We start from the raw sequence: 50,693 nt of genomic DNA on the forward strand, positions 1-50,693 counted from the left end.
AGGCTAAATGTTATTTAGAAAAATTTCAGCAAGCTTTTTGATTATTTTATATTTCTTATTTGTATTATATCATTAATTATATTAATATATTATAAATAAACATTTTTATTCTATAAGTAGATCCTAAGTCACTGAAATCTTTTGAAAATGTAAACGTTGTTGTGCTTTCCATTCAAACAAACTGCAGTTTATTGTGCAGTCTCGCCCTCCACAGTACTGTGGCGCTGTTGGCCCAATGTCTCAGAGTCAAGGCATGTGCCATGTGCGCTTTCATTAGTATGTGTGTTGAACTTTTTCCAGCTCTGCGCAGACCGATCACCTTATGACAAAAAGCATGCGGACTTAGAATAACATCTCTAAAGCATACAGAGCAGTCAGTTCACAAATAGCTCTCACTGTGCTTTGATGTCGCCGATCCGTCTGCGATCAAACATCAGTGGCACGAGTGTTCACCGGTGTTGTTCCGCTCGCGCGACAGGCGGGAATTCAAAATAACGGATCGCAACAACCTCTCGACTGTCCCATTGGATGTAAGTAAAGTCAAAATATATAAATAACTTAAATATATAACTATATACATTTATATAAATTTCTAATCATGTGCATGATTTTAAATTGTGTTCACTAAGCAGGGGCCAAAAACCAAACTTTGGACTATTCTTATTCTCACAAAACATCAACATGATCAGACACTAAAATCCCTATTTCATGCAGAATTTTGTGGGGTTCCTCTAGATACTGTCTTGTACGAGAGAGATTCTCCAGGAACCACTTACAAGTTTACAGATCTTACAAGAACCATTTTTTTAGAATTTGAGTTCCTTCAATAGGTCCCAGTGTAGTGAAAAGGTGACTCTAGAACTTCACAACTGAATATGGGGTTATTCAAGAATCTTCTAGGTTCCTGGAAGAACCACAAAGACTATAGGTGGTTCCACCATAACCCTTTTATTGAGAAAAAGAGCTTTGGAGCACTTAAAATACAGTTTAAGGTTCTTTGAGTACACAACTGGATATTTGAGGCACTTTTTCTTTTTACTGTGTAGGAGAGCGGCTCATATGTGTTTAAATCAGCCCCGCGTACTTCATTCATTATGATTATGAGCCAATCGTTATACGAAGCGCTGCACTATGTTATTAATGCATGTTATAAATGATGCGCCTGTTTAAATTCCTCCTTGAAGTTCAGCTGTCAAAAAACATAATACGCACAACACTATTAAGTGCAGGCCTGTGTCACGGCGCCGTGGGAGAAAAAAATCATTCGAATGACCTAATAGTGCTGCTGTGCGTATTAGATGTTTTTTGCTATGACAGCTGAACTTCAAGGAGGAATTTAAACAGGCGCATCATTTATAACATGCATTCATAACATAGTGCAGGCTTCCTATAACGATTGGCTCATAATCATAATGAATGAAGTACGCGGGGCTGATTTAAACACATATGAGCCGCTCTCATGATGATACCCTAAGTGAATTGGTCTGCGCACCGCGCAAACTTTACATTTTAATTTGAATTGTGTCAGTATAACTGCGTGAACATTAATAAAAACCTTTGTAAAAAATGTTTTTGCAATTTCTTTTTCACATTTGCCTTTTCATTTTTATATTGGCAGTCTTGCCTCGAGATTTTAGTGAAAATTAAATGTCAAGTCACAAATTGCATTTTCTTTCTCAATTTGACAGGGACAACGCATTGTCAGTGTAAAAATGAAAATGAAATAATTTCATTTTATTTTTCATTTTGGCACATATTGTGCGCGCAGTTGTTTATAATGAAATTGCTAAACTGGTTTTCATTTTCATTTCATCGTTTAATTTATTTATTTAAATTTGGCAGGATTTGCCTTCCATACAAAAGCAGTAGAAGTGTGACAACAAAAATGTATAGAAATAAAAGTATATATATATAACCAGGAAAATTATAAAAATACATGATTACTATTTAAATTTAACTGATCAGCAAGATTATACAGCAAGCAGTGCAGCCAAGAAGTCATTTTATATTGTTTGCAGATAACTACATCCATTATTTTTATGTGCGCTAATGATTTTGAGTTTCTGGCAAATCAAAAGTAGCATCTGGCATGAGGCTCAAATTGCAGGCCATGATCATCGCAGATTCCCACCACTTTCCATCTATGGCTGTGGTCATCAACCTTGAGCATCAGGCCGAACCAGAGCTGTGTCTGTCAGTATCAGGTGTTTTCAGGAGCCTGAAGATGAGACATGGAGACAATACAAGCTGATGTTAATGTAGAGGTCACTCTCACATGTCAAAATTATGTCATGGCAGAAGTTTGGTTGAGCTGACTCCTGCAGTATAAACATGTTTTTGGTAATAAAGATAATGTTTGGCTAAAGATTCATTCGTAAATTTTTATTACTTACCTTTGAATGTGTCACTGAATTTGCCTCAACCGTCAAAATCAGACCTGCAGTGGTTTAGAGCTTGGCTTATGATTCACCTGAAACAGAGACATGTACATATAAGTACAATAAGAATACACAAAACTTAATTTCCAAAATTATTTTAACTGTAAATTGCTGTCGTTTTAATGTGGAAAGGATATCAACTTTAAAAGTAACATGAATATATCACCTTTAAAACATCAAGTATGACACAGTTGTCAGACTTCTGAGCTGAACTGATACTTGGTTTGCACTGCGAGAAATACCCATCTCTTCCAAGTTCACTCCCAGGACAAGGTCACATACGAAACTCTGAAATATCAATAAATAAACCTAAATACATGTTGTACAACATACTGTTGAAGAAACATCAAGATAATTCTCAACTCAACTTTATTTATACAGCGCTTTTACAATTTTCATTGTTACAAAGCAGCTGCACATGAGACACATTGACTACAAGCAAAACAATCAAAGTTGTACCTGCAAAAACAAGAAAAGGTTGAAAACACAGAAGACAGACACACCCACACACAAAACACTCCACACACACAACACGCACACGCACCAACACACACAGACACAGAGACACACACACACACGGATGCGCACGCACACACACAACACACACACACGTACGTACACAGACAAGTACGCACACACACACACGCTCAGTGAGAGCACACATTTAGGATAAAGGAGAGAGAAGCACAGGTCAAATATAACAGATAATAAATTCCTATATGCAATATTAATTAAGTAAAACTTTAAAATTCTAAAGCAGCCCCCCCGGTCAGGCAGATAGTGCAAAAACAGTATGCAAACGGTGGCGAGGAACCCAAAACTCTAATCGAGAAAAAAAACCTCAGGAGAACCCAGGCCCAACCAGGGGATTCCAGTTCCCCTCTGGCAAAAGCTGCTGCCTCTGCACAAGCTCCAGAGAACTTGCACAACAAGGCTAAATAAAATAAATAAACTTAATAATAAAATAAATTATAGTTTAAGATTATCATTAATAATCTAATAGCATTTGAAATTTTGTGGTGAAGACGTGTCAAGGACCGCGTCCTTCTTTATCCAGCTCTATCATCTCAGCTCTTGTCAGGTCCCCACTTCCCATTCTCCGCTCTACCATCAGGTCAGGCCATGAACTGCATCCTGCTCGCTGTGGTAACCTTGGAACAATGAGACAAGACTGGCTGAGAGTAGAGTACTGTTCTGTACTCTTTGATGCAACAAGTACATCAGTTGTGTTTTTGGTTCCGGTTGATCTAACTAATGCAGCCTAAACCCTCTGAAGATTTATATTATGGAAGAGTAGTGTATGCAAGATTAAAAAGATGCGTCTTTAGTCTAGATTTAAACTGACAGAGTGTGTCTGCCTCCCGGACAGTGCAGGGAAGACTATTCCAAAGTTTAGGCGCTAGATAGGAAAAGGATCTACCACCTGCACTTGATTTTGAAATTCTAGGTATTACCAACTGACAGGACGCCTGAGAGCGTAATGCACGTGAAGGACTGTAATACAAAAGGAGTTCATTCAAGTACTGAGGAGCTAAACCATGTAAGGCTTTATAGGTAATAAGCAAGATTTTAAAGTTAACGCGATGCTTTATAGGTAACCAGTGCAAGGTTGACAGAACCGGGCTAATATGTTCATACTTTTTTGTACGTGTAAGAACTCGAGCTGCCGCGTTTTGGACCAATTGGAGTTTTTGTAATAAGCCTGCAGGGCAACCACCTAACAGTGCATTACAGTAATCTAGTCTTGATGTCATGAATGCATGAATTAACTTCTCTGCATCTGAGATTGACAGCATATGACGTAGTTTAGATATATTCTTAAAATGGAAAAACGCAATTTTACAGGTGTTGGCGACGTGGCTCTCAAATGACAGATTACTATCGAATAGAACGCCAAGATTCTTTGCTGACGACGAGGGTTTTATGGAACATCCGTCAATAGTTAAACAGTATTCTTGGTTGTTACTTATAGCAGTTTTCGGTCCAATAAGTAACACTTCCGTTTTGTCCGAGTTCAGTAATAAAAAGTTGTTACTCATCCAGTTTTTTATATCGACTATGCATTCCATTATTCGATGGAACTGCTGTGTTTCATGAGGCTTCGAGGAAATATAAAGTTGAGTATCATCAGCATAACAGTGAAAGCTAACTCCGTGTCGCTTTATTATATCTCCTAGAGGTAGCATGTATAATGCGAAGAGCAGAGGCCCTAAGACTGAGCCCTGTGGTACACCGTACTGGACTTGCGATTTGCGTGACACCTCATTGTTTATTGCTACAAATTGAAAACGGTCGGATAAATAAGATTTAAACCATTTCAAAGCTATTCCCTTAATGCCGACATAATTTTCGAGTCTATGTAGGAGTGTGCTGTGGTCAATGGTATCGAATGCAGCACTAAGGTCTAGCAGCACCAATAACGAGATACAACCTCGGTCAGACGCCAATAGCAGATCATTTGTAACTCTGATCAAAGCAGTCTCTGTACTGTGACATGCTCTAAATCCAGACTGGAATTCTTCATTGATGTCATTCCTTTGAGGAAGGAGCATAATTGAGTTGAAACTACTTTTCATAACTAGTAAAATGTAGTTCAACAGTTCCACAACAAGTGCAATCCACTTATTCCGACGATGTCTGCAACAATTGTCATGAGGCACAAATGTTCAGGAGATCAGATTATACACGCAAATTCTTGGGAGCAGCCGTTCTGCGGATCTACAAGCCAATAATACAATAATACCAAACTACTTGTCACTCTTAACACTGTTAAAGAACCATCCCTGAACCATTTCACAAATTACTTCGCAGGTTCTATACAGTATTTACCCAAGAACCTTTTAAGAACCAATATTTGATTAGAACAAAGTGTGACTCTAATAAAAATTAAATGACTGAATCAATATCTGTGTAAATCACTTGAGATGGCATAGAAAATCTGAAAAAACGACTTTGTTAACCTAACCAACACTGGCCTGTGGTAAATCACAACAATCAAGCATGATTGTTCATAGTTCTATATAGAAAGGGTTTAAATAATTAAAATAGAGATTTTCCCAGTTCACAGGTATTACAGTGAAATCTTGATCGACATGGTGACGAGCTACTGCATTGATAGATGTAGGCTACTGGTGGTTCTAAACTCTGTGGCTGCGACGTCAACTTCCTGCAGCCTTAACCCTGATCAAACTCACCTGTTTGTAACTCTTTAGTAATGACTTAAACGTCATGCAGCGCTGCGCAAATCCGATCACCGAAATTACATCAAAATACCGTGACAGGGGAATCTGAGTGCAGCTTGTTCCGTAACTATTACAATCGCTCTCGCGGTACTTTGATGTCACCAGTGTTGCCAACTTTTGCAAGACAAATAAGCAACCGCAGCTCCAAAAACAAGCCCAAAACAAGCCCAACATTATTCATGATCATCAATGTAATTTATTATCAATTATTTATTATTAATGAACGAGCCTGGGTCATTTTAAATTGACACTACCCTGTTTGAAAAAAACAAACATAAATTATTTTACAAAAATTAATTGCAAATCTCTGATGTGAGCAGTATAGGCCTGGAGAGATGGAAAGGAGAAGATATAATGACCACTTAATATAGCTGTTAAGTAACATAACACAGCCACACATTTATAATAAAGTAAAACTGAACTATATGCATTTGATGTATACTTTTTTAAATTATATTCTGCAATGATCAATACATTTATTTAATACAATAAAAATGTTTGATGTTTACCTTATAGCCTAATAAATAGGGTCATCCCTCCCTACCCCTTTGCTGCACCGTAATCAGATCTGAACGTTTCGTTCATTTTCACATTTCATTCTAATCGTGACAGATGTAATACATTTAGTTTAGTTGGTACAGGAAAGGAGGCGGTGTGTTTGAGGACAAATTAAGCTATTCACACGTGCTTAGGCTTGAATAACGCTGTGTAGCCAAACGCGCAGATCTACACTTTTAACATTTTTAATGATGTAGCCCGGTTATAAAATGCTTTTTATCTTTAAGTGAATATTTCATCTGTTTAGTATATTTACCTCTGATTACCCAAAGCGCGCCGATGATTACGTGAAGAAACCACTGTAACATTCTTGGCTTCTGTACGTTGTGTTACGTGCTTAGACATGTTGTGTGACCTCCTGCGGCGCCGCGCAGACCAATCGGCGCGTGACATCATAGTACCGCGAGAGTGATTCGACAGTAGACGTCTCTGTATGCTTTCAAATAGCTCTCGCGGTGCTGTGATGTTAGGCTCTGCCGCATGTAGTACAAAAAGCCTACCTTCGAGCAGACAGTGTTAATGGATTGAACAAAACAGCGACCATAGATGTAAAGAAACAAAGTTGCTTGTCAGGTTCAGAACAAGCAACCATATTTTTTAAAATAAGCCCAAAAACCCGCAACAAGTGATTTTTTAACGCGACTTGACAGAAAAAGAAGCCCAAGGTCCCGTATTATAAGCGGACTTGGCAACTATGGATGTCACACGCCATCCGGGAGCAGCTCAGAGCCGCCAAAGACTATAGATACCAAGAGCCGAAACTCAATAGAACGTTCCATTGCAACATCAGCGCACTGCGATTTCCGCCATTTTGGGGTGACAGCAACTCGTCTTTTTTTCTGTCGCGATGCCACTATGAGCTGCTTTGTTAAAAAAACATTGAAGCTGAAATACAATCTGAATGATGCTAATACATGATGACAAAAACCTTAGCTCGATAGAAGCCATGTCAGTTAAAAAGCCTTTTCACCCCAAAATGGCGGCCACGCTGTTTCCCAAAAAGCACCAGAGTTTCGCCTCTTGGTGTCTATACTCTTTGGCGCCGCACCACCTTTTGGCGCGACCACTATTCCGACCTGCAGCAGCCTGCATTGTGATGGGAGTGTAGCTGCAATGATTGCGTAGTAGCGTTACGTTTCTTAAGTTTTCTTTGGACTAAACTTTGTCACTTTATTAACAGTAGCACACTGAAAAAAATGATTTTTTGGGGGTAGTAAATTTTCTTAAAAAAACTAAAGACTTTCTACATAAAAAAGTTAGTTGATGTGTGAACTTGAAAATGTTGGGTAAAAACTACAGTAGTATTTAAGTTGCGCATGTATTGATTAAGATAAGTAAATACTAAAATGTAATGTTTGTTACATTTACACTGATTACTCGAGTATTTATAACACGTAAAAAAACGTTGTAGAATTTATTTAAGTTTCTAAATAATCTTTATTAGAAGCGCAACTGAACAATACAAGTTGGTGTCATTTCGCAAGTACTTTAAAAAGTGAATGGCAACTTATTTTAGTTATATTTAGTTTGATATTTTCTAGACAGAGAATTACTCTTCTGTTATATATCTAAGTATTCGTCAATGCGCATGCACGAGAAGCCCGCCATTTGAGGGATGGTTTCTGAGGGAGCGGTATCATCCACACAAGCAGGTATGTTTTAAAGTTAATGTTAATTGTCTTCTAAATGTTTTATATTATCGCTATTTTTAATTATTTCTCGTTCATATATGTTTAGCTAATGTTAGGGCCCATGTTACTGTAATTTAGAACTGTTTTTCAGCGACAATGTTTTCAGGTCATCGTATTTTCAGACAGGTTGTTCTTTGCAACATTTAAGTAAGTTATTCGACAATGTTTTTCACAAGCATTTGTTTATTTTCACTCGGACAAGTGAATGAACAACAGCGGTGATTCGCAACAGTAACGTTATATTTGGCGTCACATTTGTATTTTTTAATATGACAATTGACAATAGGCTAACTTTTATGTGTGAACTTTTATCTTCCGCATCCTCTCTCCTTATTACTTTGGTGTGTTAGGCTAGGTGATACTGTTTTATCCAATTAGCATAAATTCGGTGATGGTGTGCGCAGTAACCTAACGTTAGGCATATTCTGCCGTGTTTCTGAACTTGACTGAGCTGTCTACCGCTCACATTTAAAACGAGGAAGCTCCCGCCACAGGAGCGTCATTGACGCGCTGATTGATCATCCAGTAATACATTTGATTAGGTAAGGAGCATTAAAGTGTGCCTAAGTAAACAAACAAGGTAATTTAGGGGAGGCTGTGTTGTCTCGTGAATAAATCATGTCTGAAGGGCTTTTCCCGCTTCGCGTCGTGCCTGTGTAACCGGTTCCACTCGCACCGCGATGCGCGGGCCTCGAACCGCCGTCGGTCCGGATGGGAGACGGGCGCTCTAACGAGGAGGCTAAAGACCGCAGTCTCTAGCGTCTGTCGCTAGAGCGTCTCTGTTGGTCGGGGAGTGAGGTTTACACACTGCACAGCTCTTCACTAGCTGGCCTCCGTTACACTCACCCCCCTAAACCTCACTCCCATCCGGGTCACGGCACCAATTTAACCGGTCCTACTCGCCCCGCTCTGCGCGGGCCTCAAACCGACGTCGGTCCGAATGGGAGACGGGTGCTCTAACGAGGAGGCTAAAGACCGCAGTCTCTAGCGTCTGTCGCTAGAGCGTCTCTGTTGGTCGGGGAGTGAGGTTTACACACTGCACAGCTCTTCACTAGCTGGCCTCCGTTACACCTGCAACCCCTTCTTTGCTTCTCATGAAGTAAAATCACTAATGGCCATCCTTCCGCTGGAATAAATAGTCCCTGGCCGACTGCAGGAACAAAATGTTTCAGTACATACGTTTACGTTGCTGTGCATTGTGTTGCAGAGGTTTAGCTGTCCTTTATCGTGAATAAAACTGAGCTATTTACCACGCCAGTTAAAACGTGTGGAAATATTATTCAGTTAGAAGTATGATTTAATTACCAATATAATCAATAAGTGTTTTCTTTCATTAAATCATTAAGCTGTGTGTTTTTATCTAATGTGCTTGCTGTTTTGCTCAGTGGAAAGTGCTGTGATAAAAACAGAACAGTGACAAGCAGAGTGAAACCACAAAAGAGGAACAAGCTTTGTGTGTACGTGCAGAAATAGAACAGCTCGTTTTGACAAGTCTAACTAACTAACAACACACACACTCAAAGAGTCACATAGGGAAGGAATGTTATGAATTAATCCACTGTATATGTTTTAAGTATAATCATGAGTTTTGATGTGTTTTATTGAATCATAGGATTAAGAAACAATGCTGCATAATTAAAGCATTAGATGATTGAGTTTTTTATTGAAAGTATTTTTACATGTTGTTTTGCGATATGAAACTGTCTCTAGGGAACACTTCCTCAAATTAGCAACTGACCGCAGGTTGCAAAACATGTGTTGTGCAAAGATGTTGTTTTGCAGATATACGTGGTGCACGGTGATGGTGGAAAGGGAGCAGCACTCCTTAAAAGGCAGAGGAGGAGTCAGAAGATGCGAGCGACGTCACATACTGAATAAATATGTGTGTTTTTGAATAATTTGGGTTGTTGGCTTGTGGTGGAGTGAGGAGATCGTCTGACAACCCAAAGCTTTGTTACTCCTTTTTACATCTGATAATAAACTTCTAATCGATTTTGGAGAACGTCTCTGTGCAAATTTTTGAACATGCAGGACTGCCTCAAAAGTCCAACAAACGCTGGAAAGAAATGTTTTAAAATAGAAAGTGTAGAGAGACATAGGCCTAACCTTACTTTGAAACGTATAGCACCTGTCACATTTACAGTCTGATCTGAAGTTCCACCAGAAAGACTTGGGAGGCAAGACAACTGATCAGCGACAAGGTGCGAATATGGTAAAATATATAGTTCTTTGGCGTAGGCCCCGTCCATAGCTCACATCCAGAGGGTCAAGAATTCATGCACTTCTTGCCTGATGATGAAGGCAGGGGCGCAGCCAACCCCCCTGGGGTTAATGGACAGGGACCATCCTGGTGGTGGTGGGGAGGATGGGGGTGAATATCGGCTGCTTCAACTGCGAATGCAAACAAAGGGTAAGTGGCGATCTTTAATACTCCAAGTGTTAGGTGATGATTGGTTAGGTCTATACGTAGTAAGTGACGTAAGACTGAGTCTTCCCGGCAGAACTAGCGCTGAAACTTCATTTCTGTAATCTGTACACAGTAAAATCGCCAGTGTTAAAAAATGTGTGGAACTCTCAAAGTGTGGATAATATAAACTCTGTAAGAGTTAATTTGACCCTTTTTAACACTGGCGATTTTGCTGTGTATAGATCTGCTGTGTATGTAATTTCTACATGTTTATGTATGTAATTCATGTATTCATTCTTGCACGGATTATCTATCATTAATATACTTTAGATATTCGATATTAAATACAGCTTTTTACATACTGCAAAAATGAGCTGCTATGATATTAAGTATAGTTTTCTTACCTAAAGGGAAAATATTTGATTGGGGTAAAAAAGTATATAATAAAGAGGTAAATATTTCACATTTATTCTTTTTATTTTTTAGCTATTGTTTAATTGTGAGTGTATATGCAAGCACAATATGGTTTACTAATTATTTTTTCTCTAATGGCAGGAAATTGAGGGGGAAGTCTGACCGAGAGCTGTCAGTTGAGCACATCAGAGTGGCAGACTTTATTAGGTAGAATTCAGGAATAGACTTGTGCCCTTCCATTTCTTTCTGCATGATGTGGCCTTGCAAAACATGTACTTTGATGTAGCTCATCAACAGTTGAAAAATAATACTATGGTAAGCTAATGTTGATGTAGTATAATACTATGAAGCAGAAATACTGTGTTGGGATTGATTTCATTGGTGGTTATTACTGCAAAACCATGTCAAGTCAGTCAAGTCATATTTATTTATATGGCGATTTTTACAATTTTCATTGTTACAATGCAGCTGGACATGAAACATATTGACTATAAGCAAAACATTAAAGTTACAGAAATTTAAACAAGAAAAAGTGAACACACAGAGAAAACAAAACACGCTCACTGGCTCATACTCTACCACATGCATAAAACACATCTTCACATGCACAATATACACATGCAAGCATGCACACACAGACGCACACATACACGTGCACGCACATGCATAAAACACAACTCCACACGGACAGAGCACAAACACACACACTGTTGGGATTGCTTTCAATGGTTACATGATTTTGCTATAATAGCCACGATTCTTGATGTTGTTTGTTTGTAATTGTCTTTATATGGTTTTGCATTTTATTGTTAAATTTAAAACTAACTTAATGCTGCAATAATGTTTTATGAAGCATTTAATAAATACTTTTTGATACAGTTGAGTCCAATTATTGTTTTTGTTATCCGCAACAATGGTAGTATATTTATATGATTTTAATTTAATGTAATAAAATGAGGAAATTGTTTTACTTTAATATAAATACAATACATGTGAGCAAAAATTGCACTTTTACTAAAAAAGTTGAGTTAGATTTACTAAAAAAAATTATAATCAGACCTACACAAAAATAACACATTCTATTTACTTATTATGCTTAAGTAATTTTTATGTAGAATAATCTAATTAGATTTACATCACTTTCTTATTACATACAGGTAAAAAAATTCAGCAAGATTTATTCATGATTTCAAATTAAATTTACAAAAAACTGAGTAGATTTTACTTAGTTTCAGGAGTAAAATTTACTTTACAAAAGTGAAATCAAAAACTTGCGATAAAAAAATTAAGTAAATCCTACAAGTTGTTTTTTTCAGTGCATAAAAGTAGTTGGTCGTTGACAGTGCAGGTGGACGTTTTAACATTAGGGTGTCATCATGCTTTAATTATACGTGTAACGTTTGTAAGTTCAATGCAGCTTCAATTTCTGCATTCATCTGGCATATTAAAATTCACAGAAATCTTGCAAACATCAGATTTCAGTGTGGGCATGCAGAATGTCCTGCTACATGACAGTGTGTGCACTTCAGAGGCATATGTATCGATTTCATTTGCACAAAGTTAAACCGGTGCCTCAAACCCGCTGCCACAGACAAGATGCTTTATCATGCAGAATGATGGCAGTAAAGTTGAATGTTTATTTAAGCTAAATGTTTTTTTAAATGTATATAGTATCATTTACTGTTTATTATTTGTTTTTCAGAAATCTTCTGTAACATTTCATGTGGAACAATCCATTCAGTTCAGCTGTGAAGTGTGCACTATACACCCATCTTTATTGTACATTTTGTTTGCATTATTTGAGACACAGTTGGAGTTAGTCTACCTAGTCCTAGAGTATTTCATTAGAGTACATAGCAGCACTCTATTAGCAGTGTTCCCCAGTGTTTATAAGTGGACTTGTTTGGATTTTGTTGTTTGTTTAGGAAATGTTTTCAAATTGTACTTAAAATAGAGACAGTGTATTTGTCAAACAGTGTGATCAACTTGTATCAGTCCAAGCATAAAATGCTGGAACTCTATTGAATTTGTACCGAGATAGATAGATTTTCTTAATAGTATCATTCTTACAGTCAGAAACTGTAAATCGTAAAGATACCAAACGTCTTGGTTACGGATGTAACCTCAGTTCCCTGATGGAAGGAACGAGACGTTGTGTCCTTTATGCCACAACACTGGCCGCCCACCCCAGCGGATTGGGGTTCCTATGGAAAACGCCACAGCGCTGAGCCGTGTCACAATCTCTAGCGGAGCGACGCTGACTGGCCTGGGCGAGTCAAACGTGAGCGCTAGCCGAAATTGTAGCCATCCAGTGGAGAGGTAGGGGGTCCCAGAGCTTTTTCAAAAAGTTGGGAAGCCCCTGCTACCGGCCGTCACGGGCGGGGGCCTAATTCTCTAACAGCGAGAAGCCGCCCGGCACCGTAAGGGCCACTGGGTAAGCATTATTCCCCCCTGGGGGAAAAACGCTGCAGAGACCACTACCTAAGGAGTAGTGGAGACACCACATGTTCTCGCCAACAGGGGAGAACTCATGGAAATTGTGTGGACTAAGGAGTTAACCGCAAGGTGGGAGTCCACCTAGGGAGGTCGTGGGTTGCCGAGGTGGGAACCATTCTTGAGGATACATCAGACGGAACAGCCCACGGAGGGGGGGTTACCACGTCTGGAGCACTAGGTCCGGTTAGAGCTATGTGGAAGATAACTCAACTGTTCCCCGGCCTAAGGGGCAGGGCTGCTCTGCCCAGCCTGCCCCGAGGAAGGTGCTTAGTGATGGATGGAATGCCTGTTCTTTACCCAGTGGGGAAAGAAGGGAGGCGTAATAGCCGCTGATCCCCCTAGAGGAAGGGGGAAGGGCTTTCGCAGGCGTACGCCCTTACTGGCTGCCGGTCCTACACGTTGCCCTGCAGAACGCGGGCTGACACCGGTTCCGCACGTAGGTATTAGAACCTCGCAGAGTTGTTGGACATAGCCCAACCCGCAGCTCTCCAGATGTCTGCCAGAGAGGCGCCCTGAGCCAGTGCCCATGAGGAGTGTGCCTCACTCCCAATGGGCAGGGGCGATTTTGAGATCGGTATGCCATAACGACGGCATCCACGATCCAGTGCGCCAGCCTCTGTTTGGAGACAGCCCTCCCTTCTGCTGACCTCCAAAACAGACAAAGAGCTGCTCAGAGCTTCTGAAGCTCTGTGTGCGGTCCAAGTAGAGGCGCAGTGCGTGTACTGGACACAACACGGAAGGGGTTGGGTCTTCCTCCCAGCGCCTGCAGGTTCACCACCTGGTCTCTCGGGAGAGTGGTGGGAACTTTGGGCACGTAGCCTGGATGGGGTCTCAGGATAACGTGAGAATCCCCGGGCCCAAGTTCTAGGCAATCTGTGGACACGGATGGTGCTTGCAGGTCCCCTACCCTCTTGGAGGTGAGCGCCATCAGGAGAGCCGTCTTTATCGAGAGGTGAGAAAGAGCGGCAGCGCCGAGAGGCTCGAAGGGGGCGGGGCCTCTTGAGGCCCGCCACCTAGGTCGCAAGAGGGTACGGAGCGCGGATGAGGCGGTCGCCTTCTCACGCCCCTTAGGAACCTAATGACCTGTTGTGCTGTCCCAGAGGCTTCCCAGCAACTGGGTCGTGATGAGCGGCCGTAGCGGCTACATACACTCCCAGTGTGGAGGGGGGAGAGGTTACTCCCCAGTCTCTTTTGAGGAAGGGACAGCCCGTTCCCGATCGAGCAACTCCGCGGGTCTTCTCGCCGAGAAGAGCATCAGGACGAGAAGAGGCACCACTTATATGCGTATAGCCACCTAGTGGCCGAGGCCCTAGCCTGAGGGATGTCCCAACCAGACAGGGGGTGGGCCACTCAGGATCTCCTCGTCCCGTCCAGACATGGAGGAGCCAGGGTTCTGCCTGGGATGCCGTAACGTGCCCCTTCCCCTGGGAAAGCAGGTCCTTCGCCAGGGGTAGCCGCCAGGGGGGAGTTGTTGTCAAGAGCCTTAGCTCCGAGAACCAAGTCCTGGTTAGGCCAATGGGGCGTAACTAGTACCACTTGATGCTCCTCTTCCCTGGCCTTGCACATGACCTGTGCAATGAGGCTCACTGGGGGGAAGGCGTAGTTCTGCTTGTCCCACGGCCAGCTGTGCGCAAGGGCATCCGTGCCGAGGGGAGCCTCAGTCAGGGAGTACCAAAGCGGACAATGGGTGGAGTCCGGGGAGGCAAACAGGTCCACCTGTGCCTGGCCGAACTGCTCCCAAATGAGCCGGACTGCGCGGGGATGAAGTCGCTACTCTCTGCGAGGCGTTGACTGATGAGAGAGCGCATCGGCTGTCTGGTTCAGGACGCCTGGGATGTGTGTGGCTCGCAGGGAACCGATCACCTGCTGACTCCAGAGGAGGAGGCGCCGGGCGAGTCGTGTTAGCTGCCGTGAGCGAATGCCACCCTGACGATTGATATACGCCACGGCAGCTGTGCTGTCCGGACCAGCACGTGCTTGTCCTGAACAAGAGGTAGTAGCCTCCTCAGTGCAAGTAGCACAGCCAACAACTCTAGGCAGTTGATATGCCAACGCAGGCGGGGGCCCGTCCACAGCCCAGACACTGCGTGCCCGTTGCACACGGCACCCCAACCCTGCAGGGAGGCATCCCTAAGGCGACCCTTGTCCGCAGAAGGTCATGAGAGACCAGGGGGTTAGGGTGCGTCGGCAGAAAAGCGTGATGACCATACGCCTGCTACCTGTGTGCCACGCTCTCCAAGGAACCTGACTCTGTAGCCAGTGTTGGAGCGGTCGCATGTGCATTGACCCGAGGGGGGGCGCCCCCGCCGAGGATGCCATGTATCCCAGGAGCCTCTGAAATATCAGGGGGACCGCTGACTGCCCGAAAGCTTCAGGCAGTTCAACACTGACTGGGTGCGCTCTGTAGTCAGTCGAGTTCCAGTCGAGTTCCATCTACAGTAGGTGCCGGAGCACCAGGTCCCCGTGTGTACACAACAGATCTCGAGAGTGAGCCAGGATGAACCAGTCGTCGAGATAGTTTAGTACCCGCACACCTCCTTCCCTGAGGGGAAGGAGGGCCGCTTCCACGACCTTAGTAAAGACCCGTGGAGACAGGGACAGACCGAAGGGGAGGACCCTGTACTGATATGCCCATCCCTCAAACGCGAACCGTAGGAACGGCCGAAGTCGAGGGAGGATTGAGACATGAAAGTATGAGTCCTTCAGGTCAATTGCCATGAACCAGTCCTGACACCTGGCGGAGGTCAGGATGCTATAGGTGCCTGTTCAGAACCCAAGATAGGGCGCAACCCCCCACCTTTCTTGGGGACAATGGAGTACAGGCTGTAAAACCCGTTGAACAACTCGGCTGGTGGGACGGGCTCGATCGCTCCCTTCGCCAGAAGGGTGGCGACCTCGGCCCAAAGTATGGGAGCATCCTTGCCTCTGACTGAGGTATATAGGATGCCCTGAAACTTGGGCGGGCGTGTGGCGAACTGGATCGTGTAGCCGAGACGGATTGTCTTCCCTAGCCAGCCTGACAGTCTGGGAAGCCGGAGCCAGGCTACCAGAACTGTGACAGGGGGACTAAAAGTTCGATCTTCTTCATATCCCCCCCGGGGGTGGTTCGATGGCTAGCAGTACGGATTCCTTGCCGGGGAGGACCCCCGGGGAGGAGATCGGCTCTGCTCTTTTTCCTGCCTGGCGACTGCACGTGCTGAGGGCTGGTGTTTATACTCGACATTGCGCTTCTCCGTGACACAATGTCGAGTTGCCTTCCACCATCGTGCCAAGGGTGGGAGCGGCTGTGATACCCCAGAGAGAGAGGAAACTCTCTTTTTGAGAGTAATTGGGCACTAGCCCCCCGGAGGGGGCCAGTAGATGGTGAGACGGGGCAGGATCCATCCCTATACGATTTCCCAGTGATGTGGCTGGGATCGGGCCCAATGGTAGCCTCGATCCCCCTGAGGTCTTCCCATGAGGGCCGCTTCTGCTTTCGCCATGGCTGCTGATGGGGCGATGGTCTCCTCTTCGCTGTCTCTTCCAGGGGGGCCGCCTGAGTGGGGGGCGCCAGCGCTGGAGGTCGTCGAAGATGACCAGGTCTGCTGGGAAGCAGACGGTGCACGGGACTCGACAGCCGAGGCGGCCGAGTCGCAGCACGGGAGGACTGCTTCTTTACTGTCGAGAACTGTGACTCGACAGTATTACCAACCAGCCCCCTCCTTGCGAGATGGGTGCGTCGAGAAAGCGGACCTTCTCGGCGTTACTCATCTGCACAAGGTTCGGCCAGAGGAGTTTCTCATGGACCATAAGTGTAGACATCGCCCGACCCAGGGCCCGCGTGGTCACCTTGGTCACCCGTAGAGCGAGGTCGGTGGCCGTGCGGAGTTCCTGCATAAGCGCTGGGTCGGTCTTACCCTAGTGGAGCTCTCTCAACGCCCTGGCCTGGCAGGAGCCATAGCGTGGAGAAAGGAGGCAGCTTGGTCTGCCGCAATGTAAGCTCTCGACACCAGAGATGTCGAGACCCCACATGCTTTGGACGGGAGTCTAGGTCGAGCCCCCCCCCCAGGTGGCCGCCGCCTACGGGCATGAGTGCACCGCGGCGGCACCACCTGGGGGACATCGACGTATACTCTAGCTGTCTCAACCTCGAGGGAAGAGAGGGTGACAGAACTTTGTTTGACGTGAAACGTGCCAGAAAGGGGGCGTTCCAGGTCTTACTAAGTTCCTCATGCACTTCTGGTAAACACGGCACTGGGGGCACTCAAACCTGAGGCGCCATGTAGCCAGCCACGAGCGCTGGGAGAGGCAGTGCGGACACTGCAACCCAACACTCACGGCGGCCCGGGAAAGCATGGCTGACATTTCGACGTCCGCTTCTTCCTGGGCTGGGGAAGGGTCAGACGAGCGAAACGAGGTGCGAACGGTCCGTGAGCCAGTGGCTGGCGGATTATCGCTCACAGTAATCCTCATATCACCCTCTCTGCTTGCCGTAGCGGACGGCACGGCCGTAGTCCTGCCGCCACGGAACGGGGAGCAAATGAGGTGGTGGCTGAATCCCGTGGGAACACAGCCACCCGTGACGCAACGTCTGAATCGTCACCGCCCGCAGTGCAGGCAGGATGTATCCACAATGTCTGCCCCAGCGTACTGGAAGCAAGCATCGTGTCCGTCCCCCTCCTCGATGAGTGTGTTGCACCCATGAGAACAGCGGGACAAGCCACACTGGAGAAATTTAGTTCTTTTAGAAAGGAAATTAGCTGAAACACCTCCGGAACTGCCGAGACGCCCAGGGGAGAGTCACTGCAGGAAGGGACCGTCCGCTGCACCACGTCGTAGATTCCAGCAGAAAAATGATCACCAAAGATCATAGAGAAGCTCATCAGATGCATAGGCTCTGAAGAACAAAAGGTGAATGAATGAGCACGCCGGCTTCCCTCTTACACCCGGACATCCGGGGAGGAGTCCGGCATGCAAATTTCATTCGCCAATTTTCATTGTGTAACGGTTTCAGCACCAACGGCCACGCCCCCCATGTCGTCACCGCCAGCTCGCTTCACCCGTTCCCTCTCCCCGGAGTTCTGAACTCAGTTTCCCAGCATGCACCGCACATCCACCATTTTTGATTAGTCCACACCTGCATCACATCAACAGGATTCTATTTAAGTTTGCACCTTTTTGTTCTTCCCTGTTCAGTCTTGTTGTCTTCACGGCAATTCTTTACCCCGATAAGTATACTTACCTGTTTTTGGATTTACCTGTTTTTGAATACTTACCTGTTGTTGGATATTCCTGTTTTTGGATATACCTGTTTTTGAATACTTACCTGTTTTTGGATATTCCTGTTTTTGAATACTTACCTGTTTTTGGATATTCCTGTTTTTTGAATACTTACCTGTTTTTGGATATTCCTGTTTTTGAAATAAACTCCTTTTTCTTATCTACCTCCGTGGTGTGCTCTCCGTCTACCAGAACCCTGACACATTGGCCTTTTCTAAATACTCAGAAGATGATAGGTTCTCAAGACAAACCCCAATCATTTTGTGTATAATAATTCACTATGTAGATTTTTGGCTTGGTCATGAAATGTAGGGAAAAAAAAACAAGCAGATTTCATTTATTTCAATTTATCATTTAATTAAATATTTCTCATGTTGCGTTTATGTGATCTTGTAAGCCCCTGTATGTATAACAACAAAGCAAGGGTGTAAAGTAATATAAAAAACAAATCAGGAACAGGTAACATGCAAACATTTCATGCATGTTATAACACACTATTTAAAGTACAACTAAAAAACTGAACAAAACACATTTGACAAAACACCTGTGTAACAAAATCGCAACAAAGCCTGTGGGTGAAACGTTATATCCTTTCCAGTCACCACCATCTAGCTAAAAAGAAAAAATATATACAGTTACTTTTGTTATTATCTGCTCAAAGGTACGGGGGTACAGTACATGAAGAGATTAGTCTGATGTAGCAAGACATTCATTTTTTTCCACATTCTTTTCTGGTAAAGAATTACACACACACACGCACACACACCATTCAAAAGCATTGTGTGACAGTACTGTTTAGCGTGTTGACAAAATGTTATATGCTCTCCTACTTGTAAGTCGCTTTGGATAAAAGCGTCCGCCAAATGAATAAATGTAATGTAATGACTGATGTGCTAGCTAATTTTATGGGATTTTTTTGTGGCATGTAAGTTTAAAATGTAAATTAAATGGTTTTATGCAAGTTAAAATCACACCTAAATCAACAATTGTAAGGCCGGTGCCAAGGTGTACACACCAAAAAGGCTCCACATCCTGAGAATCACAGAGCTTCACCAAATACAATGAACTCCCTACAGAGTTTGCATCTCCATCTCAGACAGCATACAACAATGAACGATGATTGCAAACTCAGAACTTCACATCTGTTCTCTTCTCCCCCTCCCCTTTTTCTCTCCCACTATGCTCAGAGCACCTCAAAACTGAACTGGATTCGACAAATACCATATTTTATAAGAACAAAGAATCTTCATATGCATGTTTGGTAACATTTGAAATGTCTCAGTGCGATTGGTACAATGGTCTAATTTCCACAGCAGTAGAGAAGAGTGAATATAGTTTAGAGTAAAGCAGGAAAATCAAACATGTATCCAAATGTCACTATTATTATCAAACTTTATAATCAAAATACAAATAATATAATTCAACAAGGTTTTCCTTTTTATCTTTTGGAGTCAGATAATATTGCACAATGTTAAAATAATGTTAACAATAACAACCCAGAGTGGCGGAAAGACAGAACGTGCGCATGCCTTAGCCACACCCTTGTACTCCGTCATTGGGCCAGTGGGTGGTTGGTGGTTCTTCTTCTATCTCATTGTTCACCACCTTACACAATCAACAATAAAACAACAAATATAAAAAAATGCATTGCATTGTCAATTTAATAATGAAAATTGCATTTGTCAGCTTTTAGCCTATGGATGTCATTTGGTCTGGATAGATATCAAACATACAGTAAAATAGCAACACTTTTTGGCTAGAACACACACAGAATAGCGAGATCAAGATGTTTGTATTAAATCTCAATGTGGGGGAAAAGTAAGCATGTGAGAGAATGCCTTAAAAATGTATAACAGTCTTGAATGGTTTATGTACAGTACATTGGCCATGGAAGACAATTTGTGTGTGAATAAAATCAACACCATCTGCCCTAGAGCAATAGGTCTTTCAACATTTTATTATCTCTTTCTATCTCCACTAACTTGATATGACAAAGTTGTAGTGCAATAATTAAATATTATGACAGAGGCTAGCGTGTTATGCTCTGCTGACGCAGGTTTTCTGTCACAAGGGGGTGAGAGCTATTGAGGTCTCTGGGATGAATTCCAGATAAAATCTTTCCCTAAAGTGACAGAGAGTAACTGTAGACAGCCAGAAGGTCAGGGATCAATGGTTCATCCCAGGTCCATTTAATTGGGGTCAAGATCAAACTCCTTCCTTAAGCCGGCAATCACAGACCTCCAGCAGAGGTCAGGGAACACTCTACCAGAGTAGCCCTGACTGCATGAAGGTCATGGCCAAAACACACATGCAACGCCTGGCTCAGGCGCTCGGCCGCAAAGACCAGGGGAGATGGAAGTGACTGGTTGGCCAGAGGGGGGAAGGAGGAGACTGGAGCTCAGAGAGGGGACAGAGGCAAATGCTGCTGCGCCGTCCACACACCACCATGAACCCAGAGGCAAGGCAACGAAAGATCGTGATAAAACTCCGCCAGGCATAGTACTCGAAATAAATCCACAAGGTAAGTCCACGAAATCATTTCACAAGAAAGTCCACGAAATAAATCCAGAAAGGACGTCCACAAAATAAATCCAAAAGGAATTAGACTCATGACTCATTACACTTACATGGTAAGGTTCGAGAGTCACATCCACTTGGAAGGTTCGAGAGGTAAATCCACGCGGTGAAGTCCAGTTAGAAAACCCACAAGGTAGAGTCCATGAAATAAATACACAGGGCAAGATCCAAGAAATATTTCCACAAGACCGACTGAAGAGAATCCACGAGATGAATACACAACTCAACTCAACTTTATCTATAGAACGCTTTTTACAATTTTCATTGTTACAAAGCAGCTGTACATAAGACATATTGACTATAAGCAAAACAATTACACTGGGTTCCAAATTATTATGCAAATGATATCTTTCTCTGGTTTTCCTAATTTGTCGATGCAAATGACAGTCAGTATAATTTTCAAGTAATCAACAGTTAGGGTACATTTGGAATTTTATTGAACAAACCTCCCACTGACAACAGTATTTATTTAAAAAATGAAAAACTCAAAATGCACTGTTCCAAATTATTATGCACAACAGAGTTTGAAAACATTTCATAGGTTGTAAAAAACTGAAAATGGTCATTTGTTGAATTTGCAGCATTAGGAGGTCATATTTACTGAAATCAAAAGCTATTTCAATCAAAAACATCCTAACAGGGCAAGTTACATGTTAACATAGGACCCCTTCTTTGATATCACCTTCACAATTCTTGCATCCATTGAACTTGTGAGTTTTTGGATAGTTTCTGATTGAATTTCTTTGCAGGATGTCAGAATAGCCTCCCAGAGCTGCTGTTTTGATGCTAACTGCCTCCCACCATCATAGATCTTTCGCTTGAGGATGCTCCAAAGGTTCTCAATAGGGTTGAGGTCAGGGGAGGATGGTGGCCACACCATGAGTTTCTCTCCTTTTATGCCCATAGCAGCCAATGACACAGAGGTATTCTTTGCAGCATGAGATGGTGCATTGTCATGCATGAAGATGATTTTGCTACGGAAGGCATGGTTCTTCTTTTTGTACCATGGAAGAAAGTGCTCAGTCAGAAACTCTACATACCTTGCAGAGTTCATTTTCACACCTTCAGGGACCCTAAAGGGGCCCACCAGCTGTCTCCCCATGATTCCAGCCCAAAACATGACTCCGCCACCTCCTTGCTGACGTCGCAGCGTTGTTGGGACATGGTGGCCATCCACCAACCATCCACTACTCCATCCATCTGGACCATCCAGGGTTGCACGGCACTCATCAGTAAACAAGACTGTTTGAAAATTAGTCTTCATGTATGTGTGGGCCCACTGCAACCGTTTCTGCTTGTGAGCATTGGTTAGGGGTGGCCGAATAGTAGGTTTATGCACAACTGCAAGCATCTGGAGGATCCTACACCTTGATGTTTTCGGGACTCCCGAGGCACCAGCAGCAAAGCTTTGCAAACCTGTTTGCTGCTTTGCAATGGCATTTTTGAAGCTGCTCTCTTAATCCGATGAATTTGTCTGGAAGAAACCTTCCTCATTCTGCCTTTATCTGCACGAACCCTTCTGTGCTCTGAATCAGCCACAAATGTCTTCACAGTACGATGATCTCGCTTAAGTTTTCGTGAAATATCTAATGTTTTCATACCTTGTCCAAGACATTGCACTATTTGACGCTTTTCGGCAGCAGACAGATCCTTTTTCTTTCCCATATTGCTTGAAACCTGTGGCCTGCTTAATAATGTGGAACGTCCTTCTTAAGTAGTTTTCCTTTAATTGGGCTCACCTGGCAAACTACTTATCACAGGTGTCTGAGATTGATTTCAGTGATCCAAAGAGCACTGAGACACAATACCATCCATAAGTTTAATTGAACAATATAAAGTTAAATGTTTACGACACTTAAATCCAATTTGCATAATAATTTGGAACGCAGTGTAAAGTTGTTTGTGGACTGCCCTTAATTCCGGTACACATTCATGAACAATATAGTGCCTGTAGATTATTTCTGATAACAAGCAAAAGAAACCGAGAAGAACCGCTACTTGGCTAAACTTGCCTCTCCAATATTGCGAATTTAGACTGCGATACCAACCACAAGATATCAATGTAGCATATGTTTTTTAAATGCAACCTAACTACAGGACCCATTCAACAAATTGTTTATTTAATAAGATGAACATACAAAAAATTCAACAAATCATTTATTTAATACAATTATTATATAATAAAATAATAATACAAATTAATATTAACATAAATTAAATAAAACATAAATTATTATATTATAAGACACTAGCCAAACACAAACCGGAAGTTAACTGCAGTCCAGGGCACGCGTGTCCAATGAAACGGTCTATTAGTCTGCATTTCTGTTCTGTCACATAATTTTTTTGGAGTGTAGACTTTTCATGCAAATGTTTTTAAAAGTTTGTAAAAAGACAGACAGAGAAAAATTTTATTATTATTATTTTATTATATTTTGTTATTTATTATTTATTACAGAAATGCAATTTTATTGGCAAGTAGTGCCACCTATACCATTAGTGCTTTGTTACTGGGAAATGTGAAGAGAAAAGGACTCAACTTCTTAATAGATAATCCCCTTCAGTGTCTTACAAAGAATTTATTTATTCAGCTCCATGCTCATCTCAAACACAAGCAAGAAAGAAAGGGGCGAGAGAAAGAGCGAGGAAGAGAGAGAATGTCGAAAGAAAGCTTTCCCAGGACAGCATGTTCTTAGAATCTGTCAGACATATACTGCAGAGTAAATAATGGACATCTGCCAAACACAGCACAGCCAGTACAATCTGCAGAACCCCTTCCCACGCACACACACGCGCACACACATGCACACATGTTGGGTTTCCATGTTTTATGGGGACATTCCATAGACGCAATGGTTTTTATACTGTACAAACGGTATATCATATTCCCTACCCCTAAACCAACCCCTAAACTTAACAATCACACACAACTTTCTGCTCTTTTAGATTTTCACAAAAGTTAATTCTGTATGATTTATAAGCTTGTTTCCTCATGGGGACCAAAAAATGTCCCCACAAGGACAAGGACTTTGGATATTGCCATCTTTGTGCACACTCTCAGACACACACACACACACGCACACACGCACACACACACACACACACACACACACACACACACACACACACGCACACACACACACACACACACACGCACACACGCACGCACGCACACACACACACACACACGCACGCACACGCACACACACACGTACGCGCACGCACGCACGCGCACACACACACACACACACACACCAAAATGAGCTTACACAAAGGAACAAAAAAGTCAGGCTACTGCCACAAATGACATCATTCATCTGCCATAGAACACATTCTGTCCTGAATGCTCTATAGTGACTTATCCCGCATGCGCCTACAGCTGTGGAATCTCTGTCTATACAAATTCTCTACCCATTCCCTGATTTATCCTGCTGTTACTCTAATTTCTGCGGCTTCTCACATTTTTAAGCCCAGCTCAAAATCCTCTCTGTGTGCGCTTTCTCTATTTTTCCTCTTTCCCTCACTCCATCATTTTCGACAACAGATAAGACAAAAGCTGCATACAGTATGTACATACATGTTGCATTTGGAAAGAGAATATTTTAATATTCCAAAATATGACCTGACATTGCTGCAAGAGTTGAGTTGTGTTGTTTTATTTTGATACATACTGTAAAATGCAAGAATTAAACTTTGCCTCGTCTCTAGAGTAAAGGAGTGTGTGTTTGAAGATATGCTAGTCTACGTGTCCCCCATGACATTAAAGCACCCCAATATTTAACATTGTAATTCTTTTAATAAATATAACAAACTTTACAACATTATTGGTATCACACATTATTACATTGCAGAATGTTTTTAAACACTCACTTGACCAAAGTAACTTGTGTTGGTCATTAAGAATCCTGTATTGGGTGGTGAATTGTAATCCGCTCTATGGAAACAAAAACAATGTGGCCAAATTAAATCCACCAAACATAGAACTGCTTACAATTTTCTGGAAATCAGTCTAACTCTCGTTTGTTCTGGTGCATGCCCACAGACATCTATAATGCTTAAGAAATGTTCGTTCTCTGACCTTTTGTTCTCATAATTTTCGCTGAAACAGATTTGAGATAATCTTTTGTTTTTTACCTAAGTGAAACTAAAAGTAACAAATATTTTAATCCTTACACAGTACATGAAAACTAGCACAAATGTGTCATGTGGAAATAAAAAAATAAGTAATAAGTAAACTGCAAAATTGTACACCTTAGACCTCATGTTAACATGTTTTTTCATTACTTTATCTCATCAAAATATTAATTTATGAAGTTGATACAACAAGGGGCCCCTGCAGGATTTTATCTCAGGGTACGCACAGAATCCCCCACCCAATATAAAGCTCTCAAGCACGCAAATACCAAATACTCAAAAAATGCCACAAAATTAATTACAGTTTTTCTCGATTGATTACACACTAAAATTAAAACTTTCCCACAATTAGCGAAACCATTGTCAGCTTCACACTTTTTGCAGAACATTACACACAGTGATTTGCAAAACGTCTTGGTTACGGATGTAACCTCGGTTCCCTGATGGAGGGAACGAGACGTTGTGTTGAACCGACAGAATGGGGTTTGTCTTGAGAACCTATCATCTTCTGAGTATTTAGAAAAGGCCAATGAAAATTGGCGAATGAAATTTGCATGCCGGGCTCCTCCCCGGATGTCCGGGTATGAGAGGGAAGCCGGCGTGCTCATTCATTCACCTTTGGTCTGAGGAGCCTAAAGCATCCTCCCCCGACCGCTGGGGTGGGCGGCCAGTGTTGTGGCATGAGGGACACAACGTCTCGTTCCCTCCATCAGGGAACCGAGGTTACATCCGTAACCAAGACGTTCCCTTTCTGTCGGTCTCTCGACGTTGTGTCGAACCGACAGAATGGGGTTCCTATGGAAAACGCCACAGCACTGAGCCGCGTCACAATCTCTGCGGAGCGACGTTGACTGGCCTGGGCGAGTCAGACGAACACGCTAACGCGAAATTATGACCTTCCAGTGGAGAGGAAGGGGGACCCAGAGCTTTCCACAAAAAGTTGGGAAGCCCCCTAACGCCGGCCGTCACGGGCGGAGGCCTGATTCTCTAAATGGCGAGAAGCCGCCCGGCACCGTACGGGCCACTGGGTAAGCATTATTCCCCCCTGGGGGGAAAAACGCTGCAGAGGCCACTACCTACCGTAGGGAGGAATTAGTGGAGACACCACATGGTCTCACCATCAGGGGAGAACTCATGGGAAGAATGTGCGGACTGCAGGAGTTAACCGCAAGGTGGGAGTCCACCTGGGGAGGTCATGGGTTGCCAAGGTGGGAACCATTCATGAGGATACATCAGACGGAACAGCCCACGGAGGGGGGGTTACCACGTCTGGAGCACTAGGTCCGGTTAGAGCTATGTGGGAGATAACTCAACTGTTCCCCGGCCTAAGGGGGCAGGGCTGCTCTGCCCAGCCTGTCCCCTGGAAGGGTGCTTAGTGATGGATGGAATGCCTGTTCTTTACCCGAGGGGAAAGAAGTGAGGCGGGATCGCCACTGCTCCCCCCGGAGGGGGAAGGGCTTCCGCAGGCGTACGCCCTACCGGCTGCCGGTCCCACACCTTGCCAGGATGCGGGCTGACACCGGTTCCGCGCGTAGGTATTAGAACCTCACGGAGTTGTTGGGCATAGCCCAACCCGCAGCTCTGCAGATGTCTGCCAGAGAGGCGCCCTGAGCCAGTGCCCATGAGGGGTGTGCCTCACTCCCAACGGGCAGGGGCGAATTGAGATCGGTATGCCCTAACGAGGGCATCCACGATCCAGTGCGCCAGCCTCTGTTTGGAGACAGCCCTCCCTTCTGCTGACCTCCGAAACAGACAAAGAGCTGCTCAGAGCTTCTGGGCTCTGCGTGCGGTCCAAGTAGAGGCGCCGTGCGCGTACTGGACACAACACGGATAGGTTGGGTCTTCCTCCCCGGTGGGGAGCGCCTGCAGGTTCACCACCTGGTCTCTCGGGAGAGTGGTGGGAACCTTGGGCACGTAGCCGGGGCGGGGTCTCAAGATAACGTGAGAATCCCGGCCCCGAGTTCTAGGCAATCTGTGGACACGGAGGGTGCTTGTAGATCCCCTACCCTCTTGGAGGTGAGCGCCATGCGGAAAGCCGTCTTTATCAAGACTGAGAAAGAGCGGCAACCCCGAGAGGCTCGAAGGGGGCGGGGCCTCTTGAGGCCCGCCACCTAGGTCGCAAGAGGGTACGGAGCGCGGGTAAGGTGGTCACCCTCTCGCGCCCCTTAGGAACCTAATGACCAGGTCGTGCTGTCCCAGAGGCTACCCAGCACTTGGGTCATGATGAGCGGCCGTAGCGGCTACATACATTCCCAGTGTGGAGGGGGAGAGGTTACTCCCCCGTCTCTCTTGAGGACGGGACAGCTCGTACCCGACCGAGCAACTCCGCGGGTCTTCTCGCCGAGAAGAGCACCAGGACGAGAAGAGGCGCCACCTATGGGCGTATAGCCGCCCAGTGGCCGAAGCCCTAGCCTGAGTGACGTCCCAACCGGACCGGGGGTGGGTCACTCAGGATCTCCTCGTCCCGTCCAGACATGGAGACCAGGTTTTGCCTGGGATGCCGTAACGTGCCCCTTCCCCTGGGGAAGCTGTCCGCCAGGGGGAGCGGCCAGGGGGGAGTTGTTGTCAGAGCCTCAGCTCCGAGAACCAAGTCCTGGTTAGGCCGAAGGGGCGTAACTAGTACCACTTGATGCTCCTCTTCCCTGGCCTTGCACAGGACCTGTGCAATGAGGCTCACTGGGGGGAAGCGTACTTCCGCTTGTCCCGCGGCCAGCTGTGCGCAAGGGCATCCGTGCCGAGGGTACCTCGGACAGGGAGTACCAAAGCGGACAATGGGAGGAGTCCGGGGAGGCAACAGGACCACCTGTGCCTGGCCGAACTGCCCCAAATGAGCCGGCTGCGCGGGGAGGGAGTCGCCACTCTCCGCGAGGCGTCGACTGACGAGAGAGCGCATCGACTGTCTGGTTCAGGACGCCTGGGATGTGTGTGGCTCGCAGGGAGCTGATCACCTGCTGACTCCAGAGGAGGAGGCGTCGGGCGAGTCATGTTAGCTGCTGTGAGTAAAAGAATACGCCACAGCAACTGTGCTGTCCGACTGGACCAGCACGTGCTTCCCTGTACGAGAGGTAGTCCTCAATGCAAGTAGCACAACCAACAACTTTAGGCAGTTGAATGCCAACGCATGCGGGGGCCCGTCCACCGCCCCGACACTGCTTGCCCGTTGCACACGGCACCCCAACCTTGCAGGGAGGCATCCCAAAGGGGACCCCTGTCCGCAAGAAGGTCATGGAGACCAGGGGGTTAGGGTGTGTCGGCAGAAAAGCGTGTGACCAACGCCTGCTGCCGGTGTGCCACGCTCTCCAAGGAACTGACTCTGCAGCCAGTGTTGGAGCGGTCGTATGTGCATCGACCCGAGGGGGACCACCCCCGCCGAGGATGCCATGTATCCCAGGAGCCTCTTGTTACAGGGGGACCGCTGACTGTCTGATCTTCAGGCAGTTCAACACTGACCGGGCGCGATCTGCCTCTGGGAGGCCGAGAGGGTGTGGGCTTCCTCGTCGTGGGACTCGCGCCCCCCCGGGGGGTGAGTGGGGCCGCTCGTGAGGACAGAGTCGAGTTCCCTACCGAGAAAGAGGATGCTCTGCGCCGGGGAGAGCTTGCTCTTTTCTCAGTTGACCTGTAGCCCCACTGATCTCGGTGCCGGAGCACCAGGTCCCTGTGTGTACACAACAGATCTCGAGAGTGTGCCAAAACTTGAGCCAGTCGTCGAGATAGTTAGTACCCGCACACCTCCTTCCCTACGGGGAAGGAGGGCGGCTTCCACGACCTTCGTAAAGACTCGTGGAGACAGGGACAGACCGAAGGGGAGGACCCTGTACTGATATGCCCGTCCCTACGGAGGATCGAGACATGAAAGTACGCGTCCTTCAGGTCGATTGCCATGAACCAGTCCTGACGCCTGACGGACGCCAGGATGCGCTTCTGTGTGACCATCCTGAAAGGCAGCTTGTGTAGGTGGCTGTTCAGAACACGCAGATCCAAGATAGGGCGCAACCCTCCGCCTTTCTTGGGGACAATGAAGTACGGGCTGTAGAACCCGCTGAACATCTCGGCCGGTGGGACGGGCTCGATCGCTCCCTTCACCAGAAGGGAGGCGACCTCCGCCCGAAGTACGGGGGCATCCCTGCCTCGCAACGTCGAGTTTGCCGTTCACCATCGTGCAGAGGGTGAGAGCAGCTGTGGTAACCCAGAGAGAGAGGAAACTCTCCTTTTTGAGAGTAAGTGGGTGCCAGCCCCTCGGAGGGGGCCAGCAGATGGAGGGACCGGGCAGGATCCGTCCCTATCCGACTTCCCAGCGATATGGCTGGGGTCGGGCCCAATGGTAGCCTCGATCCCCCTGAGGTGTTCCCATGACGGCCGCTTCCCCAGGGCAGCTAGGAAGCAGACAGTGCACGGGACTCGACGGCCGAGGCGGCCGAGTTGCGGCACGGAGGACTGCTTCTTACTGTCGAGAACCCGGCCGGGGGGGTGAGCGGGGTCGCTGCGGCTCGACAGTAACACCAACCAGCCCCCGCTTGCGAGACGGGTACGTCGAGAAAGCGGACCTTCTCAGCATTACTCATCTGCGCAAGTATTGGCCAGAGGAGTTTCTCTTGGACCACAAGTGTGGACATCGTCCGACCCAGGGCCCGCGTGGTCACCTTGGTCGCCCGTAGAGCGAGGTCGGTGGCGGTGCGGAGTTCCTGCATAAGCGCTGGGTCGGTCTTACCCTCGTGGAGCTCTCTCAACGCCCTGGCCTGGCAGGAGCCATAGCGTGGAGAGAGGAGGCAGCTTGGTCCGCCGCAATGTAAGCTCTCGACACCAGAGATGCCGAGACACCACATGCTTTGGACGGGAGTCTAGGTCGAGCCCTCCCAAGTGGCCGCCACCTACGGGCACGAGTGCACCGCGGCGGCATACTCCACCTGGGGGACATCGACGTATCCTCTAGCTGTCTCAACCTCGAGGGAAGAGAGGGTGACGGAACTTTGTTTGACGTGAAACGTGCCGGAAGGGGGCGTTCCAGGTCTTACTAAGTTCCTCATGCACTTCCGGTAAACACGGCACTGGGGGCGGGCGCGGCTTGGAGCCGCGCTCAAACCCGAGGCGCCATGTAGCCAGCCGCGAGCGCCGGGAGAGGCAGTGCGGGCACTGCAACCCAACACTCACGGCGGCCCGGGAAAGCATGGCTGACATCTCGACATCCGCTTTTTCCTGGGCTCGACCCCCCGAGGGAGGGAGCCCGAGGAATCGTCGGAGTCGGATGGCAGTACGTCACCCCCCGATGCTGCAAGAGAAATCTCATCATCACGCATCGTGTCCGAATACGTGATTGAGGAATAAGACGGCGGACCGTCTTTTTTGGGGAACGGTCAGACAAGCGAAACGAGGTGTGAACGGTCCGTGAGCCGTGGCTGGCGGATTATCGCTCACAGTAATCCTCATATCACCCTCGCTGCTTGCCATAGCGGACGGCAGGGCCGTAGTCCTGCCGCCACGGAACGGGGAGCAAACGAGGTGGTGGCTGAGTCCCGTGGGAACACAGCCACCTGTGACGCAACGTCTGAATCGTCACCGCCCGCAGTGCGGGCAGGACGTATCCACAACGTCTGCCCCAGCGTACTGGAAGCAGGCATTGTGTCCGTCCCCCTCCTCGATGAGTGTGTTGCACCCATGAGAACAGCGGGACAAGCCACGCTGGAGAAATTTGCTCTTTTAGAAAAGGAAATTTGCTCGAACACCTCCGGAACTGCCGAGACGCCCAGGGGAGAGTCACTGCAGGAAGGGACCGTCCGCTGTCCACGTCATAGATTCCAGCAGAAAGAATGATCACCCAAATCGCAGAGAAGCTCACCAGATGTGTAGGCTCTGAAGAACAAAAGGTGAATGAATGGCTTCCCTCTTATACCCGGACATCCGGGGAGGAGCCCGTCATGCAAATTTCATTCGCCAATTTTCATTGGCCTTTTCTAAATACCCAGAAGATGATAGGTTCTCAAGACAAACTCCATTCTGTCGGTTCGACACAACGTCGAGAGACCGACAGAAAGGGAACCAAAGTTAAACCAACCGAACTACGGTGCGCGTGAAGGGACAGACTGCTCGTGCTTTTTCAAAGCGCATTTAGATGCAAGTTATTTCATGTCTGACGTTGAGATCTCTGGCAAAATATAAATGCTAAATTAAGATGATACCTTGAAGATATACCATTCATGGATTAATGGCCCTCTGAGCTGCATTAAACAGTCTCGTAGATTTACATTTAAGAATTTGACAATGATGTTATATTAGATATAAAGATATTAAAAGATTTAATATCTCATTTTCAATCTCTCCTCTATATGTATGAGACAGTTGTGTGTCTGCAGGAGGTTGACAGAAGGTTCTTGGAGGTACAGTTATTTACAGGTAATATAAAAACAACGGTGAGAAAACACAACCCTGTGGGTCACCAGTGTTTGATGTCTCACTGTTTACTGCTCGTCTGTCAGAAAGCTGCTAATCCATTGACATATAAAAAGAAACAACAGAGAGATGCAATGAACTCAATCCCACAAACTGGATAAAACATGTTTTGCAGGTCACAGCTTTATTAGCATGACTGTTTTACAGTATTGATTTAAAAGCTTTTAAAAACAAAATACAGATATCAGCTATATAGAAAACAAACAAGTGCAAATATAACTGGGGAAATAGAAATCTCTAATCAGAGTTTTTTTAAAAGGATCTTACATGTGTAAAATTAATTGCTGTGAAATGAACTTAACATGATATATTTTGAGCCCATGACACACTACTGTTGTGCAACACACTTTATCAGGCTTTGACACACAACTACACAACTAACAACAGAAATATAGTTATGAGGACTATAATGAGATTCAAGTTCAGCAGTGATGTGAACACCATGACGTCAATAGTAGAGAAGGACCAGGCAAATCAGTGAATTAAAGAAATAAATAAAATGCACTTGCATTAAAGAGTCAGTTTGTAGATTCAGATTAATGAAGTTAAACACAAGTACCTGTAAAGAAAACAAAGTACATTTAGAAAAAAATGTTCTATATATTATTCATTATTACACTTTATAATGCAGACCAGGGGTGCATTTTCCAAAAGCATTGTTAGCCACCTATAGTTGCATCTTTTCCAGTTCAGTTCAACAAATTATTAATAAAACACAGTATATTTGCAGTCGCAAACTATAGTGACATGCAATAAAAATCTGAATGAAATAAACACAGCAGGTCTGTGCATTCAATTTAAATGATGGATCTGTGACAGAATTCATATGATTTCTGGAATGACGTTTATTTACTCAATGATGCTGTGGTGCTTAAGTTACATCACCAGAGCTAGATTTTACACTTGTGATTATACACAGTGATTATTTCACAGAGTCAAAGATGATGATGAATGATATACAGTAAATTATATCGCCCTTTTTTTAATAAACATGGTTTCAAAGTAGCTTCACAGAAAACCATACTGTAGTGTCATCAGTGTCTCAGTGAAACATCTTTAATGTTTTTGTCTTTGAACCCTCAAGTTGTCCAATAAAGTGCTATTGTGGCAAGAAATTAAAAACCTTATATTAATGTTAGTATTCATTTCGGGAGAACTCAGACTCTTAAATTCATCCCGTTTGTGTCTTTTAATTGTCTTATCACAGAGAGTGACAGTGGGACAGACCCATTAAAATGCACCGTTTACAGTAGATACACAAACGTATACATTCGGTAATAAAAATATATTTAATATTATACTAATAGATACCATTTAGAACACGGCGTTTGTCACGTTGAATCCAGTGGGGACAGAATTTGCTTATAGTTCTAAAGTCTTTTGTCGCTCACATTGCGCCGCTCACGTGTACTGTAGACAGTGTGTTAAAGTGTGTGTACTTGCCTCCGTCCTCCTTCTGTTCCTCTTCTTTCTTGGGTAGTTGTGTCCAGGACAGATTAAAATCAGAGATGTGTGATGCCAGAGCAGACTGCAGCTAAAATTCATCAAAGATTTCATTTATACTGTCATTTCTCATTCTCTCATCAACACTCATCTCATATATTTACACACATCAAACACTCTCATATGTCACTTCTCTCTTAAATCATCACGTTTACTTTTGTATTTTAAGACTCTCACCTGATGGAGGATTTTGTCTCTCTCAGCAGCTGCATCAACACTGGAGGAGAACTTCAGCCTCAGAAAGGTTTTTCTCTTATGAAAGACTAAAAACAAAAAAAATAAACAATTACACAGCACAAATTGAAACAGTGGTATTTGAGGAAAATATCACAAGATGGTATCAAAGCAGAAAGTTCAAAAACGTAAATCCTAACAAATTCATCACTTTTACACTGCAACAATCATCAAAAAAGATGAATCTTTTATTACTGATGGACGTTCTAAAGCAGCTCTGTAGTCTGATAAACGTTTTCTATGAGACACAAAAGATAAATATATAAAACATTTTAATCATTTTACTCCTTGAATCATAGAACATGGCTCATATCAGACTACTGAAGCTAAGGTCATTTTAAATATAATAGAACTGATATTCTACAAAGCCCGCCCCGTTTTGCTGCATCCGGCATCAGCCAAAGCACTATGTAATGATTATTCTGAAATAATTATTTTTGGAAAAAAATGTGTTATTTCCAGCCAAAAGCAATAATAAGGTCTGCAATATGTATTTGAAATGTGAACATGACTCAGAATGATGTAAACAAAATAAGGCTACGGCATCACCTGCTGATTAAGAATCACAACACTGAGGAGCAACACTGTTCCTGTAATGCTGGGTAGCTCTTATTCACTATTATCATCATTAAAAAAATGAGTTTGTATAACATCACATTCTAAGTCATCCTAGCTAGCGTTAGTTAACTACTGTAGTAGCCTATAGTGTGCTTGCTTTATGCCATAACATGAGGTTAGCGGCACTGGTTTCTGACAGGTTTAGGGTACGTATTGAGAAGTATTGAGATGGAGTCCTGTTGTGCGGCTTCTCATCCGGCAATGAGGGAATGTGTGAGGGAAAACTCTGGACGAGTCTTCTTTGTGTGAGTGTGATTAAAGGGAAGATTTCACCCCAAAATGAAGATACTGTCATGAAATACTCTCTAGTTGTTCCAAATCTGTATAAATGTCTTTGTTTGGTTGAAAAGAGAGAAAGATATTTGGACGAATGCTTGTAACCGAACAGTTCTTTGACTCCATTGACTACCTTAGTAGGAAAAAAACGACAACGGTAGTCAATGGTGCCCCAGAGCTGTTTGCTTTCCTGCATTCTTCAAAATATCTTCTTTTGTGTTCAAAAGAACAAAAGAAGATATTTTTTCCTACTGTGAGAGTCAATGGGGGCAAAATCTGTCTGGTTATAAGCATTCTTCCAAATATCTTTCTCTGTGTTTATCAGAACAAAGAAATTGATACAGATTTGGAACAACTCGAAGGTGAGTAAATGATGACAGAATTTTCATTTTTGCCTAAACTGTTGCTTTAAAAACATTACGGGATCATGTTCGTACAGTGTGACGACAAGCAAGAATCGTGACGGCTATTTAAAACCACATACAGTAGTACGCAGCCGGTTTACTTTTGATTGTCAGACAAAATGGCGAATAGCAACAGGGGTGCATGATGTTGGCGTTATGATTGGTCAGATGGCGTGTCAATCAAACTTCCGGCTAAGGGTCAAGTTCCCGAACTCTAGGACCCCTTACAACGACAACATTTCTTAATCAACTGAATCTTGCGTGTCATAGACTATTCATAATAAAGTGTTGCACTTCATTCCCAAGAAACTAAACACGGATGATGAGACTTTTTCAGAGGCTCTATAATTCAGTACATTTGTGAAGTGAATGAAAGTCTATCATAAATCAGCCTATACCTTTTTTATAGACCTCCACTTCACACAGAGTGAGATGAGATGTACGTCCGGTCATGACCACATTCACATAACGTCCCTCCATCCCATGACATGAATAACTGACAGTAGAACGTACTGCAAGATCAGAAATCAAAGCACATCTACAGAGAGAGAGAGAAAGATCAGGAAAGAGAATCAGTGCACCTGTTCAGATCAATTCATCAAATCTTCTCTATGACACCGCGTCAACACCGGAGGGGCGTGTCACGACAAAAGACAATAGAACAGTAGTCCACACTGGATGTGGTGCAATGCAGCGCAACACGACAAACCCATTAAGAACAAGCAGGTTGTCGTGTCGCATCCTGTGTAGACATGGTGTGACCTTATAGAAAACTTTACATGGGATTGTTGTTTCCGTCGTTTTCCAGTGAGTTTCCAATACGAATCTCTGCTCCGTTGGTTTGATCAGGACAGCAGTCTCCTCTGTTACTGATGATCACTGTTCCAACATAATAATAATCCAGAAGATCCATCCTCCACCATGAGTTGCTTTCATATGCTGTAATGGAGCAGACTGAATCAAATTTTTGACCATCTGCAGCGCTTTTGGCTACCCAGGGGGTATATGAGGATGACTGTGTAGCCGTTCCTTTAGATGCTAAATTCTCTATAAAAAACAGACATTAGAACACCATTAGAGTCTTTCCCGTCTGACAGACCCACAGCTAAAACAATCAGATGTCAGATGACACAAAATAAATGTAAACTGTCAATAACATCAAAAACAAAAGATCATTTTGAACGCAGAACGTTAGAAACTGTGCACTAGTGATTTGAGTCAGTCTGTTGAGGAGGTATGTGCTTCCTCGGAAATCTACTCCAAACGACTGTAACAAGTGATAAAAGATTTTGTTTCTTTCATGCGTGGTAGCACAGGCACACAAGTAATGCCCGAGGATGCTGACAGCATCAAGCAAACTGACCAATCAAACAGGCCAAAATGTATGTTTTTGTCATGTAAAAGTATATACATTTTAATGCGTAGCAAAACTGTACGCACGCACTGGGACATACTAACGCAAAACGGAAGTGGCCGTTGTTGCCTAGAAGACACTGTGATCCACTGTGAACTGTCACAAACATCAAAATACAGCTCTTCCTTGCATTTAAGTGTTTGTTCATTCAGTATTTCGTATGTTATGTTTACTGTATACTAACATTTATTAATTTAGCGAAGCATCTTTTATTTAATTTTATTAATGCAGTGTAGCATCACTAAACTCCGCCCTCTCGCGGTGAGTTGTGGGTAATATCAGCCGTTATGTGTCCATGGATTCAAACTTCAAATTTGACCGGAAACAGTAGACCATTCGGGTACTTTGAGGATATTCATTTCAGCATACTATGATTTGGGACATACTAATTCTATTTTCGAATACTATTGAGGACGGATAGTGTGCAAATTGGGACGCAGCACATGTCTCCGCTGATTGTTGTGGTGCAGCAAATCTACTTATTGATGGAGAAATGATCATGCAGCACAAACACGCAGCATGGGAGCCTCCATTATTGTTTCGGGAATACTTGCGCATGCCTACAGACTGAAGGCGTAATATGCATGCCCATGACGTCATCGTTTTTGGAAAACACTGTTGTCGTGTAAATGAACAGCCAAAACACACAAAAGTTTTCAATTTTCCGTTGAAAACGGTCTTGTGTAAACAGCCTCTAAGTGTGGCAACCTTTCGCAAACAAACAAGAGGTTTATCCTTCAACTTTATAAAAACACAGATTGATTCTGAATGAGGCGTGTTCTAGACTGTGACTGCATTACATAAGTATCACTGCACCACCGTTTTTTACCTGACATCATCGTGAGATAATTACCTGTTTCATAGACCTCCACCTCACACACAGTCAGATTCTGCAATGCAGGCAAGACCACATTCACATAACGACCCTCCATCCCATGACATGAATAAATGACAGGAACACCTGCTGGAACCTTAGAAATCACAGCACATCTAGAGAGAAGTACGGTGAGAGAGAGAGAATCCATACAACTGTTCAAACAAACCAATCAGAAGTGTTGAAGTGATTTCATGAATAACTTTACATGGAATTGTTGTTTCCATTGTTTTCCAGTGAGTTTCCGATACGAATCTCTGCTCCGTTGATGTGCCAAGTACAGCAGTGTTGTCTCATTGTGACGACTACAGTTCTAATGTTGTAAATATTCAAGAGATCCAACCTCCACCATGAGTCAGTTTCACTGGCTGTGCCAGAGCAGGTTGTGGAAGTATCACTGGCACTTCTTCTACCGTCTATGGCATTTTCAGGTACCCAATTGTTAAATACAGATGATTGTGTAGCTTTCCCTTTTAATGCTATATTCTCTAAAAATACAACAAAAAAGAGAAACACAAATCAATGTTTTAGGTTGACAATATATGACTGCTCCTAGTCTTGTATGAACCGTCTTCAAAGTTTCAGTTTGTCTTTTCTCCAGTCAGATACCAAACATGTTACAATCATGTTACATGTTACAATGCTCAAAACCAAATTTCTGAAAACTGCATGTCTACACTGAGGGTTCAATACTACTGAAACTCAAAATGATTGACAACTTTGAACCCAGAAGATAATTATGTTAAGTAAGAGTAGTTTAATGTTATATGAAAGATATTGGCTAATCATCATTTTCTATTGCCGCCATTTAGAGGGCACTACTGTATGTATTCTGACTGTCAACTGATCAAGACTACACAAAAATAATTACATAACACAATCATTTGAATGATTAGCAAATTCTTGTCTCATTTCTTATGGTCAGGTATTATTAGACATAGCTGCCATAGAGCCCTCCAAGTGAAGGGGTTTGAAATGTTCAAGCATATACCGACAACAGCGTCAACACACAAAACAATGTTAAGCCTGCACTTCCCTGATTTCCCCTAGAGTTACTACACATAGAAAAAAATAGTTGATCCAGCTTGTTTAATTACGTCACAAGCAGTTTTATAAGTTCTCTCAACTACGACTTTAAGTCCACTTAACTTAGAAGATTAGAGAAATTCATATTTTATTATTTGATAACATAATATCAACACTTTAATCAAAACAGTTGTCAAGTAACTGCTCACACAGTTGTGTTGAAGCCACTTTTAGTGGTGGCATGAATGCTGAACACACAAACCTCAAACATGGTGACCTTTAAAAAACCCATCGTTCATTAAATAACACATCTATATACATCAGGCGACTAGCGATTTCAACAACAACAGCATTAATAATATCTGCAGTGCAAACACTAAAACTGTAATATTTGTTAAGTTGAACTGTTAAATTGAACACGGCACAATGAATGCTAGGAACACAGTTTGTTAAAATGGGAAAAAATATTTTGCCACATTTTGACCAAAACTTTAATATCTAAGTCCAGTAAAATAAATGTTTTTGGACAGTTACAATTTTTGTCTAATTTTGTTCAGCATACGCAAAATAATAAATTGATTCCTGTTACTAAAAAACCTTCGTTCAAGATACTTAATTGATTTTGTTAGGAAAACCTTTTAGCACAAACCCTAGTAAATCACGTTGCGTGATTCATTTAAATACTCTCTTCCCATAAAGTTTGTGGTTTGTGTCTGAAGCAGGCCCGGATTAAGAATTCAGGGGCCCCTGGGCACAAGTGTCTTGTAGACCCCCCCCCCACATGCATAAACATATTCATTTTTCTAAGAATAAAAGGGCAGACTTTGTCAATGATTATACTATAAGAGTAATTTGTCCATTTGTTCAACTTTATTTGTGTAACAAGCACTTCGCGACTCACGTTCTTATGTAAGCGTGTAATGGTAAACGGCATTAACGAATTTTAGTTATACTGTGTATACTGAGTCTGTGTAAGTAAACATTTTGCAATGTATGTAAAAGCACTCTGGATTTTCTAATAACTAGGCATAAGGCAGTTAGACCTGATCAACATTATATCAATATAAAATTAATTATTGGCGAAGACACACCAAATCCATGTAAAAAAAAACCCTCTTACCTTTTTAAGATTTTAAAGACAACCGTGAGGGTATTCTAACTTAACCTATATCTTATATTCACAACAATAAAGCCGTTCTCATTTACATCTTTTCAGTTTTTATAAAAAGCGGCGATTTTGGCTACATTCTTTCACACAGCCTCTGTCATGGTAACCATGTGCATATTCACAGACGAAATGGGTTCATGTGTACACATTCAAACAGTGGATAACAGTGACAGGTTGTTGGAAACGCTGTTTTGTACTCATTTCATTCAGGAGTCACCTGTGGAATGTGCTGCTTCTTCCTGCCGCTCAATGAGATGATCCCTGCGCGGGGAAAGAGAGACCTTGCGCTCGCGGGGGACATTTTCCCACTGAAAGCTAAAGTTTATCGGAAAGTCGCTTGATTTATCGCATTGTGCTTCTGAACAAAAGCTGCTAAAGGGCTTGTAAAAGTTACTAAATCAAGAGACAGACTTGCGTACGTTAGAAACACGGTTTTGTGTGCGCACTTGCGTGTGTGCGGCCAGAGAGGCACACGGCAGAATGAATATAGCGAAAACATTTTCTCCCCCTTTCTTGGGCCCCAAGCACGCATGGGCCCCTGGGCCTGTGCCCATAATGCCCATTGGATAATCCGGCCCTGGTCTGAAGAGGAAACTCCTACAAATGCATATGCAAAAAAGTCAATCGCAAAAACAGCTGTGTCCACGCCTTTTCAGCGCTTGTTTTCACTGCCTGTCTTTAGTAAATACCCACAGTAGTTTATTTAGGCCAAATGAGGTGTTTGCGCTGACGCAAGCTGTCAGTAAATCTGGCCCCAGGTGTGAACGGGTATTTGTCTCCTTTGTGATCCTAATATCTTAATATCAGGTTTAAACATGCCGCTGTTCACAAACAACACGTTTTGTAAAAGCTTTTCTGATTGTTTTATGTATACTATGTATGGAAGTAAAATAGTGACAAATGTTTTTGAAGCAAAAAAAAGGTGCTGAATAGCACTGAATGAAAAAAGCATTGCATTAACAGTGTTTGCATTGTAAGGTTCTTCAATTCAACATGTTTACATATTTAAGCGGTGTTTTAAAATACGACTTTCACTATTTCACCAGCAGGTGGTGGAAGCGAGTTTTGATGAGACCAAGACAACAGGTAGACCGAGGCTATCACATCACACTCAGCGATTTGCCAAAATTGACCAAAGGGTATGTAGTAAACTATGTGTCACATTATGTTATGATAATGTAGTTGAAGTCTTAAAATAAACCAAACTTCCCAGCGCTTACACAGAACAGACAGAAATTACCTGTTGTATAGACCTCCACCTCACACAGAGTGAGATGAGACGTTCGTCCAGTCATGACCACATTTACATAACGTCCCTCCGTTCCATTACACGAGTAATTGACAGAAGAACCCTTTGAAAGACCAGAAATCACAGCACATCTAGAGAGAGAGAGAGACCAGAAACATACTGCATATAATTCATCAAAACAGTCAGTTAATAAAAGTGTGATTGCATTTAATTTGATCTTTACATGGCGTTACTGCTTCCATTGTTTTCCAGCGAGTTTCCGATGCGAATCTCTGCTCCGTTGGTTTGTTCAGGACAGCAGTGTCTATTGTTAGTAATGACCACGGTACTAATATTGTAAGAATTTAGGAGATCCAGCCTCCACCATGGGCTCATTTCATGTGCTGTAATGGAGCAGGGTCCATAAAAACCATCACTAGATCTTTCAGCGGTGTACGGAGAATATATGGGGCTCTGTGTAGCCGTTCCCATTAATGCTAAATTCTCTGAAAGGGAAATCCAAGACAATTAATCATTCAATTCATTCTGTCTGACAGCTTAGTTTAGGGTGAACTGATTATAAACATGCTTTTTTTTATTCTTTCACAGTATGTCCTTGCTGATGGTTAAGATGGTTAAATGGTTAAATCTGTCATCTTAATGTAAATTGGTCATATTTAACTCGTATCCAGTTAAATGTTTTACCTTCTAATAGGTCTAAATTTTCCTGACTGGAAACAAGACCTGTTGAAAAAAGAAATGCATTAATTTAAGATTGTCATGAAGCCGTTGGAAGTGTTTTTTCTTAACATTTAAAGATTTGCATGAAGAATGAGTGACAGCATGTATGATGTTGAGATGATGATGTGAGGTGTACTCACCAGAGAGTAAGATCAGATGAATGAGTTTGTCCATGTCTCTGCTGAACAAAAGGAATATGAGAAAGGAGAAGAGAAGAGAATTGAGTTTCTTCTGGGTTATGAGCAGAACTTACACATGAAGATTTCACTCCTCTCTTCTTCACTCTTCTAGCTATACATCAACACATCCCTCTGGACATTTGACTCGCTCCACCCTCACCACACTTTCACTGTTGATCAATGTGCGTGACACCACTGGACCTCTAAAACGCTTTTCTTAACTCACCTTTGTCATTTCAAGTCTTATTTGCAAATCAAATCTGGAGTCACGGAAATGCTCATGGAAATGTTGTGCTCTCACCTGGAAACCAGCAGATAAACATAAAGGAAACAGCTTTAAACAAGACAACGTTCATTTCAATCATGAACACAAGCCAGTGAAAGACTGACAGAATGTTTTGTTACTAACCACTCTCATCATGTTTGTGTTATGAGTTCAGAATAAAGACACTTTCATACGGACGATTTAAACCCAGAGACCAAATAACAACAATTTATGAGCAGAAATCAAAAGTGAATGAGAAGTCATCTGTATCTGGAACAGCAGAGAACGGTTACACAACAGATGCTTAAAAAAATGCACCGTGTCATTTGAGTTCACAGCTGAAGCATGCTCACAGAGCGTTAAAACTTCCGCCTGTCAGCTACTTAGGCCTGTTTTGTTTAGGGATGTTTTGTTAAGAAGATCAGTTCAAATTAAGGATGCATCCTGTGCCGGTGCATGAAGGATGAAACAAAATAAAACCAACCATGAGTTGATGATGTGTGATGGTTATATGTCATTACCACTTTAATCATGGACAGTTAATCTGACACATGATGTTCAAACACAGTAAAGGTGTCGCATCAAACCGTACATGCCATTCAAATGGCCTAAAAGAGAAAGGCTTTCTATACGTTTTTTTCTTGTGAGTCCTGCATTTATGCAAATGTCCCATATGTATACGAATCTGCAACATACATATGCAAGTATGTTTTCATTTTTCAAATTATTTTGTTTATTGAAGTCACCAAGATAGGACACGTGTACATCAAGCACGCCACACCCAGCACTACCTTCATTGAATATATTCCTGTATTTGTTTGTTGAAAAATGGTGGTATTGAACCTGAACCCAACTGTCATGGCTCTGCTTCATTTAATCATGTTTTTCTTGGTCCTGTAGCAGAGTCAAGACAAAGTCTTTGGTTATGTGTGGAGAGAAACATATTATTGTCCTTTTGACAATAATACACATTCTCTCCAGTGTCTCGTCTCTGTTCCCGCCATCTCGTTTCCTTGTTATCCTTCCAAGGTAGTGTTTCATTACCCACACCTGCCCTGTGTCGTTATCCCTCGTTTGTCTTGCCTATATATACCCTCTTGTTTCTTTGTCCTGTGCTTGTGGATTGTACCGTGTATTGTATTCATGCCTGTTCGTGCTTGATTCCGTGCCTAGTGCTGTGTGTTCCTGTTCCGTGAGTTTAGTGTCTGTTAGTTTATTGTAGTTTTTTCAGTGTGGTCCTTAGTCTTTTTATTTTAGGTTAGTGCGTTTATGAGCCTGTTTTATTCCTCCATTTATTATCGTGTTTTGTTCCCCACTGTGGGTTTTTGTTTTGCGTGTTTTGTGTAAAATAAATATTTCTTGTTAACCCTTTACTGTCTGCCTGCATTTGGGTTCTTCCCGCCGCACCATCGTGACATAATCCACAAGCCATAAATGAACCCAGCAGGCAGCCCATGGACAGGCTCCCAACCAGCCGGTGGCCATGTACCGGCAACCCAGTAGGGTGGGAGGCATTAGCCTCCCAGTCACATGCCAGAGGTGGCCCGTTCCCGGCCCAGTGCCATCGGCCTTTACTGGACTATGCGCAGGAGGTCGAGGCCAGGAAGGCATCCGTCCCCGAGGTGCTGGTGAGTGCCTACCTCATGGCCGGGATGGATGACCCACCATCTTTTCCGGAGCGGGAGGAGTTGGTTTACCAGCCATTCCCACAGTTAGTGGAACGGTTGCAGCTTCGAGAGGAGTGTGGCAAAGACTCCTCTCCCAGCAATCATCCAATCTCCTCTCATCCCGGTCGGGCGTCCATTCCGGGGGACCGTGTGGTGGGTACTCTCACCTTGGGGAACTCCACGCCGTCATCCTCCTCACCTCCTGCAGCCTCCCTACCACCAGTCAGCCTCGGTGGGAAGCGGGGAAGGCGAGAGTCCTGGGCGTCATCCTCGGAGGACTCCAACCCGGAGCCAATGGTACCGTTTGCCTTCTACTTGCAGCCGGGCGGGTGGCCAGACTGAGGAGAATGAGGCAGCAGCGGGCAGCGCGGACTTCCCTCCCTGCCGGTGCAGCAGCCGTAGTCCAGTCCGGTGATCCAGCTGGCGTCCAGTCCGGTGATCCAGCCGGCGTCCAGTCCGGTGATCCAGCCGGCGTCCAGTCCGGTGATCCAGCCGGTCTTCCAGCCGGCGTCCAGCCCGGTCCAGCCGGCCTCCAGTCCGGCAGCCAAGCCGATCCCTGGGAGACCCCCAGGGCCAAAGACTGTCCCCCCCTGGACTCCGCGCCCTCGAGCGCAGCCGGGGACTGGGACTGTTCCCCCTTCTCCCCTCCCCCATGGACTGCCTCCCATGAGCCAGTGTTTGGCCCCTCCCCCCCTCCCTTGTTTGTTATTTTTGTTAAGTCACCCCAATCCCTTGGTCTTGTTGTCTTGTCTGCCCCTTGTCTTGTTCACCATGTTTGTCTGGTTTTTATCACTGTCTCAGTTGGTCTTGTCTCGTCCGTCTACGCCTTGGTGAGCACCTGGAGGTGCTCATTAAAGGGGGGGCTTCTGTCATGGCCCTGCTTCATTTAGTCATGTTTTTCTTAGTCCTGTAGCAGAGTCATGACAAAGCCTTTGGTTATGTGTGGAGAGAAACATATTATTGTCCTTTTGACAATAATATAAGTTCTCTCCAGTGTCTCGTCTCTGTTCCCGCCATCTCGTTTCCTTGTTATCTTTCCCTGAGTGTTTAATTACCAACACCTGCCCCGTGTCGTTATCCTTTGTCTGTCTTCCCTATATAATACCCTCATGTTTCATTGTCCTGTGTTCGGTCATTGTGTTTGGTGTGTTTGCTGTGTGAATTTCCTGTGTACTGCTGCATTCCTGTTTGCTGTGAAAACCCCAGTCATGTTAGTAAGTTTTCAGTCTAGTTTGTCTAATGTTGTTTATTTCAGTTTAGTGATAGTTAGTCTATGTCCTGTCATTACCCCGCTTGTCTTGTTATACCCCACCGTGGGTCTTTGTTTTGTGTTTTATTATAATAAATATCTTTTGTTAACCCCTTCATCCCCGCTGCCTGCAATTGGGTTCTTCCTCCCACGTTCATGACAGTGAACACATCTACAGATTTCTTATAGCTGATATAAAGACAGTCATTAATGATACGACAACAAACCTGTCAGGGGACACATCTCATACATTAAAAACGTACCAGACATACAGTATGTATCTATTTAATTCCACTGGTGTTAAATGTGTATGCATTAACCATTTATACTGTATAAGTTTATAATGTATTTATAGGAATAGTGTGAACCTCCAATCCTCATCTGAAACTGCTAATTGTCCTTCAATTTATACTGTGAAATTTCAGATTACTAAAATTCAGATGTGATACCCCTTTTCTGCCTAAAATTTAAATGGACTGTTCACCTAAAATTGAATACTGAAATTGTTATCAAATGTTTTAACAATCACAATATGCTTGTAATACAAGGTGTTTGTGTCTTTTATAAAGAGAGCAACAACAAATAGAATCAATAATGGGTGTGTTAGATTTATATTTGAAGTGAATAATCAAGCATTAACAATAGTTGTATTGGGGACACCGGGGGGCCCCACATAAAATTCAGCTTAGGGCCCCATAAAGGCACACACGCACACAACCTGGATATTCAGGTCACAACTTTATTAGCATGACTGTTAACAATTACAATATTGTCAAGAGATTTCAAAACCAAAGTTGATATAAACAATATAGAAAATAAACAAGTGTAAATAAAACTATGGGGAAATGCAAATCACCAATCAGAGTTTTAAATGAGATCTACATAAATAAAATGAACTAAATATAATATTTGTTGACCCACTGACCCCTGACACACTAGTTTTGTGATACACAATTTATCTCAGGCTATCACACGCAACTAACAACACAAATAAAGTGATGAAGATTATAAGGAGATTGAAATGATGGCATTCAGCAGTGATGTGAACAACACAACATTACTACAAGATCAATAATAGAAGTCAGTTCATTTCAACAATGAATAAAATGAATGGGCATTTGCATTAAAGATTCAGTTTGTGTATCAAGATTAAAGATGTTTAACACAAGAATCTGTAAATAAAACAAAAATAAAACATCTGAAACAAGCTTCTGAACGTTCAGGTCTGTGTTCAATTTAAACAATGAATCTGTGACAGAATTAATATGATTTCATGAGTCAAAGATGATGAATACAGTAAATTGTCTTTGTATTTATTATTGCTCTTTTTTTAGTAAACATGGTTTCAATGTAGCTTTACAGACAATCTGAAGTGTCATCAGTGTCTCAATGAAACGTCTCCCCCTTTTGTGTCTTTTAAATGATTTATCACAGAGTTGTGTGTAAACTCTCAGAAATAAAGTAAGCTACCCATTTAGGTATATGTACAGTATTAGTTTTTCATAGATTTCTAAAATGTTTGTGTCTCCTTATTTCTTATTATTACAGGATTCTCAAGGTTCCTAATCAAGCTGTATATTCCAGATATTAGTGTGTTTATACTGTATGATGATCAAGTAGAAGCCATTGACTCCTTAACTCCATAAAACTACCGACAGTGACTTCTACAACAAACTAGCTGCATTTATGTGTCATATTAAACAAGGTTTCATATGAATTATATATAGATGCGTTTTCTGTACTCCTTTGGGGTGTACACTCGTGGTCTTTGGGGTCTCTAGAGAGTATGTAATTTTGTAACAAAAAAAATGTTGTTTTAAACAAATAAACTCTGTTTATTAATGTTGTTCCTTCACGTTTGTGCAGTTTTTGGAGGATTTAGGATTTTTTTTATTTATATAAATAAATACAAATATATTTTTTAAATAGGATTTTATACAAAAACAGATTTTTATTAGGGCTATAAGCAAGTGATACATTTTTTTCAGATTAACACGTTAAAATATTTAACGCAAATAACACAGCATCCGTTTATTTTGTCATCCTTAGTCTAGTGTTACATTATATAATCATGCTCTTATTCATGTAAAGGCCTTTAAACTGTTTAAGCGCGATTTGAAACAGTTGCTTTGACACGCGTTCAGTGTAGATTGACAGCTTCTAGCTGTGGGATGCGGCAAAATGCAACACGACAGCGGTCCAGTCTGGTGTATACAGTCACGGGCTAAAGGCTGCGCCTTCTAAGCGGGGTCTCCAGAGATCCCGAAGACCATGAGTGTGTCTTTTTTTCCACACCAACATAAAATCAAGATATCATTCTGTTTTTTTATTTGTAGATCTAGAAAGTGTTGACCACGTCACAAAGTATCATACCATTTGGACAAAGATAAAAAAATATTTTAGCAAGCGTCATTTGTGGGTCAAAAAGACCCCGAAGACCGCATAAGGGTTAAAGAGTCTTTCTCTGTGGATCTTTCTCTGTTTCTCAGGTAGTTGTGTCCAGGACAGATTAAAATCAGAGATGTGTGATGCCAGAGCAGACTGCAGCTAAAATTCATCAAAGATTTCACTTAAACTGTCATTTCTCATTCTCTCATCATCACTCATCTCATATATTTACACACATCAAACACTCTCATATGTCACTTCTCTCTTAAATCATCACTTTTACTTTTGTATTTTAAGACTCTTTTTCTCACCTGATGGAGGATTTTGTCACACTCATCAGCTACATCAACACTGGAGGAGAACTTCAGCCTCAGGAAGTATTTTTTTCTATGACCTGAAACACAGAAAACACAAATCTAACACTTACATAGAAATCAAAACACTGATATTTGAGGGAAAATTATAAAAGAGGAAAAAATGAACCAAAGCAGAAAGAAACTTCAGTCTAACAAAGGGCACGTTTACATGACAAAAAAGACGTTGTGCTCCTTTTCATATTTGAAAAGTTTTATTATAGATGACAACATTGTAAACACAAGTTTCAACTTGTTTTAAACCTGCAAAAACACATACACAAGCAAAACGCATAAAAATCTTTCTGTTTTAAGATGTCGTGTCAATGTGTTCATGTATTTGTGTAGTGGGGCAGCTGTCATTGAGATGAATGAGAATACAAACCGACTGAGACTAACTTCAATCTCATTCATATACACTGAAGCAAGAGCAAGTGGTTTGTAAGTAATCTAAACACAATGAAAAGTTGATGATTGAACATTAGTTGCTCTAAAATACCAACAGTGGGCTTGTTTTATTTTTTTTCCTTTTACAGCATGTATCATTTCCTGTTAACGAAGTTAATGAACAGAGCACAATTTGTGTTTCATGTTTAGAGTGGCCTAAGGTACACCTGTGCAATAATCATGCTGTCTAATCAGCATCTTGATATGCCACACCTGTTAGGTGGACGGATTATCTCGGCAAAGGAGAAGTGCTCACTAACACACATTTAGACAGATTTGTGAACAATACTTGTGTGTACATTGTTGGACTTTTAAGGCAGTCCTGCATGTTCAGAAATTTGAAGAGACAATTTGCTCAAAAGTAATATAAGGTTTTATTTATCAGATGTAAAAAGTAACAAAGCTTTGGGTTGCCAGACAATCTCCTCACTCCGCCACAAAAAACCAGCAACCCAGATCATTTCCTGACATCCATATTTATACAGTATGTAACGTCGTTCGATCTTCAAAGGGTGTTCCTTCTATTAGCCAATCTTTATACACCTCGTCCTCCTGACTCCGTCTCTCCGTCACCAGTTTCTGTAAAACATGTTCTATGCAACACATGTTTTGCAACGTGTGTTGCTAATAAAGAGGAAGTGTCGTCTAGAGACAGTTTCATATCGCAAGACAACATGTAAAAATACTTTCAGTAAAAAAAACACTCAATCATCTAATACTTTGATTATGCAGCGTTGCTTCTTAATCCTATGGTTCAATAAAACACATCAAAACTCATGATTATACTTAAAACATATGCAATGGATTAATTCATAACTCTGTGTGTGTTAGTTGGTTAGACTTGTCAAAACGATCTGTAATGATGCTGCACGTACGCACAGCTAGTTCCTCTTCTGCGGTTAAGCCAGTTTCCTGTTTTTCAAACAGTCTAATATTAAACAGAAATTTTCACTGAGCAACACAGCAAACACATTTAAACAAACACAATGCAATGATTGTTAATGAAATTCACTTATTGATTATATAGTAATTCCTTCATACTCATATTCTGAATAATATTTCCACAATTCCCTCTCTTGACCTCATAAAGAGGTCACACATGTGACGTGATTTTTGAATAGACATCAGCACATTTGCAAGTGAGGGAACAGAACGGAATCCGGTTCAACACACAGGTCGACCTTAAACAAACAGAGGTAAGCAGAAGCCTGTTTAATCGAAATTCTGCTTTTGAATATACTCAAATTGTTGTGTTGAACTAGATGAACATTCTGTTGAGAGACTAGTTACTGATAAAACACGTAAAACAGAGTTTTAAATAAACATGATGTGAAGACTTGAGGTCAATAAGGAAATGGGTTTGAGGCTCGTTTTAATAACGTAAATTTCCGGGTTTGAGGCCCTCGATTTTTAATAAATCGTAAATTCTGCCGGGTTTGAGGCTCCTTTTTAAAGAACTAAATTCTGTCGGGTTGAGAGCCCTCGATTGAAAAATCGTAAATTCTACGGGTTGGAGCCCTCGATTTAAGAAATCGTAAATTCTGTCGGGTTAAAGTCCCACGAGTCGGCGAACTCGTAAAGGAATATTCCAAAATTGTCTGTTATACGTTTGAATGTTGTGAAAATAGTGTGAAATGAGTTAACTGTGGGGAAAATACTGTGTAATGTTGAAAACCGCGAACAATAATTGTGTGTTAAATGTCAAGAGTTGAATGGAAGACTGATAAAGGCGATATGAAGAAAAGACGTTGCGTCACAGAGACTCGTTGAGAAACTGAGACGTTGCGTCGGTAATTAAGTGAATTAATTCGAAAACTGGTCACAAAGACCACCTTATACTATAAATTGGAATACATAAGGCTGTAAAAGATTGTGAACAGTACAATTGTGTGTAAAATGGCTGAATTTCAGAAAGAATGTGATGAATACGGATGTCCGCCAGTAATGGTGCAGTGGCAAAATGTTACAAATATGCTTTTAGCACAGACTGAGCCAGAAGACGGAAAGAAAAGACAGAAAGAGATTGATAAATGTTGGATAGCGTTGTGTGATGATCAAGGGTGGGGCAGAGAGGAAAAAATTGTGACTCCTCTTGCGCCAAAAGTTAGAGAGATGGAAAAGAAAGCCCATAATAAGTTACGTAGACATGTTGAAGAGAAAGACAAGGTTAAGTGGTATAATCAGGAAACAAAAGCGAGGAAGAAAATTAAAAAAGACATTAGAGGATGTGGACTAGAGTGGCATACACACAGCGCTCAGCTCACAGAAACACAGGAAAAATTGAGGAAGTGAACACTCAGCAGCTAGAGAGAGAAATGAAGACAAAACAGGAAGCATTCAGACTAACCCAACAGCTCCTCCCCTTCAGAAACACATACCTTCAATATATCCTTCATTAAGCCATCCTCCGTCATATGAGCCGTCCCACCAGCAGATGGTGGTAGAGATAAACAGTGGAGAAGTAGATGTAGACTTAACAGGAGTTACAAACCAGATACAGGCTTTGGAACAGAGATTTGACCACCTGGTTAAACGATAGAAGGATGTGGATGACACATTATGGCGAGCTATAAAAGCCTGGAAAGCAGCATAGAGTGGAGAAAGAAGAGGGAGGAAGACTAACTGATGAGGGAGGGGAAGAAGAGAAGAAGGATAAGATAAGTACAGCAACCCTAAACAACAACCAAAACATACATCAACACCCCGTCTGTCTAACAAACAGGAGGACTTGAGGGTGCAAATTACAGGGAGACATGATTGTGATGGACCTATAGCAATAGATTGAGAAGCAAACGGTCCATGGGAGAAGGGAGTTTGTTTTATATGGTCCAGGTAACAATAATGGCACCTCAGATATCAGGCACCATTGATGCAGAGACCAGGTGGGAACCTTCAGTACCAACCATGGTCACATAGTGATATGACAGCAATAGTGAGTAAACTCCACCTATTACCTCTGGGGGCAGCAGATGGCTAAGTAAATTAACCACTTATGTCAT

The 50,693-nt window shown here is 43.1% G+C and overlaps 2 protein-coding genes across 3 annotated transcripts; both read right to left on the reverse strand.

Annotated features, from left to right (window-relative positions):
- Positions 1-1,818: 1,818 nt before the first annotated feature.
- Positions 1,819-4,940, reverse strand: LOC130553784 (uncharacterized). Of its 2 annotated transcripts, none has more exons than XR_008962905.1 (4): positions 2,807-3,453; positions 2,605-2,726; positions 2,394-2,470; positions 1,819-2,218 (listed from the first exon to the last, which is right to left on the reverse strand). XR_008962905.1 is itself a non-coding variant. In XM_057332927.1 (4 exons), exon 1 carries the CDS (start codon positions 4,622-4,624, stop codon positions 3,722-3,724), a length of 903 nt encoding a protein of 300 aa, XP_057188910.1. In that variant the 5' UTR covers positions 4,625-4,940; the 3' UTR covers positions 1,819-2,218; positions 2,394-2,470; positions 2,605-2,726; positions 3,477-3,721. The 2 variants fall into 2 exon arrangements, 1 of the variants encoding a protein (XP_057188910.1); XM_057332927.1 differs by lacking the exon at positions 2,807-3,453 and adding an exon at positions 3,477-4,940.
- Positions 4,941-31,777: 26,837 nt separating this feature from the next.
- LOC130553731 (uncharacterized) lies at positions 31,778-41,514 on the reverse strand. The gene is made up of 12 exons (XM_057332883.1): positions 41,400-41,514; positions 41,287-41,327; positions 41,111-41,149; positions 40,650-40,911; positions 40,418-40,557; positions 37,192-37,471; positions 36,963-37,099; positions 35,475-35,742; positions 35,094-35,233; positions 33,341-33,426; positions 33,104-33,194; positions 31,778-32,219 (listed from the first exon to the last, which is right to left on the reverse strand). Exons 2-12 carry the CDS (start codon positions 41,318-41,320, stop codon positions 32,206-32,208), a joined length of 1,491 nt encoding a protein of 496 aa, XP_057188866.1. The 5' UTR covers positions 41,321-41,327; positions 41,400-41,514; the 3' UTR covers positions 31,778-32,205.
- Positions 41,515-50,693: the final 9,179 nt, after the last annotated feature.

Source organism: Triplophysa rosa, linkage group LG1, assembly GCF_024868665.1.
Source record: "Triplophysa rosa linkage group LG1, Trosa_1v2, whole genome shotgun sequence".
In the NCBI taxonomy this organism is placed as follows: Eukaryota; Metazoa; Chordata; class Actinopteri; order Cypriniformes; family Nemacheilidae; genus Triplophysa; species Triplophysa rosa.

Bases quoted from the DNA above. Each gene is read 5' to 3' on its own strand.
- LOC130553784 (XM_057332927.1), bottom strand. From the start codon at position 4,624: ATGCTACCTCTAGGAGATATAATAAAGCGACACGGAGTTAGCTTTCAC.
- LOC130553731 (XM_057332883.1), bottom strand. From the start codon at position 41,320: ATGGACAAACTCATTCATCTGATCTTACTCTCTG. The intron at 40,558-40,649 runs GTAAAGATCAAA...CTCTCTCTCTAG, and splicing joins AATGGAAGCAGTAACGCCAT to ATGTGCTGTGATTTCTGGTC. The intron at 37,472-40,417 runs GTAATTTCTGTC...TTGTATTTTTAG, and splicing joins GGTGGAGGTCTATACAACAG to AGAATATAGCATTAAAAGGG.